This window comes from Eulemur rufifrons, chromosome 7, assembly GCF_041146395.1.
Source record: "Eulemur rufifrons isolate Redbay chromosome 7, OSU_ERuf_1, whole genome shotgun sequence".
Classification (NCBI taxonomy): domain Eukaryota; kingdom Metazoa; phylum Chordata; class Mammalia; order Primates; family Lemuridae; genus Eulemur; species Eulemur rufifrons.
Genome location: NC_090989.1, coordinates 199492135 through 199564223, shown reverse-complemented (window position 1 = coordinate 199564223; position 72089 = coordinate 199492135).

Genomic DNA, 72089 nt, shown 5'->3' with positions numbered 1-72089 from the left:
ACTTCTATAAATGTGAGCCTTTTTCTAAAATAAGAAACAAGTGTTTGCTGAATCTAATCATGGCTAGTATACTTTACCAATGATCCCAAACAGGTTTATTTAAAGAAAAATCAGTCCCCTTATTCATTAAAAACATTTCATGAACTCTGTTATCTAGTCTCTCATAAAGTCACAACTGCATTCAATGTCTCAAATTCAGCTTTGTCTCAAATGTCTCTTTCTCCTGCGTGTTTGTTCTTGGTCATAAGCTGGGGAGCAGTCGCTCTGAGCAACGGCTGCCCTGGTCGTCCCCCGTCCTCTGGGTGTTGGCAGGAGCAGAGTGGGTGCCTGCAGCTCCTGGATCACACTGCTCCTGTGCTTGCGGCGAGGCCCTGTAAGTTCACCCAGAAAAGGCAGAGTCTCGAGAGATGTGTGGCCCTAGACACCTGCTTCTGGGCAGTGACCCATGCTGGAGAATCTTCTGGAAACATGTTGCTTCCATTGCACTTTTCTGCAGCTGTTTACCCATTCCCAATAGAATGGCAACTAGAACACAAATCGTACTTGTATTAGTTTTCTATGACTCGTGTGGCACTATGACAGGTGTTTGTCCATGGCTCCTGGCTCATAACTCCCATAGTCCTTGTTACAGTCTTTTGTTATAATGTTGGGAGTGTTAGGCCTCAGGAAATGAAATTTCTCTGACTTACCCCCTTTCTGATCATGAGCCATAAGACTTTCATTCCAGAGAGGGCCCCACGCCATCCCCTAAAGGCTAATCACATTTCGACATGGTTGTCCATAAAAACCCAAGAGGACTGGGTTCAGTGAGCTTCCGGGTAGCTGGACACAGCTGACCACATGGAGGCTTCCGGAGGGGGAGGCCCTGGGAAGGTGTGGAGGCTCCATGCCCCTTCCCCTTACCTCCCCTCACGTATCTTTTTCTGTATTCTTTGTAATATGCTTTATAAGAAACTGGTAAATGTGTTTCCCTAAACTGTGTTAGCCACTCCAGCAAATTAATCAGACCTAAAGAGGGAGGGGTTCTTAGAAACTCCAACTTCATGCTGGTCAGTCGAAGGTCCAGAGGCCCAGACTGTGACTGGTGTCTGGGGCAGTTTTGGGACTGAGCCCTCACCCTGTGGGATCTGACCCCATCTCCAAGTGGATAGTGTGAGACTTAAATTAGAGGACACAGGTGGTGTCCACTGCTTGGTGTGTGGGGAAAACCCCACATTTGGTGAGAGAAGTCTTTTGTATTGATAATTGTTGTGTTGGTGTAAAATTTAAAAAAGAAGAAAAAACACAGTTTGAGAGTTTTCCGAAAACACCATGTAACACATTACCATACATCTAACAGCTTTTAAAAACACCTAGAGGACTAGGCTTCTGGAATGATGGAGTAAGGAGCGCCACAGACCCTCTCTCCAACAAAACAATTTAGCTGGGGATATTTTAAAAAATCATTTAAAGTCTCTGGAAATTATCCTAAGGCTATGCAGCAAATGGAGAAATGTTCATTTAAGAAAATCTACCAATTCTTGGTAAGACCACTGAGAGTCTGTGGCATTCGAGCTATGACCTACTCTGTTAACCTCTACCCAAGGTGTACATAGCCAAGAAGTCAGGGGCTTCCTGTCCCCCAGATCCTAGTCTGGGGTGACAGTTCCATTGTAGGACGGACAGGCAGTGTCATTTCTCATATCTCCAGCCCCATATTGCAGAAGTTCTATTCCAGGCCAGCACAGCAGAGGGGGCCAGGTGTCTTTTCCTCCACCCAGCTCCCACCTGCAGGGTGACAGGCGGAGTATGCAGGGGTCCCAATCACTCCCTGCCTCAGCTGCCCTGTCGAGCGGAAGTGCCATGCTGGGAGGGTCAAGCAGCGAATACCAGGGGCTGCCCCCACCCCCACCAGGGCCCACATGTAAAGTGGGGTGTGACTCAGAGAAGCCAGGCGTGGGCACCCAGCTGTGATGCATCATGCCACCTAGGGAGGCAGGTAGGCCATAGGGTAGCTCTGCAGCTTTGCTGGAAAAGACTGACTTTATCTGGAACAGAAATGAAAGAACCCATTCCTGAGGGTGCTGGGGAAAACAGTTTACATCTTGGTAGATGGAGAGAAATTACGAGGAGGCTGGTAGCTCTTAGCCATGGCAAAATGAACAGAAGCACAGAAAAATATGGGGTACCACGAAACACACCAACACACAAGTACAGGCGGTACCAGAAGGAGAGGAGAGTGAGAAAGCAGCAGGGAAAAATTTGAAGTAAAAAATAGCTGAAAACTTTCCAAATTTGATTAACAAAACATTTTTTTCCATATATACAGGAAGCTCAACAAACTCCAAGTTTGATAAACACAAAGAGATCCACAGTCACATAGGCACACACCCCGCAGTCAAAATGCAGAAAGACAAAGAGAAAATCTTTCAAGCCACAACAGAAAAATGAGTCATTATGAACAAGGGAACCCAAACAAAATTAATAGCTGACTTCTCAGAAGAAATGACAGTGGTCAGAAGGCGGTGGGATAACACACTTGAAATGCTGAATGAAAAAAAACAAAAAACAAAAAAATCCCCAAACAACAATTAAACCAGACACTCATATCCTGCAAAACTATGCTTCAAAAGTAAAGGAGAAATTAAGACATTCCCAGATAAGTAAAAACTGATAAAATTTATTGTTTGAAGACATCCCTTATAAAAAATAGTGAAGAAAATTCTTTAGGCTGAAAGCAAAAGACATCAAGTCCACATGAAAAACTGTGCCAGTAGAGGTGACTATACAGGTAATTGTAAAAGACAATGAAATGTCATATTTCTTCTTCTTCCTTCTTTCAACTCATTTGAAAAGCAATTGTATAAAAGTATATATATGACTATATATATCTCCTCTACCTATCTGTATTTGGGCCTATAACACAGGAAATAAAATATATTTGACAACAGCAAAAAGGAGGTGATTGAACAAACTAAAAATACTTGCTAATCTTTCTTACCCAAACTTCTTTAAAAGATACAAAATTACATAAAGTAATAATTATGGCAATATATTATTGGGTTTATAATACTTATAGAGATAACATGTACTATATTATAGTATATGTTATATATATTACTATACACATACAAATTTATGTATATAAATATATATGACATAAATAAATAAATATGACATTAATAGCACAGAAAAGGGAACAAGGAATATATAAATCTCACTGTAATTAGGTAATACTTTAGAATCAATCTGAAGTATATTATGATACATTAAAATGTATATTATAGGTCAGGTGAGGTGGCTCATGCCTGTAATCCTAGCACTCTGGGAAGCCGAGGCGGGTGGATTGTTTGAGCTCAGGAGTTCAAGACCAGCCTGAGCAAGAGTGAGACCCCGTCTCTACTAAAAATAGAAAGAAATTATATGGACAACTAAAAATATATATAGAAAAAATTAGCCAGGCATGGTGGTGCACGCCTGTAGTCCCAGGTACTCGGAAGGCTGAGGCAGAAGGATTGCTTGAGCCCAGGAGTTTGAGGTTGCTGTGAGCTAGGCTGATGCCATAGCACTCTAGCCTGGGCAACAGAGTAAGACTCTGTCTCAAAAAAAAAAAAAAAAAAAAAAAAGTATATCATAAGCTCTAGAACAACCACTAAGAAAATAACTTAAAATATAGTAAAAAAAAAAAATCAAGGGGATTAGAATGTTCCACTATAAAGTATTTGCTAAATGCAAAGAAAGCAAAGGGGGAACAAAGGAACAGAAAAATGACACATAGAAAAAAAAGTAGAATGTAGATGTATGAAACAGTCAATTAAAGGCAGAAATTATCCAAGTGGATAAAAAAGACGAAATTATGTACTGTTTACAGCAGACACACTTTAGATTCAAAAGTACAAATAGACTAAAAGTAAAAGAATGCAAAAATATATACCTTAAAAACAATCATAAGAGAGGTAGAATGGCAATGCTAATATAACAAAAAACAGACTTTAAAACACAACTTATTTGGGAATAACACCAATTGGGTATCGGACAGAGGTGGGGGGTGGAGGGAGGGGATGGGTGTATACCTACATGATGAGTGCGATGTGCACTGTCTGGGGAATGGACGTGCTTGAAGCTCTGACTCGGGGAGATGGGCGGTACATGGGCAATATATATAACCTGAACTTTTGTACCCCCATAATAAGCTGAAATAAAAAAAAAAATAAATGAAGTTGAGGCATGACAAAAAAACCCCCCACAACTTAATAGTGATAAAGTGGGACATTATATAAGGATAAAGGAGTCCATCTATCAGGAAGGATAATTATTATAATCATACATGCATCTAACAGCAGAGCTCAAAAATACATGAAGCAAACCTGACAGAATAGAAGGGAAGCATAGACGATTGAACAATAAAAGTTAGAGACTTTAATACCCCACTATCAAAAATAGAGCAACTAGGAGCAACAAAAACATAGAAGACTTGAACAACACTATGCACCAATTAGACCCAAAAGATATATACAGAACATCCCAGCCAACAGTGAGAGGACACACATTCTTCTCAAGCACACAAAGAGTGCTCTCTATGATAGAATATGTGCTAGTCCATGTAGCAAGCCTCAATAAATTCAAAAGGATGGAAATTATACAAAGTATGTTTTTTGTCCATGGTGACCACAATGGAATAAAATTAAAAATCACTAATAGAAGGAAATTTGGCTAATTCATAAATATGTAGAAATTAAACAATATACTCCTAATTAATCAATGATTCAAAGAAGAAAATAACAAGGGAAACTAGCAAATTCTTTGAGATGAACGAAAATGAAGACATAATGTACTAAAACTTATGAGATATAGCTAAAGTAAGGTTTAGAGGAAAATTTATGGCTATAAATACCTATATTAAAAAAATAAAAATTACTAATGAATAACCTAGTCTTCTCTCTTAAGACACTAGAAAAAAGAAGAGCAAACTAAATCTAAGGCAAACAAAAGGAAATAAATAAAATAGACTAGGAGAAATTTATGAAATAAAGACAAGTAAAATAATAAAATCAATGAAACTAAAGCTAGTTTTTAACAAGAACAACAAAATGGACGTCTTTACCTATACTGATCAAGAATAAAAGAGAGAAGACGTAATCTTACAGAAATACAGAGGATTATAACGGAATATTATGAACTTTGTGCTAATAAATTAGCTAACATGAAATGGATAAATACCTAGAAAGACACAAATTACTGAAACTGACTCAAGAAGAAATAGGATATCCTAATAGACTTGTAATGAGTAAAGAAATCAAGTTAGTAATTTAAAAACTTTCCAAAAGAAAAGCCCATGCCCAGATGACTTTACCAGTGAATTCTACCAAACATTTAATGGAGAATTAATACTAATCCTTCACAAATTTCTCCAAAAAGTAGAAGAGGGGGCAACATTTCCAAACTGGTTTTTGAGTCCAGTGTTATCCTAATAGTAAAACAAGAAAAAGACATACGAAGAAAAAATACTGCAGATCAATATCCCTTATGAATATAGATATAGAAATCCCTAACAAAACATAAGATATTTTGTATTTTGCAACATATAAATAGTATTATATCATGACCGAGTGGGATTTATTCTGGGAATGAGAGGTTGGCTTAATCATCCAAAAATCAATTAGTGTAAAGCAGTATGTTAATTAAATACAAAACATAAAACATATATCATATCAATAGATGCAGAAAAATCACTTGACACAATCTAAAACCTTTCCTTAATCAAACCACTCAACAAACAAGAAATGGAAGGGAACTTCCCCAACCTGACAGAGCACATCAGTGAAAAACAGGTCCTTCCCATGCTCAAGGGGAGGGGCCACATGGGGCACAACCGCAGGAGGACCCCGGAAGCCACCTCAGAATTCTGGCCACCACGACACCCACCTCCCTCTCTGCCCTGGCAGATGTTCACTCTGCAGAGATTTTTTTTTTTTTTTCCTTGAACTGAGCAACTTATTTTTAAACATGATTTTCTGCCAGAAACTTCTCAAAGAAGCCAATTTCTCTTTCTCTCTTGTTCTCTCTCTTTTTCCTCATTAAGTTCTCCCTCTTGACATTTTAAGCCCTTCAGGACAAGGTAGACTAGCTTTAGAAAGCGGTGGCATAGTCCCTCCATAACAACTCGCTGAGAATGTACAGAATGTGGAGAATTTGACGTGGAGGCAGCCTGCTGAGAGACCTGTGCCTTTAAAATTCTAATAGTCCTGGGGAAATAAGACGCCCCGAAGCATTTCCCATTGTGGGCGACAATAAAAACCTCCCCCACTGCCTCTTAAAGCCTCCTCCCAGTTAATTTAGGAAAGTTTTCATGTGGGTTGTTTCATGTGTATGAAGACCTGAAAGGATCGTGGGAGTTTCAGGGGAATCACAGAGAACTTTCATTCGGTGCCCTTTCTAACTTCAAATGCTGACAGTAGCTTGAGTCCCTAACCCCACAGCTCCTGTCTGGGCTCAATGACCAGGCCCTACACACACCTGTCCCAGGAGACACACCTGAGTCAGACACACCCTGAATCAGTGGTTTTCGTGGTCTCGATCCACTCCATGTTTCTTTCTGAGGATGAGCTTAAGCAAACCTCAACTTTAGGGGTGGATGGATGCTATAGATTCAGCATCGCATGCTAGATCAGCATTTGGTGGGGGTAAAAACAAAAGAAAATGTCCCTCTGAGACTCTGCCCCCCAGTGCCATCCGCTTGACAGGAAACAGACCCAGGGCCAATGAGGCTGCCCTCTGCGGCATTCGGGTGCCACCAGTGTTTTCTCTTGTCCTGGAGACCTGGCCCATTACTGCACTGTCCACAGCAGGAAGGCTCTGGGAAAGGCCTGGAATTGGTTTCAGATGTTTCCAGAAGTGAAGCCCTCGCTGTGAAGCCATGACCTTGGGCAGCATGGCCCAGCAGGCTGCGAGGGACATCTGGGAAGCAGGTCATCCTTGTTGCTGGGGACTTTCTGAGGAAGGAGCAACTGCACCTGTGCCCAGCTAGGGTCGCCTGCCTTCATCGAGGAGTGAGCCAGTCTGTCGGGTGCAGGAGAAACATGGCTGGGGCATGCGAGGAAGTGGTCCACGTGCCAGGACGTGGGCGTTGGTCACCGGGGGCCCCCCGGGAGACTGGGGTTTGTTCCGTCTGGGGCACAGATGGAGGAAGGCCTGGGGATGTTCCCAGTCCCGAGAGTGAATTGCTTACCCGAGTGGCTGCACCGCCTCCTGAAAGGACACTCTGGTGGGAGTAACGCCCTCCCCACAGAGCGCGGCTCCCCTGTCCCAGTCAAATGTCCCAAACACCAGAAATGTCTCTAGAGTGTGTTTTGTCAGTGGCTGCTTGAGGTTGTGTATCTCAAATGTTTGTTCAAAAATTCTACTGACCAAGATGCCATTGACTGACAAGCATTGGCTTAAACCTGAAATAAAAATAAAAGCTGGGTTGATGGAGACCAGAACGAGGTTTTCTTCCCTTTGTGAAGGTCGCAGTTGGTGCCACGAGTCAGCAGGGGCAGGGAGTGGGCTGCTGGGGTTGGCGACCCAGGGATCCAGGGACCCAGGGCCAACCCTGCTGTCTGGGGGCTGTGAGAACACGGGGCTCGGGACCCCAGGCGGGGCCTGACCCAGAGTGCCCCCTGCGCCCACTGGCTCTGTGTCCTTGGGCTTGACTCCACCCATGAGCAAGACAGTAGTATGAACACTCTTCACAAACTGAGATCCTTCTGGGGCTCACAGCGCCTGCGGCGCAGCCCCCCCGCGCAGACGGCCAGCGCACAGCAGAACGGAAATAGATGTGGGAACGTAGCCTGGCCTTTGTCCGTGAGGAACGGGGATGTCCTGAGATCGAGGGTTCTGCCCAGATGCCTGAGGGGGGAGAAGTCTGTCCTCTGCAAACAACTGAGGAGAGAAAAACAGAAGGAGGAGACGTGTCTGAGGGAGAAGAGAAAAGGAGCACGCACGCCTGCTTCAAGCCGCTGTGTGAGCAGATGAGAAACAGGAAGCACTTAAACACCTGGAAACGTCTAGAAGAAAAGAGCTTCATCAACCAGGAACTTGCAGATGAAGAGTTTTTCCCGTCCTATGCGCCGTGAACCTGAGGTGGCACCAAGGAGCCTGAAAGCCACGCACAGACAGGCAGAGCGATGGAATCCATGCAGCACGGTCCCTGAGATTAGTGGCTCTGGGCGGTAGTGAGTGACGCCCTGTGGACAGCCATGTCATAAAACCTCCTCCAGACCAGGGACGCTGCACTTTTTAATGTACTGAAATTCCGTCACTGCGAGGACAAGGTATAGATAAGTGTATATACATTTACAATCCAGTGAGGGAGAGCACACAAAAGGACAAAAAAGAAAATGGAGAAAAAACATCCTTCTCTGAATTTTAATAATGACTGTTTTATTGCAACAAGTGAAAATTGAACGTAAGAATCAAGGAAAAAGGAACAGATGAGACACTACAAGGAGAGAAAAGGATCTGAAAATTAATTAGAGAAACTTAGCAACATAAAGCAAAAGCACACATAAGAAAGAAGAGGAAAAGAGGGCAATGACCAAAAAAGAGCATTGTACCAAGAGACAAGGAAATCCTTTTAGCGCAGCTAAACATTGAAAAAGTTGCTCTTTTTATACATCTTCATTTGCGAGTTATCTGGCCATTGAGATTTGAAGCATCTATAACTTTGAGGTATGGTGTGTATAAAAATAATCAGATGAGCCAGATTTAACTGTGTTTACTTGAAATAGAATGTCAGCTTTCAGTTCTTCTATTGAGCTAAAGAAAGGTTTCACATTCTCATAGAGCCACACTTTATGGTCTTAGTACAAGATTGGTAAAAACATATTATTATGTTTAGCAAATTGGATTCGGTTTAAATTGAGTTTTTAATTTGGTTTTTAAATTTTGCTATTTAAAAGATGGTCAAATGAGTGTGCGACAAATACAAGGAGATGCGAAGGGGCGGAGGCCATGAGCCCAGTGTCTGCGGATGGAAACAAGCCCTTTGCTACTGCGGTCTCGTGTGCTGGGCGTCTGCAGGACTCTCACCTGTGAGCCTTCTGGCCTGTAAAAGTGTAGCTAGACCTCAAAGGTCAAGGCTCCAGGCCCGTTTGGCAGGAGAAGATCATTTACGCCTCCACCCAGCAAGCTCTTGGGGTTCACTTGCTGTGCTGCGGCAACAGCAGAGAAGGAAGGGGTGTGACTGCGCAAATGGTCCCCACAGAGCTTCTGGGTGCACATGGGGCAGATCCTTTCCAGAAGCTTTTAGAACTTTCATCATTCACTACCTCCAGGCTGTCCCCTGACCCCAGCCTCTGGTTTTATGGATTGAATTGTGTCCCCCCAGAATTCACAGGCTGAAGTCCTAACCTCCAGTGCCTCAGAACTTGACCTCGTTTGGAGAAGAGGGAGAGTCATTGTGTGGCCCAGTCGTCTGTTTCCTGCATCTCACACCCTCTTCCTTTCACACGTTGTGGATCGCTGTTAGCAGACTGTGAATGTGCAGACTCCTGGGCCCTCTTCATGCTGACTCAATCAGAATCCCTAGGTGGCCCCTCGGGTCACCAGGGGATGCTGTCACAATGCCCACTGTGATTAGCACATCTAGGTGGTCCTGGGTGCTCTGAGGCCAACCGTCCATGGTCACCTTAGGGGTTCAGTCCTAACTTTGCTACGCGAAACGTGGTCTGCAGACCAGCTGCGCAGGCATCGCCTGGGAGCCTTTTAGATGTGCAGAATCTCAGCCCCCGCCGACCGGCTGAATGAGACTCTGCATTTTAACAAGATGCCCGGATATTCACATGAACTGTTCTCAGACCACATGAGGGACAAGTTCCTAAGCAACCAGTCTCCTATTAAGCCAGTAAAAGTAGAAGTCCTTGCTCTAATGAAACACCTAAATTCTAGGGAATCTCTAGGGTCTTGAGGCTAGTGTTTGTTCTATAGAAAACCATTACCAAATTTTGCTTATTACATCTCCTCCTCCTCCTCCTCATCAACATCATCATCATTTTCTGATTTGTACAAAGAAACTTCACGATAGAATAGATCTTACAGTTGCAAAGTTGACTCCAGGGCACATCTGGTAAGAATTTGCCAGAAATTTAAACCTTCCCATTGGTATTGTCCTTTAGCTAATGGTGGAAGTTCCAAACCTTTCAGATGTGTGTGCGTGTGCGTGTGTGTGTGTGTGTGTGTGTGTGTAAAAGATTAATTGACACTGTTTAAAAATGTGGCCAATTTGAAACTTTGAATAAACATGTTTCTCTTCCCACCGAAGTGATCAGACACCCTGTCTCTGCCATCTCAGATAATCTACCCTGTTCTCCTTCCACCAGATGCCACCGGCCAGTTTTCAACTTCCAGTGGCTGAAGGGCCCAAACTATGAGTGGACCTGGTGGCAGTCTGCCTACAAGGCATGAGCTCAGGCACCCCAAGAATGAGTAGCTGCTCCCTAAGACCCCCCACCCCAAGACAATGGAAGTTTCTTCCATACGGAGAAGACATTTGACTTCATCATCAGAATGTAGATCCAAAATCAAGGTGGGCCTGTGGCTCACTGACAGACCCACCCAGGTGGCGATGACAGATTCTGGGTCCCTGGGAACAGGAATAGTAGGACGGGGGCCTTCGGCCAGGGTTGGGGAGGTGAGGCCGAGGGGTCGGTTCAGCCTTGCCAGTTCCGTACCTGCTAGAGCATCTGGGCCACTTTGAGACGTGCTTTCTCTCTGCCGGTTGGGGGAGGAGCAGCCGTCTCTCGGCAGTGCTTCCCCACTTCCTGCCAGAGTGGTCTGTGGTCAGTCACATGCTCTCGGGCCCTTCTTCCTTTACGTGGAACTTCAGCGGCCCCTCTCCCCCCACCAGCCCTGTTTCCTGGTCGATGACCCATGTGAGCAGACCTGCCGTGGGCTTTACAGCTGGCAGAACAACTCCAAAGAACCTGTCTGGACTTTTCAAAACATACGGTCCTTCTTCTAGAATAGAATAGCCCCAGAATTTCCCAGACATCCAGACAGGCTCCCGGGAATCTGTTAGCTTTGGACGCCCGGGACTCTGCAGGCTTCTTAGTAGCACGAGAGCAAGGAGAGCAAGGGTGCGGAGGAAGAATCACGTGAGAAATAAGTCTTGGAAATAAAAATAAAAATAATATAAGCAACCATTTCTAAAAGACGAGATGAGCTCCAGAGATGGCCTGCTCTGTACAGACATATTTTTAAAAAAATTGCTGAACTTGGCTGTGGGTGCGATCTGTGAAGCCCCTGAGCTTCAATCGTCTCATCTGTGTGACGGTGATATTAATACCATGGGTTTGATCATTCGGTGCCACCACCACCACCATCATCATCATCAGTGACGAGGGAGAGACTTTCCTCTTCTTCCTCCTTCCTCTCTTCTTTCTTCCCCTTCCAGCTCTCTCCCAGTCTTTCTGGGGGTCTTCTCAAAGAGCCGCCTGTGGGCTTTGCTGACTTCCATGCTGCCTGCGTTCCTGCCTGACTGAGCCCTGTGCTCGCCGCTGTCTCCCGCCACCTAGTCTCTGTCATTGAAACTTGCCATTCTTTTTCCAACTTTCTGAGAAGCTTACATGAGTAATTAGCTTCAGTCTTTACTCTTTCTTAATAAATACCTTTCAGGCTATAATTTTCCCTCTAAACACTGCTGTACTCACACCCCACAAGTCTTGACATGACTTTTCTTTTCCTTAACAGTCTAAAATATTTTCTAATATTCATTATGTTTTTTTTGCCTATATAGAAGTGGAGTGCTGAATTTCCAAGTGTTTAGGAATTTTTTTTTTTTTTTTTTAGTTTTCTTTCTATTATTAATTTCTCACTGGATTCACTGTGGCTGGGGAGCACACAATGTACGACTTCAGCCCTTTCCATGTGCTTAAGGGCTGCGACGGTGACGAGGCCGCGCCACCCCAGAGATGCAGCTTCTCTCATCACAATTCCATGTCCTTGCGAGAGTGGGAAACACTCAGGAGCTGAACCAGCAGCTCAGGGTTAAAGTGCGCTGCAGAGACGTCCACATAATAAATGGGATACTCCCCTCCAGGAGGTCAGGCTTAGTTCCATTCTCTGTCCCCCCGAGAATGAGAATGGGCTGGACCCAGTGACTTGATTCCAAAGAACAGAGAAGGAAAAGGGAAGAGTAGTAACTTGACTGCAGGGCAATTCAGAAGATCCCACCTTAACCGAGTGATCACAGTATCACCAGCGATGTTGGTACCGCAAGCGAGCATCTCACTTGTGCGGGATTTGTAAAATGCCACAGTCCCAGCCTGACCTTGACAACACGACAGGATCTGTTCCCGATCAGGGAACATTCTGCAGAAGACCTGGCCAGGCTTCCTCAAGGCAGTCATGGCCGTGGAAACTGAAAAAAGACTCAGAAATTGTTACAGACCGAAGGACACTGGAGAGGCCTGACACCTAAATGCCGTGTGACGCCCTGGACTGGATCCTGGAACAGAAAGAAGACACGAAGGGAAAAACTGTGGAGCTGAGTAAACTGTGGGCTGCAGTTAATGCTGATGGATCATTGTTGGTTTCTTGGCTGTGATAAATGTACCAAGGGAATTAACAAGGGGAAAAACAGGTGAGGGGTATATGAACCTCTCTGTACTACATTTGCAATTTTTCTGTCACTCTAGCTATTATAAGATAAATAGAAGAAGAAGGAAGCAGACGAGAACTAGAAGCAGAAGAAGATGTTGCAAAGCACACGCTGTCATCTCCTTTTGGGGTACTCCTTAGTCCTCAGTTCGGAGTCCTGTTTTTACACCTAAAATCAAAAACTGGGAGCTTGTCACGGGCAAATTCTCCCAAAGAATATCAAACACACTTACTAACTGAACCTGCATGAAAACTCTTTTGTGGCTCTCGTGGATCATATACTATCAACATTGAGAGTATCACATGCTGCCTACAGTTTTAAGTGGTGAAATTTAATTAGATCCTTTTTTTGATTTTTCTTTTTCTTTTTCTTTTTTTTTTTTTGCTGATGAAGGAGTACCACTGGCTTTGCTCTCTCTAATCCAAACCTAACCAAAATCTTAAAGTTTAATTCTGTTGATTTTGGAAATTTTTCTCTTTTATTTGTGCCTGTTCTATTTTTTGTTCTCAGGTCTTGGGCAGTGTGAGGCAGAAGCAGAATTGAAAATGGCCAGTCCTGTATACTGGCTGCTGTGTAGACCGTGCTCATAATTCACTTCCGTGATTCACATTCTTCATTGGGTGGGCCTGGGTTCTTTGTGCTCCACTTTAAGCCACGTCCTCATGTATGTCCTGCCGGAGCATACAATATCTGATCCCTGCTTTGTCCTGGGAAGGCAGACTTTCTCCTGCCTAGGGCCAGACCAGCAGTTGCACCTCGGACTCACTGGGCAGGTCAGAACCAAGGGAGCAAACACAGACATGCAGGATGGGTGGGGAAGGCAGGAGGCTGGGCTGCCACCTCGAGTGGCCAGAGGTAGGCACCGAGGCAGAGGCCTCCACGCAGCTGTGAGCTGGCCCAGGCTGATTCAGCGGGGATGCTGGAAGCGTGGGTCTGTCCCTCTCTCCATGAGCCTGGGCTTCTCCCCTTCAATGCGGCTTCTCCCCATGGGCTCCCCCTGGGGTCTCTCCAGTAGGGGAACCACACTTCTGACAGGGTGGCTCAGGGCACCCCAGAGCTCGTGGCCCGGACTGCCAGGCCTTCCCAGGGTTCATCTCAGAAGCAACATTACGTCATTTCTGCCACATTCCACTGGTTAAAGCAGGTCCCAGGCCCACTCCAGATTCAAGGGGTGTGGACCACCCAAGGACACGGATCCTGAGAGGGGTGGCCGCTGGGGCCACCCAGCCGCCCAGTACTCATATGTCTGTTTCTATCTTTGGACCCCATTAGAGCGGACACAGAGCAGGGCGGTCATTGTTCAGTGAGGGAGGGGGGCAAATGAATAACCCATTTAACTGTGTGTGAGTGTCAGGCCAAGCCTTTGCCTCCAAATGCGTTGGGTTTCAATGGCTTGTTTCCAGGTTCGTCCTTTGGACCTCGGGCCTCACTTTATTGAGGACACAGTTGCCCCTGCGGCTGCTTTTCCAGGCAGCCCCACACAAACGGCACTCTGCTGGTCCACTGAGAGGACTGTACCGGCATTTCCACTGTGTGGTATGAGAACAAGCTCTGTGGGCCGGTCTGGAAGCCGACTGCCACTTTACAGCAGTGTTTGTGTGGGAAGAGGGTTCTGTGGCTCTGTGTGGGCTGCAGCAGCAGCCACCTTCCGCAGCAGTGGCCTCCCAGCCTGGGCCACCCTGGGCCACCCGGTCTCCACGGCCCCGGGCCTGTGTGGGCCTGGGCGGGCAGGCTTGGGCTGGAAGTTCGTCTCTGCCTCGCACTGCCCGGGCAGGCTTTGATCCTCGCTGTCTGTGTCTACACAGCAGGGAAAGAACAAGGAAACACACGGGAAGTGCCGGCTCCCGCAGGCCTCCGCCCTCAGCCTCCCTTCCCACCGTGTGGGGCTCTGAGGCCAGAGGCTTGAACGCCCTCAGGTTTTCACCATGCTCAGTTGTGTTCTGTCAAAACACCGCACTGCAAGACTGAGTTTCAAACTTTGCATCGCTTTGAACTTTAATCAACCAGTGAAGTCAAAGTTTGAATGTCCAAGGCTTAGTCTCTTGAACTTCAATCATTTTAAGGCTTCCTATAAGGTGTGAAAATTGTTGAACACTGAGGGTTAGCTGTAGGCTTCTGTATTAAAATCAGTCATACAGATGACAAAAAGCAGAGTACACCTAGTAACGTGCACTATGATACACACAGCAGTGCTTATGTGGAAACACGATACTGTTTTCATATCTACATTTTGTAGCTTTTCCACAAGGAGCATGTATTAATCATATCATTGTATTTTAAATAAACAGAGATCACTAAGAGCTTGAGACCAAATTCTACCTGTGGAAGGATGTGAAGAACCTCTCCCAATGGCCTTAGGAAAAAGGACAGCCCCTCCTCCTCTCCACCATCCACTACCCCATGCACCTGGGAAGAGCTTTGCCACCTGCAGGGTGAGCCCTTCTCCCTCCCCCCCATACTGGAGATCACAATACCTACCTTGTCAACGTCAAAGGGTGGTTGTGCATCTCAAAAGACATTTTACATACTAACGTGTAAGCTATTTGGGGCAGGCAAAAGATCAGTAAGTACATTATCCTGCAATTGTCAACTTATCTGAGCCAAAGCAAGATGTGAACTCATGGTTGCTTTTCCTGCAGGCCAAGCAGCCCCTCTCTGCCCCTACATCAGTGAGTTTGTAATTGAACAGGACAAGGCAATGGATTTCTCATTTCTTTTTGCTTGGGGGACTGCATTTCAAGTCCCACCATTAATGGGTGATAAGGTACTACTCACCTCTTTCTTTCTGAATAGTTAGTTTGGTGGGCTCTTACAAGAGAGTTGATTAAATAGCAGGACCAACTTGAAAGGTGGGTGTAGGGGCTCTGGGGGGTCCACACAGTAAAGACAGGAAATGCAGTTGTCTTGTTTCACATCTTTGCCTGGCCATACACCCAAAGCAGAGAGCTGGGGCACTCCTCCCACATCTGCCCCCTCTCCGACCGCAGCGTGCAGGGTTGGTGGGCACGGAGACCAGCTCTCTGCTGCCTTGGCAGGTGGCTATGGACCCCTGATGGAAATGTCTCCTGTGGTAGCCTCAGGCACTTTCTGGATGATGCAGCAGGAGACTGTCCTCTGCTCACTTCTTTGTCCCCGCCACCTCCTTTTTGCCATCTTGGGCCAAATTGTTGTTTTTCTGGGGTATCATTGAGCCCAATGGTGAGTGTAGGGTGAATGTTATTCTAAATAACCACAAAACATTCTGGTTATTTGGAGTGAAATTCTAAGACAGAAACTTTTATTTCGGCATAAAAACTTTGTTTTAGGCCGGGCGCGGTGGCTCACGCCTGTAATCCTAGCACTCTGGGAGGCCGAGGTGGGCGGATCATTTGAGCTCAGGAGTTCGAGACCCGCCTGAGCAAGAGCGAGACCCCATCTCTACTAAAAATAGAAAGAAATTATATGGACAGCTAAAAATATATATAGAAAAAAAAATTAGCCGGGCATGGTGGTGCATGCCTGTAGTCCCAGCTACTCGATCGGCTGAGGCAGGAGGATCGCTTGAGCCCAGGAGTTTGAGGTTGCTGTGAGCTAGGCTGAAGCCACGGCACTCACTCTAGCCTGGGCAACAGAGTGAGACTCTGTCTCAAAAAAAAAAAAAAAAAAAAAAAACCAAAAAAAAACAAAAAAAAAAACTTTGTTTTACCATACCAGGTGAAAGGGGGGTGGGATTGTGAGCATTGTAAGGTGTCACTAGGCCACCAAACCAACCCAGGGCCTTGTATCTTTGATAGATACTTGCAAGTAATATTAGGTTGACATAATGAAGAAGAAACAGAGATGATGATAGTAAAAAACAAAAAACTGTAAAAAAGTCTACAGTTTCAAAAGAACTTTTCCCTCCAGAAGGTCGTATGTTAGATGCCATAAACATGCAGGGAGAATGGGAAGCTGTACTTCCAGGAGGTGGCTCTGCTGGGGTGGCTGATCCCACGGAGGCTGAGTTGTGAGCAGCAAGCGTGACCCGAGAGCCTAAAGCTCACTCTCCCTGCAGTGGTCAAAGAGCCTCGCTATCAGAGTCGTGACCCTAGTTGTGAACAATAGTTCTCCGAAAAGGACTTTGGGGGAAAGACTTTATTACGTGAACGGTCTGCAAACTGGGAAGATGTAACCTTCAGAGTAAAACAAAGGTGCTTTCCAGAGAACACAGACAGGGAGGGCTACAGTTTTATAGCAAAAAAGAAAAGGTTCCTGCCCAAGATGCCAACCAGGTATGTTTATGCAAATGAAGGATTCAAACTTGTTTAGTTTTGATTTGTCACAGAGCTGAGTTCTGATTGGCTGATGCAGGTGAGCTCTGATTGCTTGGTTCAAGTGAGCTCCGAAAGTCCCAAAGTTGAACAGAGCCGTAGGTTTTCCGGGAACTCAGAATATGTGTGTGATCTCATCAGCAAATATCTGCTTGGCTCTACTTTAAATTTAAGCCCAGTTAGCCACTCGGGCTCCATCTCAGAGGACCGGCTCCTCAGGTTATCCCGTGCTCAGACGGTCTAACCTGGAGGAACAGTCTGGACAGAGGGAGGCTACTCGTTCGCTGTCAGCTGACCTGCTCCTTGCTGAGAAATCACATTGCACAGATGGCCTCAGACTCCACCCACCTCCAACACTTGCCAGGTTCACCAGTGAAGTTCAAAAGGAAGATGTGATTCTACTCATCGTACCAAGGAAACCGGTCTGCCCAGAAAACACGTCTCATGCCTCCCAGCTCTGTCTGCCTGTTAGCTTGGAAGTAAATACTACAGCAAACTGTCTAACACTATCAAAAGTTTCTCCCTCTGATAAAAGCCAGTTCAGCTACTCCTCTGCAAAAAAAAGAGCCCCAGGGCTTTGCCAGAGCCCCTGGGTACTGAGTCCGGAGGTGTTTGCCTGAGACCTGAACCATGGAACACAGAGCCCGTGTGGACCAGGGCCAGCCTAGAACGTGTCACCTGAACAGGTTTCCAGGAGGAGTCTCTAAGCTCCTACACCTAGGTAGTAGCTGAAAACAGTGCCAATCCCAGACCGTCAACCTCATGGCCACAGTGGACAAGGCCACAGTGATTTATCTCCCATAATATATCCTGAAACATTAGAAATTAGTCCATAGCCAGACTGGTTAAAAGTTGTCATGAGATAGCCACAGATAGATTAAAAAATCTGATTCTGTTTCCCTGGAAAACGTTCCAGTTGTATTGAGAGGCCGGTGGAATAATAATAGAATTCACAGCACTGTGGCGCCTTGAATCTTGAGGAAAAGGGAAAGTGAGGTAACAGGTCCCAGGCCGCTTGGTTTCTACCTGCAAAGCTATAAAGTTGTTCAAAATGAGGGAAATTGCTGAGACCCCATGGGAACAAATATAAACTCTATGTCCCATAAATAATTGAAACCAGATATTTATTTTCTCTAGAGGAGGTGGGAGGAGAGAGATGTGGGGAAGTCTGCGAAGGAAAGAAAGGGATTTTTATTATTATTATTATTATTATTTGAGGAACTTCCTGAGTAGGAGATGAATGTCCTGAATCATTTTATGAGTAGCAATAATGCCTTGGATTTATAGGGTGGCTTTCTTCTGAAGATCTAAAGACATTTTTTATACCTACTATTTTGTTTCTGTTCACTGCAGCCTAAAAACCAAGACACTGTTATGAAATAAACATCAAATGCAGAAATCCTGCTAAGGAAAAAAAAAACAATGAAAAGCCCTGAGAACGCTTGCAGACCCGCGTGCCCACAGCAAAAGGAGCGGCCCCTCCCCGCTGGCTGGCAGTGCAGGGAGGGCAGCTGCAGGGAGGATTGTCTCAGAGGCGGCTCCTAGTTCCCCGGGCCCTGCACACCCCGCCCCAGACAAGCCGCTTCCCGCTTTCCATCAGAGAAAGCCCGAGAACAGGTGTAGGGGTACTTTCCGATTCTAGGGATCTTTTTCACTCCTAAAAAAAGACTCTTTTTTAGAGCAATTTTAGGTACACAGCAAAATTGAGACGAAGATGCACAGAGTTCCCCTATAAACCCTGCCCCCCACCCCCACAACCCCCACAGCCTCCCTCACTGTCAGCTCCCCCGCCAGGGTGGTCCTTTTGTTACAGCTGATGAACCTGCACTGACACATCGTTATCACCCAAAGCCCATTGTCTACATGAGGGTTCCCTCTTGGTGCTGTATGTTCTATGGGTTTGGACAAACGTACAGTGACATGTAGTCACCGTTACAGTATCAGACAGAGTAATTTCACTGACCTAAAAATCCTCTATGCTCTCCCCACCCACAGTCCCTGGCGACCACTGCCTTTGTGCTGTTCCCCTGGGTTCGCCTTTTCCAGAGTGTCCTATAGCTAAACAGGGGAGCTTTGTTTTACACGTGCATATACCATTGCTGCAGCACCATTTATTCAGAAGGCTATTGCTTCTCCATAAAGTTGCCTTTGAACCTTGGTCAAAAATCAGCTGTCCACACAGTGTGACTTTATTTCTGAACTCTCTATTCCATTCGACTGATTTTTTCGACCTGTATTTTCAGCTAAACAACACTATCTTGATCAGTGTAGGCCCATTATAAATCTAGAAATAATGTAGTATTACCCCTTCAAATTTGTTTTTATTTTTAAAAGTTGTTCTGATTATTATAGGTACTTTGAATTTCTGTATGAGTTTTAGATTCAGTTATCAAGTTTTTAAAAAGCCCACTGGAATTTTGATTGGAATTGCACTGATTCTATAGATAGTGTTGTGGAGAATTTACATCTTAACAATATTGAGTCTTCCAATCTACGGACACAGTATATTTCTTCCTTTATTTAGATATTCTTTGTTATCAGCAATATTTTATATTTTCAGTATGCAGATTACTTTTTCTTTTGATAGATTAATTTCTAAGTATGTCATTTTTCTGCTAATGTAAATGGTATTTAATTTTCAATTTCCAGTAGTTTGTTGCAAGTATATAGAAATACAATTGCTTCTGTACATTGATTTTGTATCCTGGAATCTTTTTTTTGTTGTTGAGACAGAGTCTCACTAGAATACTGGCTAGAATACAGTGGCATCATCATAACTCACTGCAACCTCAAACTCCTGCCTCAGCCTCCCAAGTAGCTGGAACTATAGATGCACACCATGACTCCTGGCTAATTTTTTCTGTTTTTAGTAGAGATGGGTCTCACTCTTGCTCAGGCTGTTCTGGAACTCCTAAGCTCAAGAGATCCTCCCACCTCAGCCTCCCAGAGTGCTAGGATTACAGTTTTTTTGCAGCTTCCATTGAATTCCTACATAGATGGTCATGTCATATGCAAATAAAATGTTCTACATTTTCCTTTCTGATGTGAATCCCTTTAATTTCTTTTTCTCCCCTGATTGTACTGGCTGGAACCTCCAATAAAATGTTGAATAGAAATGTGTTATTTCTAGCCTTCAGTAGGAAACCGTTTCATCTACTACCATTAAGTATGATGCCATCTGTGGGTTTCGGTAGATGCCCTTCTAGTCTTTGTTTGATGAGGGCTTTTGTCTTGAGTGGATGTTGAATTTTATCAAATGCATTTTCTGTATCTATTGAGGTGATTATACAATTTTTCTTTTTTAGTTTGTTAATATGATCAATTATGTTGATTAAGTTCTGAATGTTAAACCAAACTTATATTCCTGTGATAAGTCCCACTTGATCATAATGTCTTTTGCTTTTAATATATTGTCAGCTAGATTGCTAAAATTTGTTTAGAATTTCTGCATCTTTGTCCATGAGGGATATTAGTCCGTACTTTATTTTCTCTAATATCTTTGTCAGGATTTTGGGGCGGGGCAATGATGGCCTTAGAAGTCTTAGGAAGCATTGCCATCTTTTTAATTTTCTGGAAGAATTTTTATAGGATCAAAATTCTTTCTTCCTTATATATTTGGTAGAATTTACCAGTGAAGCTACCTAGTAGTGGACTTTGTATGTGTGAGATTTTAAATTATAAATTTAATTTCTTTAATTTCCTTGCTTTTTCATGTTTCTTGTGTCCTTAAGTTGATATCTGTTGCGTCTGTTGTAACAGTCACTCGTTCAATTTTTTTTAATTTGCTTTCAGGAGGATTTTTTCCTGAATATGTATCCATGATTTTGGTTGGGTAGGGCACTTTGGCTTTGATTCTGGGTGTGCACAGTAGTGTAGTCTCCACATTATTTCTTTGGCTATAAACAGCATCGGTGGTATCTGTGATTTCCTCAATCGCTTAGGGTGCAGTTGTTAGTAGAGGCCATGGAGAAATTTTGCTGAGGATAAAGATATCAGTTGGGTCTGTCCTTGAGTCCCAGTGGTGGCAGTGGTGGGCCAAGCATGGCTGTCCTTGGGCCCTAGGGTGGCATACACTGGCACTGGTGTTAATGAGTCCAAGTATGCCAATTCCTGGGCCTCCAGGCAGCTTGCTCAGTTGTAAGTAGTGGCAGCAGTGGGCCAGGTGGTTGGACAGGTCCTCCAGGCCCCTGAGCAGCAGGTGTGACATGGGAAATGGCAGTAACAGTGACAGGACAACCCTCTGGCTACCAAGCAGTCCATGCTGATGTTGGCAGTGGCTGCAACAGGTTGGGCAGGCCGGTCCCCAGGTCCCCAGGTGACACATGCAGGTGGGTGCCAACTGTGGTGTTGGTGGCAGGTTGGGCGGGGGTGGGCCCACCCACCCTCAGTCCTCTAGGAGGAGTGCTTTAATGCAAACAATTGTGGACTGGGCTGGGCAATCCCCAAGCCCCTGGGCAGCATGCTTGGACACAGAGGTAGAAGGATTGTATGGAACTACATTCAGGTCCCCTAGTGGTGTGTGCAGGCGCTGGCTGTGGTAGGCAGGGGTGGGGTGATCCCCAGGCCCCTGGCAGAATGCTCAGGTGAGGGTGTCAGTGGATGTGCTGCAGACCTGCAGCTTGAGCCTCATATGGGTGGGGTTGCTTTCAGTGGCAGCAGCTATGTGTAGGCAGCTGAGGAAAGTGTGCTTTGCCAGTATTTCAGCCTCAGAGGCAGCAGCCAGCAGTGGCAGTGACTGCAGTGAAAAATGCATGGTGGCTTCACTGCTGGGGGTAGTGGGGCCATTGCCAATGGCTTGCACTTCAGCCATGGTGGCAGCAGCCAGCTGAGGTGAGGGCTGCCAGCAGAGGATGTCAGCAGGGCTCCAGTGATGTGAGATGCAGGGGCTATTGTGCCCCTGGGCAGTATGCAGTCTGGTGGGTGCTGGGCTCTTGATATGGCTCCTTGCTGTAGCAGCTTAGGACTCGGGGTGTGTGGGACCCAGTGTGGTGATCTCCCCCTCTGGATCAATGCCATCATGCAGTCTCCAGGCAGCTCCCTATGTTAGTCCCATCAAGGGGCTCTCCCATGGCTAGGGTTACAGGAGTCCATGGTGGGAATGTGGACCACTAGGGGTCTCTCACTTACCCTTTCCCTGCATTGGGGAGTCTTTCCAGGCTCCCAGCTTATCCTGGCCAACCAAGAGGCCTCTCCTCTCTCTCTTTCTTTGATTTAAGTGTTTCCTGTTACTTTTCTGTTGAATGTCAGTGTTGTCTCTTAGATGATCTATTTAAAATGTGATTACTCCGTATTTTAGTTCTTCTTTGTGAAAAAGGTGAGTACTAGATGTCTCCAGTCAGCCATCTCCAAGCCCTTCTTTCTAAACAACACAGCTTCAAATAATGCACAGGTCAAAGAAGAACTCTCATGAGAAATTTTGAAATGTTTTGAAGTAAAAATGAAAATACAGCTTACCAAAATTTGTGGGAAGCAGCCAAAGAACTGCTTAGAGGGAAACTTATGGCTTAGAATGCATATATTAGAAAATAAGAAGAATTTTTTAAAAACCTAAGCTTCCACCTTAGGAAGAAAAAGAGCAAGTAAAGTACAAAATAAGCAGAAGAAAAGAAATAATAAAATTTAAAGCAGAAATCAATGAAATTCAAAACAGGAAATCAAGTGAGAATCAATAAAACCAAAAACTGATCTTTTGGTTTTATTGAGCTTTGAAAAGAACAATAAAATTGATAAACCCCTCACCAGGCTAACCAAGAAGAAAAGAGAGCACAAGTGACTAGTATCACACGTGAAAGAGGGGTCATATCTACTGACACCGTGGACATTAAAGGATTATAAAAGAATACTATTAACTATACCCACACATTTGATAACTTAGATGAAATGGACTGATACCCTGAAAGACATCATCTTCTTGCTATGGTTTGAATGTGTCCCTGCCACAATTCAAGTGCTGCCAATGTGATATATTAGGAGGTGGGGCCTTTAAGGGGTGATTAGGCCATGAGGGTTCTTCCCTCATGAGTGAGATTAAGTGCTCTTATAAAAGGGATTGAAGGAGGGAGTTTGTCCCTTTTTGATTTTCTGCCTTCTGCCGTGTAAGAACACAGCATTCCTCCCCTCTGGAGTATACAGTGTTCAAGGCACCATCTTGGAAGAAGAGAACAGACACCAAACCCTCGACAGACACCAAACCTGCCAGTGCTTTGATCTGGGACTTCCCAGCCTACAGAACTGGAGAAAATTAAATTTCTATTCTTTACAAATTACCTAGTGTATGGTATTCTATTATAGCAGCACAAAAAGGACTAAGACACTTTCCAAAACCCACAGAAGAAGAAATAGATTATCTGAATAGGCCTATATCTATTCAAGAAATTGAATCAATAATTAATAACCTCCAAGATATAAAGTACCAAGCCCAGATGAGCTCACTGGTGAACTCTACAAAATATTTAAGGAAAAAAATCATACTTATTCTCTGCGATCTCTTCCAGAACATAGAAGCAGGGAAAATATATCCCAATTCATTCTATGAGATGAGCATTATCCAAATATTAAAACCATATAAAGACATACAAGAAAGGAAAACTACAGATTAACATCATCAATGAACATAGATGCAAAAATCCTTGACAAAATATTAGAACGCTGGACCCAACAATATATAAAAATTATATATTATGATCAAGTTAAATTTATTCCAGGCATGTAAGCCTAGTTCAATATTTAAAATCAATTAGTGCAATCCATCACTTCCACAAGCTGAAGAAGAAAAATCACACAATGGTATCAATAGATGTGGAAAAGTATTTAACAAAATCAAACACCCATTTATGATTAAAAAAAAAAAAACTCTCAGCAAACTAGGGTTAGAAAAGAACTTCTTCAACTTGATAAAGACCATCTGAAACAAAACTATAGCTCACATCATGCTTAATGGTGACAAACAAGAAGCTTTCCTGCTAAAATCAGGAACAGGCAAGGATGTCCTCCCTCACCACTCCTATTCAGCATTAAACTGGAAGTCCTAGCTAATACAATAAGACAAGGAAATAAATGGTATACAGGAAATAAAAGATATACAGATAGAGAGAAGCAAGAAATAAAATCATCTTTGTTTACATATTACATGATTGTCTATGCAGAAAATCCCATATAATTGACAAAAATCTCCTGGAACTTATAAGTGATTGTAGCTAGCTTATAAGATACCAGGTTAACATACAAAAGTCAGTTGCTTTCCATCAGCAATGACAATTGAAATTTAAAACTAAAAACATCATTTACATTAGCTCAAAAAATAAAATACTTAGGTATACATCTAACAACATATGTACAGATATGCATGAGGGAAACTACAAAACTCTGATGAAAGAAATCAAAGAACTAAATAAATGGAGAGATAGTCCATGTTCATGGATAGTAAGATGCAATATTGTCAAGATGTCAGTTCTTCCCAACTTGATCTGTATTAAGAGATGAAGTGCAATCCCAATAAAAATCCCAGGATTTACTTTTTTGGTTATCAACAAACTCATCGTAAAGTTTTTACGGAGAGGCAGCAGACTTAAAATAGCAAACATACTATTGAAAAAGAAACACAAGTACAGAGGACTGACACTATTCAAGTCTTTCTATAAAGCTACAGTAGTCAAGAAAGTGTATGGCATTGGTGAAGTAGACAAATAGAGCAATGGAACAAAATAGAGAGTCAGAAATGAACCCACACAAATACAGACAAATGATGTTTGACAAAAGAACAAGACAATTCAATGAAGAGAGGATAGAAAAACAAATGGTCATGGAACAATTGGACATCTATATGCAAAAATGTAATTTTAGACATAGACATGATGCCCTTTACCAAAAAAAAACTAAAAATGTTTCTAAATGTAAGATCAAAATGTAAAATGCAAAACAATAAAACTCCCAGGGGAAACCACATAGGAGATATTTTAGATGACTTTGAGTTTAGTGATAGCTATTCAGACACAACACCAAGGCACAATCCATGAAAAAAGAATTGATAAGATGAACCACATTAGAATTAAAAATTTCTGAGTAGCATGATGGTTACCAGAGGCTGGGAAAGGTAGTAGGGGGAGGAATAAAGGGCAGATGGTTAATGGGTACAAAAATGTAGTTAGTTAGATAGAATGAACGCTATTTGATAGCACAGGAGTGACTATAATTGATAATAAGTTATAGTATGCTTTAAAATAACTTGAAGAGTAGAATTGGAATGTTCTTAACACAAAGAAATGATAAATGTCTGAGGTGACAGATGCCTCAGTTACCCCGACTGGATTAATACACATTGTATGCCTGTATCAAAACATCACATGTGCCCTATAAATATATACAACTATTATGTACCCATAATAATTAAGAATTTAAAAAGAATTCTACAATTAAAAAAAATATTTCCACTTTGTGAAAGACACTATCGAGAGAATGAGAGGACAAGCCACAGACTGGAAGAAGATATTTGCAATGGACATATCTGATAAGGGACTGTTAACCAAAATACACAAAGAACTCTTAAAATTCAACAATAAGAAATGATCGACTGAATTAAAAAATAGGCAAAAGATGTGATACACACCTCTCCAAAGAAGATCAAGATAACAGATGAATGTATGTAAAAATGTTACACATCATAAGTCATTAGGGGATTGCAAAGTAAAACAATGAGATACCACTACACACCTGTTAGAAAGGTCAAAACGAGAAACATTGATAATACCAAATGCTGGTGAGGATGTGGAGCAACCAGAAGTCTCATTCATTGCTGGTAGGAATGCAAAATGGTATAGCCTTTTGGAAGACGGTTTGGCAATTTCTTACAGAGCTAAACATACTCTTACCATGTGATCCAGCAGTTGTACTTCTTGATATTTACCTAAATAAGTTAAAAATTTATGTTCATGTAAAAACTTGCACACGAATGTTTATAGCAGTTTTACTCTTAATTGCCAAAAATTGGAAGTAAGCAATACGTTTTTTGGTAGGTGAATGGATAAACTGTAATGCATCCAGACAATGGAATATTATTCAGTGTTAAAAAGAATGAGCTATCAATCTGTGAAACGCCATGAAGGAATGTTAAATGCGTATTACTAAGTGAAAGAAGTCAATCTGAAAAGGCCACATACTACGTGACTCCAACTATGTGACATTCTGGAAAAGGCAAAACTATGTATGGATACACTATGTATGGATAAACTATGTATGGATCAGTGGTTCCAGGGGCTGAGGGGCAGGTGGCGATGAGGAGGGGAGCATAAAAGATTTCTAAGGCAGTGAAACTACTCTGTGTGAGACTACAATGGTGGACACATGTCATTATACATTTGTCCAAACCCACCGAATGTACAATATCAGGAGTGAACCCTAATGTAAACTACATACTTTGGATGACAGTGATGAGCTTAATGCAGGTTCATAAGTTGTGACAAATGTGCCCCTCTGGTGTGTGGTGAAACAGGCATATGAGAGCTCTCTGAACTTTCAACCCAATTTTGCTGTGAACCTAAAACTGCTCTAAAAATAAAGTCTAGTAATTAAACAAAACTGCTAGAATGCCTTATTGGAGAATTTTCAAAAAATTATTTTGGAACACAGTGTGACCAAAGAATTGGAAGCCATAATCAGTAACACTGGCTATATATAAATTTTAAAAATTACAACTGTGAAATGAGTTTAGATTATACATTGCATTGTGGTGCTTAATAGCAAAGGATCAGTTGAAACATTAATTAACAGATGTGATATACACAATTGGTGGAATACTATTTGACTTTAAAAAACAATGAGGAACTGGACTTTGCTTTTTTCACTTACTATACCGTCAAGATTGTATAAACAATAAGTAAAGCAGGCTACTATTCATGTGGAAAATAACTAGAAAGTGGGAGAGCATGTATGGAGGGTCCTTGACATGTGATGATTCAAATTATGATTTTTCAACTTTATTGTGACGTGAAAGTGACACACATGTACTTCCAGTTCCCATAGAACTCTTCTGTTTTTCATTTTTCCATATGGCATTAAATAAATTGCATGAGATAATCAACACTTTATTATAAAATAGGCTTTGCATTGGATGACTTTGTCCAGCTGTAGGCTAATGTAAGTGTTCTGAGCATGTTTATGGCAGGCTAGGCCCTGTGGTGTTCAGTAGGTAGGTGTATTAAGTGCATTTTTGACTTAAAATATTTTCAACTTATAATGGATTTATCGGGACGCAACCCCTTCGTGAGTCTAGGAGCACCTGTTTATATTTGCATATTTGTGCATAGACACGCATGCACACACAGGCGCGCCTGGGCCGGCGTGGAATAGATGCACAATCTGTAACACTGGCTGCCTCTGGGAAGAACATTCCAGCTGAGCACAGGCCAATCAGGGGGCTCCTCTCCAAACACTATTTTTTTTTAATCTTAAAATTTCAATTATGAGAATATATTATCCATTCCAAAATATAAATTAAACTTTATAAAATTGCATTATACCTACCAGAGCAAAATGTAAAGTTTGCATAGATCATCTGAGGTTTTGGATTATTTCGCCACTTCTGTCTCTTTATTTCTCAAAATCGTGAAGTCTCCTGTGTCAGGTTAACCGGCACCTGCCGTTTTTGGACCTGCTTTCTTCAGCCCCCCTGGAGCACAGGGAGCCCATGTTCCCAGTGACTGTTACCTGTTTGTGAAGAACGTGTCAGGCAGTGTTTAATTTGCTTGGCTGGTCATTATTTTAAATTATGTTGAAACTTGCTTCGCATTAACACCTAGTGTGGATCCACCAGTACTTTTTCTCTTCGCACAACCACACATGCATATTTTTTAAACATTGAATTGTTTCTAAAGTTATTATCTGGACACCCTCCTTTTAACCAATATCTAACACTATTCTTTCTAAGTTAAAACAATTATGTTTTAATGTTCTGTCACCAGTGGTCATTTAATGCAACTACTGTTCATAAGTTTTCTCAAAAGAGAGCTATCAAGATACCAAACAAGGGATATCAAAGTTTAAGACCATTTGCAAAGTGAAGTAATTTTAACTAGTACCTATTAGTGATTCAGAAATCATGTTCAGGGATGGGTGTTCTTTTTAGCTTCCAAATTTGGTAGAATATTTCTTACTTCTAGTTTCTATGGGAAAATGCCTTTTTCTATTTAATGATAAGCATGAATGTGTTACCTTAATTTTTTTTGTGGAGTCCATCATTTTTTGGACTTTGGGGTCAGTATGCAGCATTTCTTCAAAGAGGTCTCACTTGTTTTCTTCCCTCTAAAGGTTACTATTTCTAGGCTCGTACACGTCTGATGCTTGCAGGAAGTACACATTTATGCTTCCATGGTGTGTCTCTTCAGTTGTCTGAAGGTAAAAGAATTGCAGAGAAGGAGTGTAATGGAGATGCATTAATTTCTTAATGGAGATCTACCCAGTGGCCTGTGAAATACTCATGCTGTGAAAATAGAAATCATATTTATATCGGCTTTTATTGTTAACCCAATATCATTACTCTGAGAATGCTAAAAATGTCTTGGAGTTACTTTTAGTAACTCCATAACTGGAAGGTATTTAGACACATCGTCTGCTGTTTACAGACCCATTGAAAGCAGGGAATTGGTTTGAGGTTTTCCAGAGTAAACTTATTCATCTGTGGCAATTAGTGCTACCCAAACTCTTCAGAAATAATAGGATTTGCTACTAGAGAATAACTCAAGGAACAAAATAAAATATCAGGATGTCAGCTGTTGAGGCAGATTTTCACTGAGAAAGAAAACTGTCCCCTGATGAATATGACATAACTACGGATTTGAGCTTTTGAGGGATGGTCTTCTTTCATCTGTTTGGTCCTCTTCTCTTGTCTTGCAAATGGGATTTGCCTACTACGAGTGTGTGTTTTACAATGACATGCCAAATGCACGTATGTGTGCAGCCAATACCCGGCCAGCACATGGAACGGTGGCATTATGCCCTCCAGAGTTCTTTCATGTCCTTTTCCAGGGACCATTCTGATTGCAATCCCTAGTGATTGGTTTTTCCAGCTCTCAATTTCATAAAAATCGATTGTGAATTCTGTACGGAAACTTTTCTGTCTTCTTTTACTTTGCGTAATGTTTTTGAGATTCATCTATATTATTGTATTTATCAGTAGTTTGTTCCTTTTAATTACTTGGTGTGAATATAATGTAGTAGTTCAACCATTCTACCCAGGATAGACGTCAGTTGTTTCCAGTTTTGGCTATTGTGGATAAAACTTCCTTCTTATACAAGTTTTCTTTGTGGACATATGTTTCCTTTATTTTTCCCTTGGTGGGGGAAGTAATATATCTATGAGTGGAATTCTTGGATCAAAAGAAGGGTTTGTTTAATTTTATAGGATCCTGCCGAACAGTTTTCTACTATGGTTGTATCATTTCACACTCTTTCCAGCAAAATATGGGAATTGTAGTTGCTTCATGTTCTTACCCACATTTGCTATTGTCAGTCTTTTTAATTTTGGCTACTCTAGTGGGTTTGCAGTGTTGTGCTGGTCATATGACTTTTCATGTGTTTATTGGCCACTCACATACATAGTTTCTTAGTTGAAAAGTTATCATTTCAATTAAAGTCACATACCCTTGCTTCTGGGAAACAAAAGATAAAATTATTTCTTGATTCTTTTCCCTCCAGTCTTAAAAAATGTAAGTAATAAGAGAGAATGAGTTTCAGATTATTAGGCAGAGCAAATGCCAACAAATTGGCAAAATGGGTTGAAAATATTGTGAGATATTTGCTCTTCCATTTCGATTCTCTGTCCCTCAGTTTGGGTGTTGTAATCCTCGTGGTGATGTTTCTCTAAGAAATCAGAGACTTAAACTGCTTCTTCATGACTTTTAAGATTTAATTTCGTGTTGTGCATATCTCTTTCACCCTTGCCAAAATAATTGGATATCAAATATAATCAACAAATTCTAGCCAAGGTATTGCTGAATTAAAAGGGGCCAAATTCTTAACCCTACAGAGACTTTATTATAGTGTAACATGCATATCCACATACGCAAATCACGAGTGTTCAGTCAAATGAATTGAACACACTCAGGTCAAGATGTAGCCACTTCTGAAATGAGAAAACTCCTTAGGGTGTCTTCTCAATCATTACCACCAAAAAGATGACCACTATTCTGATTTTTCATTAAGATGGATTGGTTTCACTTGTTTTTTAATGTTTAATAAATGAGATTATACAAGGTAGACTCTGGTGACTGGTTTGTTCCCACAGCACTGTTTGTGAGATTGATCCTGCTGTAGGATCACCTCTGCTCTTTGCCTTTTTTTTTTTTTTTTTTTTTTGAGACAGAGTCTCACTCTGTTGCCCGGGCTAGAGTGAGTGCCGTGGCGTCAGCCTAGCTCACAGCAACCTCAAACTCCTGGGCTCAAGCAATCCTCCTGCCTCAGCCTCCTGAGTAGCTGGGACTACAGGCATGTGCCACCATGCCCGGCTAATTTTTTCTATATATATATTTTAGTTGGCCAGATAATTTCTTTCTATTTTTAGTAGAGACGGGGTCTCGCTCTTGCTCAGGCTGGTCTTGAGCTCCTGACCTCGAGCGACCCACCCGCCTCGGCCTCCCAGAGTGCTAGGATTACAGGCGTGAGCCACCGTGCCCGGCAGCTCTTTGCCTTTTATATTAATTTTAGAATCAACTTGTCAAATTCCCCCAAAATGCTCTCTGGAATATTGATTGAGGTTGCACTGAATTTGCAGGTTGGGCTTAACAATTTTATGACTTCCATCATCAAATATAATCTTTTCTTCCAGTTACTTTTGTCTTCTTCAATTGCTCTTGAGCATAGTCTATAGTTAATCGTGTAATGGTCTTGCACATTGTTTAGTAAATTTATTCCTAGGTATTTGATGTTTTTCTGACACTTTTATACATGGTATTATTATTATTCTTAAAATTTTATTATCTAATAGTTTGTGGCTAATACATAGAAATACCATTAATTGTGGGATATTGGCTTTTTATCTAGTGACTTTGCTAACGTCACTTATTATCCTAGTAGATTATCTGTAGATTTTGTGGCCTTTGTAGATGTATGATCTTATGAATAAACACAATTCAATTTCATGCTTAGGTCTTAACAGATATTTTACATCTTAACTTCAATGATTAGATGACTGCTAATTTAGAACTATCTGTTGAGGTAATGGAGTTGGGAAGGAGATTTATGACTTTATGGCTTTTCTGGTCACCAAAAATGATGATTTTTGAAGACAACACAGTAGCATGAAAAGGCATGGAATATACTGTTAAGTGACAGCAGGATACAGAAGTGTATGTGCAGCTTAATTACAATAACTATTAAAGTCTGTCATGTGTATGTATGCACATTTGTGCTTGAAAACATGCATAGCCTTTGACTCAACATTACACTTCTAAAAATTTGATTTAAGATCACTTCAAATGTATTCAAAGATTCATCTAAAGAATAATCATCATAGCATTATTCATCACAGCAAAAACTTAGAACAGCTTAAATGTCCAACATATGGCTTTGGTTAATTTAACTACAGTAGTCCACAGAATGGAATTATATACATCCATTAAAAATGCTGTCATAAAAGAATAGTTAACTAAAGGAGAAAATGTTCATGATAAAATAAGTCATAATTAGATTACAAAATCAAAAATTCCATTTTTTGACAATAGTGTCTATATATACACAAACCACATTGTGGAAAACATCTAGAAGATTTGTCAACAGTAGCCATGTCTGGGTTGAGATTGGGGCAGATTTATTTTCACATTTCTGTTTTTATTATTTTTAAAGAAGCATTTTCAATGAAAATGCATTACTTTGGAATCACAAAGCATATTTAAAATAAGTCATATATATGAATACAGATAATAAAAATAAACAATACTTTTGTTAGGGAGTCAGGATTACTGGAGATTTTCATATTGTCATGTATATTTATTTCAGTTCTCAGTAATATTACTTGCATAATGGAAACATGACAGTTTGGAAGAACTTCGGCCGGGAACTGCTTACAAAGGGCTCACAGAGACCCCAGTCGCGACATTCTGGGGGAAGCTGGTGAGCGGCAGAGGCTGGGAACCAGCCACGGCTGTCTGGTGTCGAGGCTGTTTGGGCTTTGAATTGTTCCTTGAGGCTCACATGGAGCTCACATTTCTTGGACAGGGTTTATGTCACGAACATCTTACCAGAAAGGGTTTCAAAAATAGAAAAAGGGCTGCATAAGAATGGTAGAGAATCTTGTGTTACCATCTCATTTTCTAAATTAGGTTTTAGAAATATAGACAAAGCTACTCTTTTTTCAGTTCTCCCTTGAGCACAGAGTGGTGGGTACCTGTATTAATTTGCCAGCGCTGCTGTAACAAGATACGTGGGCTGGGCAGGGTAAACAACAGAAATTTACTGTCCCACAGTCCAGAGAGCGGGAAACCCAAGGTCAAGGTGCCGGCTGGCAGGTGGGCTCCTTCTGAAGCTGCCAGAGAGGCTGTTCCAGGCCTCTCTCCTTGGCTTGTGGACGGCCGTCTTCTCCTGGTGTCTTCACGTCTTCCCTGAGTGTGTGTTTCTATGTCCAGATTTCCCTTTTTCATAAGGACACCAGTTACATTGGATTGGGGCCCATGCTATGACCTCACTGTAATTAAATTACCTTTGTAAAGACCCTATTTCTAAATATAGTCACGTTGTAAGGGACTGGGGGTCAGGACTCCAGCACACAAGTTTGGGGTGACACAGTTCAGCTCATCACAGTGCCATTTGTACTTGTGGTCGATGTCTGTAGGTTTGCTTATGAGAGACACAGCGAGCATCTGTGATCCCATTATTCCCCTCAGCCCCCTCCCAACCTGCCAATCATCTGGCTCCTGGTGATGGCAGGTCCTGCAGTAACCAACAGTTTGACTGGGGCTTCTGACCAGGCTGTGCCCTGGTGTCTTGGTGTTCGTCCTCTGGGCACAGACGATCTCCTCACAAAGATTGGCTCCCAGTGGCTGTACCTCCCCCCACCAGGTGAGGAAATCACTCAGGCTTGCAGGGCTTTTGTGATGGCAGATCCTAGAACCGTCGGGAGGAATTCTTATCTCCGAAAATATCTTAACTGGTCAAAAGCATTGAGCATGATGCGGAGTAGCTGTAACCACTGTGGCCTTTACATGAAGTAAAGCACCTGCTTTCTTCCCGTGGGGGCTCGGTGAGGCAGAAGACAGACACACCAACACGAGTTGGGAGGCTACGGGGTAGACAGCGGGCATGGGGGCAGTCAGCTTCCAGGCTTTAGAACTGCTGAACTGGTGCAGCTCCCACATTTCTGAACAAAATCATGTCCAATGAGAGAATGCCCAATAAATGCCCATTCACTGGAATAAATGTCCAGTAATGAGAGAATGGTTAAACTCAGTAGAAGAATGATTATATAAATATGGGAAAATACTTAAATACAAGAAAGCATGAAAATACACTCCTAGGTACATGCCCAAGGGAACTGAAACTGTACAGCATTATTCATGACAGCCCCAAGGTGACAGCAACGCAAGAGTCCTTCAGTGAGTGAACGGACTGGAAGATGTGGTGTGTCCATACGATGGAATGGTATTCTGCTCTGAAAAGGAATTTCTGACACATGCTACAACATGCATAGATCTTGAAAACACTCCAAGTAAAACAAGCCAGACACAAAAGGCCATATGTTATGTGAAATAACCAAAATGTACATGAAATACTCAGAGTAGGCAAATACATAGAGACAGGAAGCAGCTAGGGCCAAGAGGAAGTGGAAATGGGCAGTGACTACTATGGGTACTGGGGTTTTTTATCTTCATGACGGAGGTGCCTTCGTGGGCTGCAGGAGGGGGCGGATGTCGGAACCAGGAGACTAGTTGCTTAGCAGTGTGGGTGCTGCTCTAGTATCCCAGGAAGATGGCAGAAGTCCTGGAAAGGAATCCTGCGAACCCAGAGCCAGAGTGCTCCATGAGCAAGCAGGAGAGAGGAAGAGGTCACGTCAGGTGTCGTCAGGCCCTGCAGCCCCCGGGAGCTGTGGTGACTGTACTGCAGTGTTTCATTCCAGACCACAGATTCTTGACAGACGGTTTTCAGATGGGCTCCTAAGGATGCGCGAGTCCCCTGAAATGGTAGCAAAATTCTACCTGTGCGAGACTAATGAGCATTCTTTTTTTCCTGGAAAAGAGCGTTCACGACTCAACAGATTTTCAAAGGGATGAGTAATTTTAAAAAAGCCCCAAAATCCCAGTGTAAAAGATTTGTGTAAGGAAGAACTCAATGAAGACACTAAAAACTGCAGCTGGACCTGGGAGGGGCACAGGGTTCCTAGCGGCCCAAAGTCCTCTGCGCCACCCCAGCCCCAGAACTGAGGGCTGAGCCTGTGGGAGCTGGTCAGCACGGGCGTGGCCATGCGTCATCACAGGACGGGCAGGCCGGAGAGACTGGGGGGCCTGTGGGACCCACAGGGCAATCTCTGCTAGGGAACATGCTGGTGACGTCTTCAGGCGGCAGCTGCTACCCATGAGGCTGAACAGAATTAAATGAGTTTAGCTGGCCTCTTTTTGTAAGAGCAGACTTTTTAAAAGAATATAAGGAAATTTCCAGCATACAATACAGGCTTGTTGAGTATAGTCACCATGCTGTACATTAGAAACCCAGAACTTACTCATCTTATAACTGAAAGTTTGTACCCTTTAACCGACATTTTCCCATTTCCCCCAGCATCAGCCCCTGGCAACCACCATTTCTACTCTCTGCTTCCATGAGTTGGACTTTTTTTAGATTCTACATATAAGTGAGATCATGCAATATTCATCTTTCTCTGTCTCACTTATCTTAAATGTTCTCACCACATACACACACACAAAAGGTAATTATGCGAGGCAGGGGATGTGTTAACTAACTTGATTATGATAATTAATATTTCACAATGTATATGTATATCAAATCATCACGTACATACCTTAAATTTATACTATTAATATTTTATATGTCAATTATACATTAATAAAGCTGGAAAAATATATATGGAGTGCTCAGCTCCCAGCAATAGTTATTTGCAGATTGTAGAAACCAAACCCAGCCGTGTTTTTCAGGACAGGCTCAGCTTGGTCGATAAAGACTGTTGATCCCCAAGACTTTGGCAGCAACTTGCAACCTGCTGTGCCAATTTTCTCAGCTCATAGCCTTGCATGAATTAGTAAAAGAAAAAAACAAGATAAAACCTACAGTCCTTACTTAAAAACCATAAAACCGCCCGCAGGGCATGTGCTGCCGCAGTTCTGAAGAGCAGATGCGTTACTACCCTCTGCCGCTGCCTGCCGCCTGCTGGCTGCATAGTCGCCTCTCAGCGACCCATCTACCTCCTCTTTTTATTAATCACATGAATTTTTCTGGCTACAAAGCAATGCATGCTTATTATAGAAAGTTTAGATCATAAAAAGAGAAAGTATAAAAATAAAACTAGAACCCTAAAAAAAGAAAGGATATAAAACTGCATATAAAGTGTCCCAATTTTGTAAAAGAACAATAACGATTTCGTATCTACGCGTAGAACAAAGGGCCAGATGGCATTCTCCTCGGTGTTTCCAGCCTCACGGGCCTGAGGCCACGTGCGCTTACACGGGCTCCCGTCTCACCTTAGCTAGGATGGCTCTGGGCCTCCACCTGCCGAGGAAGCAGCTTCACCCCAACTGTCCCATTTCTCCAGTTGTTTCGGGGTGTGGCCAGGAAACATTCAAATGTCCTCAGGAACGAGGCCCCGCAGGTCCCAGGCCTTGCACCACTGCTTCCTGAGACATGTCCAGGAACGGGGGCTGCTGGACTCTGGTCCTTGTGGGCTCGGGGAGGAGGCCCACCCTTCCATCCCTTCCCATCCCCCAACAGCGTCCAGCCCCGACTCCTCCTTCCCCAGCCAAAGCCAAATCCTCCCGCACATCGATCCGGCAAATAGATAATGGGGCCGCCGTCCACTGGCCACACAGAGGGAAAATGCTGTGTCCCTAAATGTCACACAGCTGTGCCACACCCATGCCACACCTGCAGGTGCTGAGATCACAGTTACTTACAGCATTCCTTTTTTGTATCTCTTTGAGTTTTCTAAACTTTCTACAATAAAAACAAAAAAGAAATCAAGAACAAAAATGTCTCAGCATGCTGCACTTACGTAGTGGGATGGTTGGTGACATTTGCATTTCAGATATCTCCTATCATCACGTAGCTCCATTAAAACCTCACCAAGGAGTCAGGAAAGGAGGTTTACAATATCATATGGTGGGATTTGGGCAATCTGGAAAATGTGGGAGACAGTCACCCAGAAGCTTCTGCACTCGGGTGCCCTCCAATGCAGCGGGAGTGGCACGTGTCCCTGACCGCTCTGCGTTGGCACTGCGCCCGCTTGCTGTCCAGCAGGAAGCCTGGCAGATGACACAGTGGGGCTCTCTTCCCCATCTCCACGTTCTTTCACAGATGAAATGACCTAAAGTGAACCAAAAAACGTCTCGTGTGTTAGTCGGCGTTCTCCGGTGAAACAGAGCCGCTAGGATGCACGCACCCGCAGACAGGTGTGTGATAAAGAGCAGGCTCACGCGATCATGGAGACTGACGAGTTCCACAGTCTGCAGGGGGAGGGGCAGGCTGGGGACCCAGGAGAATCGATAGTTTAGCTCCAGTGTGAGTTTAGAGGCCTGACACCAAGGAGGGCCATGGTGCAGTTCCAGTCCAAAGGCTGGCAGGCTGGAGACCCAGGAAGATCTGATGTTTCAGTTCCAGTCCAAAGGCAGGAACAAAGTGAATGTCCCACTTTAGAGGCAGCCAGGCAGGAAGAGCCAATGTTGCAGGTGAAGTGTGGAGGCAGCCAGCTCAAGAATTCTCTCTTCAGAGAGGCCTCCGGGAGGGCAGACTTCTTGTTCAGGCCTTCAACTGATTGGATGAGGCCCACCCGCACTGGGGAAGCCAGCCTGCTTTGCTTTACTCAGTCTACAGATTTAAACATTAATCTCATCCCAAAACACCCTCATAGAAACATCCAGAATAATGTTTGACCAACTATTGGGCACCTCCTGGCCCAGCCAAGTGGACATATAGAACTGTCATGCCTGGTGCTGGGCAATGCAAGCTGCTGTGTGCAAGAGGGGACTGGAGGCTGCTTGTCTGTGTCCTTTAGAGTGACAGGGCAGCTGTTCTCTCCAGCGGCCGCGAGGCAGAGTGGCATGGGAACCTGAACGCACGGCTGCACAGCTCACGGCCTGCAGATGCACTGGTCCTTCCGGGTCTGTCCACACCACCCTCTTTCCATGACCTCAGACTGGTCCACATATTAATAGTCAGCACTTCTGACATGGGAGGGCCTCGTGTATGCTATCTCATTTAACCTCACAACAGCCCGTGCCTTTTGGGTTTTCCTATTTCCATTTTACAGATGAAAAAACTAGCAGCTTAGGCGCACTGCATAATTCAGCCAGAATCACACGGTATGGAGCTGGGGTTCCCGTAGGACCTCTGAGTGTTCCTGGGCACTGACTTAAGCAGGTGCACCACCACCTGTGTGGCCACTGAGTGCCACGCTGTATTAAGATGCTGCAGGCATGCCCCAGTCCCAAATACATGCCTGTATGAACTGTGGCCTCTTGGCTTCATGACCCACAATGTGTGTTGTGCCAACAACGTGGCAGCTGGCAGACCTCCTCCCCGAGGGTGTCCGAGCAAAACCGCAGGACGTCCTGCAAATACAGAGCACGGGATGGCACTTCCAACTGATCTGGGCATCGGAACATCTCTTGGACTGGACGTCTCAGAGCAGCCAGACTAGCTTCATAAGAATTCCCAAAAAGCTTTTACACTTGACCCCTAGGGCACTCATTTAAGAAAGTGGACTTTCTTAATAATGGATGATATAGACATTCCTCCCAGAAAATGTATTTATGTGGGGACATATTGCTCCCTGGCAAGCCAAGAAGCCAGCAAATCACTGCATAATTGCACATTACACTTGAGGACATCATTGAAATCACTCAGCCTGGGCCTGTGGGAGGTGCCATGTGGCGCCTCCTCATCCTGCCCCCCTTTTGGTGCTCGAGTTTGCCTTTGTGAGTCTCTGGGAGAGACATCCACCCTCTCCCCAGCTGGTCCCCCACATCTCACGGGAAGCTATTCTGGGAAGAGGGGTCTAGAGCTGCCTCGGGCACACGCAAGGCTCACCGTGTGCACAGCTGGGTGTATTTAACATCTGTTTTGTGATGTGTAAAACATCTCCAGCAATTGTACCAGTGACATGTTTTTGTTGATAGATAGCTCTGGAGAAGCTTTCCGCCTCTATTCACACAGGCAAACGCTGTGTTACAACAACATGAACACTGCAGTTTGCTCCTCAAGATTGGTCTGAGTTACGCACGTAAGGTCAGAATGCACACAAAGGTTCCACACTGAGACAAGAGCTGCTTCCCAGAAGCATTTGTGAACTGCGGAATGTTCACTGATGCCAGCTTTGACTATCGCATCGCCCTGGAAGTCCGTGAGATGCCAGGTTGAGTACCACTTTCATTCATTCTGGAAATGCCAAGGTACATAAACATATCTTTTGCAATGTAAACAAACATTAAGGTATTCAAATCTTTTACGGATTTAATCATATTTCTTTGGAAACATTTAAAAGCATGTCTAAGCTGAATGCTCAAGCTACATCTCCCCAGAGCTTCTCAGATGTCTTCGGTAAGACTGGTTTGAAGTGGTTCTCTCCTTGGTGTGGGTTGGGCCTCCACGGGGATTGGAAAGTCAGCCTCGTGCAGATTGCCATCTTGGATAAGAGCTGCCTGACTCCTTGGGAAAGGAGGACAGACCCTGAGGGAAGTGGGTGCGGGTGCTCCAGGGCAGGGCCCAGCTGCAGCCAGCGGCAGGGTTCGGAAGGCCTAAGGAAAGGAGGTTCCAAAGACGGAACTCCCAGCCATAGGGACCTGGCTTGCAGACTGTCAGTGGCACACCTTTCAGCAGGTTGCTCAGCCTCTCCAGTTATCCGTGTCCTCATCTGTAAAACTGGAACAATAATAATAATAATAATTGTATGTTCAGTAGGTTGTTGGGAGCATTAAATAAGATGATACATTTAAATCAGTTAATAGGATCCTGGCCAAGGGTAAGTGCGCATGAAACGGTAGCCGTGGTGGAGTCTCTGAGTCTTGTTTTCCTCAGCGGTGACGTGGGAGTGGCAATTAGAAACAGGTGTGCAGTGTGTGGCACAGCAGGGGCCCTCAGAGCACGTGGCAGTCATCACCATCAGTCACCACCACCCTCCTAGTTCCATAGCAGACTTACTGGTGTCCACCGTGGTGTCCCCTGTGATGGGGGCTAGAGGCTCCGGTTGTGAGAGGCCCTGGAGAGAGGGCGCCCGTGTGCCATCGGAGATCTTCCGAGTCCAATGTCTGCCCCAACTCCCGGGCTCTAGTTGCCCCGGTTCCTGCCTCCACAGAGCACCGAGTCCCAGTTCTAAAAATCAGGCCTCCCTTAAAGTCAAAGGTCGCCCTCCGGGGAGCGACTCAAAGGAAGGTGGCTTGGGTTCTGTCAGGGAATTCCAAGAGGTGCTTGGGCCAGCGGCATTCCTGAAATAAGAATATGACCCTGCGCTGACGACTTCAAAGATGGAGACACTCACTAAGTTTCAGATATGACTTTTGGGAAAGGGGAAATGCATTATTTAATTCATTGTTGATGAGACGGCAGAGACAAAAGATGAGTATAAGTGATGTGGTCCCTGGAGGTAAGCTGTGAGGGGCCTTCTCGGTGTGCGACACAGGGGCTTCAAGGGCTGACAGGAGAGGAGCCGGGCTGGGGTGGGGCCTGGGGCAGAGCTTTGCGCAGGGACCGGTGGCTACAGCCCACACCTGGGAGGCCGGGCGTGGTGCGTGAGCTGTAGCTAATGGGTCACACCCATCGCGGACTCCCTACCTCCAGCCGTGAACCTGGGCTCCCCAGCAATAGCTCACGCTCCTTTACTGCACCCAGAGCGTTTCATTTCTCAGAGTGCTTGTTGGGTTGTTTGCCAGGAGCCCTGAGTGGGGAGGGGTCCACCCTTTTTGAAGGGACCTGCAGGCAGGTGGGAATTTTAACTTGAACCTGTTTTTTCAGACGCTTTTTAGAAGCTACAGTCAATAGCTTGATGGCACCAGTGTTCTATATTATTAGCTAAAAGAAATGGAAAGTATCTGTGGAGCTCCATTTCCACCTGGCAGCCCTCTCGGCCCCTGTGCTGGGAGAAAAACGGCTCCTTTGGGAAGCCACGCACAGGGCCGACATGAGTGCAGGACTCAGAGGTGTGCGAAGCATGTTTCCTGGCATGGGCAAGCCCAGCGGGGCTCTCTGGTCTGGCGTTTCCCCTCTGGTAGCCGGGGAGGAGATGGCAGGCACTTCAGCTTCCCTGCTCACAAGCCCAGTGGTCCTTCTCAGAGCCTCAGTTGCCTTGTCTGGAAAACGGGGGTAAACAGTAGCACAGACTCTAAATGGGGTTGTCGTAAGCAGCATGGTCAACGTCAGCTATTGTTATTGATTAAAGGGGCACTTGCCTCTTCATGTGAAGCACACTGTTTCGGCTGAACCTCCACTTAGGGGACTGGGAGTCCAAAGTTGAAGCCCCAGCGTCATTTTCCGCCTCCGCTGCGCTGGCCTGGGTGCAGAGGGAGCTCGCACTCCCCAGAGGGCGGCTCTGTGTCTGGCTGCCCGAGCTGAGCGTGGCCTCCGCAGGGCGGTGTTTGGTCCTCTCCTCTAGCTCCTGGTGCTCTGGCTGCCAAAACAAGGCCCATTTTTCCTGTTGGGTTCCTGCTGGCCCCTGACGCTGAAGTCCAAGGTCTCTGAAATTTTGTTCTCCACTCACTGAGGTCTTCATATGCCGAGGCCCCCACATCCCAACCCCAAGGCTCTGACAGCCCAGTGTCCCTTCAGTACCTCCCGCCCCACACTCAGGGCATTTGGGAGCCCTGGGTTACCGGCACTGAACAGGTAGGTGTGCCTTCAGGAGACCAGGCGATTGCCTCAGGTCCGTCCCACTAGGCAGCTCCTCTGGTCCGGCTGCTGGGCCAGCCCCGGGCATCCCCCGGAGGGGGAGGGAAGCTGTCTCCCAGCCCACCCGGGCTTCTGTGCGCGGTTCCCTTACAACCCACCTTTGCCCAGATGTAGGAGGTTGGGGCAGTAGGTCACTTACTGAAGACTCAGGGAGAGTCTCTAATTTTCTCTCTCTTCCTTCCCTGTTCTAGAGGATATCCCATTCCTGTCTGGTGGGAACCTCCCCGATATCATATCTTCTTACTTTCTTACCCTGAGCACATCTCTGTCTCCTGTCCTTTCCCTTCCTCTGAGTGATAAACCTCATTCCCTTGTCTGTAATGACAGAAAGGATGCAGGTTTAGGGAAAAATGGATTGCTTGGTAGGGAAAATGCATCAGGGAATAACATAAAAATATGATCTCCATTAGTATGATAAATAATCAGAAAGAAGACATGGTTTGTTCTTATAGAGCTGTCAACCCCAAGCTATTATTAATCCATTGTAATCATTTAATGATGGAAAATATTTTTATTTGCAAGACAGAAACTTATACTATCTTGGGAGGAAAAATGTAAAGAACTGCTTTCTTACTCAGACTAAATTAGAGGCCCCAACATGTAGAATCTCCTGCTCTTTCTAGCTGGTTGCTCTGTGTCAGGACTTGGCATGTCGATAAGAGTTCAAATTTGAGACTCTAAGTTAAGAATATAGGTCCAAACTTTCCTTCTGCTTAATGTCTGGGTTGGCATGGAAGTCAAAGAAGTTGATACTAAGCGAGCAGAACCACACATTTGAAAAGGGCAAATAGAAAAATTTTACTTTCTAAAATTTGTCAGGGGCTTTCCTTTAAAAGCAGTGTGTAGAAAGAGGAGCACCCAATATTGAAATATAAATATGTGCACCCTCAGTGCTAACACATGGTACAATGCGGGCCCAATCTGAATCACAAGTGGCAAAGACGGCTGCTCAGTTCTGCAAAACTCCTGAATTTGGATTCCCTGAATTCAGAACTTGGCAATAATTTGGATTTCACTTACAATAGAGTCTGAGTTGGTACTACACGTAAAGAAAGGGTTTATTGCGCAAATTAATGCCGTATTCAGGGTTGTGGAAATAATGTTTAGCCTTTGTGAATCAAAGTGCTTAAGTACTTAAAATAATATGTAAAGAAATCAGATATTTGCCTGAGAGGTGATGCTAGTGCATATATTAAAGCAGATCCTGTGGAAATAAGGATAATTTAATCAGTTTGGATATCGCTAAAGACACATTGTTTTTGTGTCAATGATTGAATTCAAGCAAAAAGTTGTTTTTAAAATTACTCGTCATTAACCAATTAATGAATAAAATTCAAAATATAATGACAGAACATGGAGAAAGTTGTGATCCAAAATTTTACTGAAAAAAAAAAGATTATCTTGATGGCGCAATTGACCAGAAGGAAAAAATAGGCTTTGTTTGAAACTTTTCTTCTTAGAAAATTAAATCATTTCACTTGCTTTCTTATAAGGAAAGGATGTAGCTCCTGAATGTACTCACCTGTTAAATCACTCCAACTATGGAACAGGCAGTAGGGGTTCTGTGTACAAAATTTGCCAGGAATTCCGCTTCCATTATGGTGGAAATGGAAACTCTTGAAGATTATGACTATAGAGTTTATGGAAAATACGAAAAACAACCACCTGAATACTCTGGGGAAATAATCTATTTTTTTTTTTAAATAGGCACTCTTTAAAAGCAGAGATACAATGGCCAACAAGCTCATGAAAAGATGCTCGACGTCATTAGTCACCAGGAAAATGCAAATCAGAACCACAGCGAGCCACTGTGAGACAGCACCTCACGCCCACCAGGATGAAGGAAGGAAGAAGACTGACCCAACATGGCAAAGACGCAGGCCAACTGGAACCCTGAAACCATTTTGGACAACTGGCAGTTTCTTGAAAAGTTAAATATAGAGTGAATATATAACCTAGACTTTCTGTTATTAAGTATTTAACCATGAGAGATGTCCGCACAGAGATGTGTACATGAATGTTCATAGCAGCATTATTCATAGTATGAAACTGGGAACCACCCGAATGTCCACCAACAGGTGCATGGGTAGAATTTCCATATAATGAGTAATACTGGACAAAAAAAGCAACAAACTAACGATAGATGCAAAAGTATGGATGAACCTCAAAATCATCACGCTGAGCAAAAGTAGCCAGGTACAAAAGACCACTTACTACGTGATTTCACTTAGAGAACATTCTAGGAAAGGTGAACTGATTTTTCATGACAAAAAGCAGGCCAGTGGTTGGCTGGGGCCAGCAGCAGAGGGAAGGACAGACTGCAGACAGGGACAAGGAATCTTTTAGGGGTGATGGAAATGTTCTGTATCTTGCTTGTAGTGTTCATGACCATAAAAATTCACTGGACTCTATACTGTAAAGATTGCAGAATACTGCAGGTAAATTATCTCTCTCTCAATAAAGTTGATTTTTAAAAAATGTTGTAAGCTCCTGCTTAACCAAGAAAAAAAAAAGGGTTAGAAGATCTGTTACTTTTCAGGCGAAATTAGAGAACAGAGCCTTCTCTGGAATCAATGACATCAGAGAATTTGGAACTGGTGGTCCTCATTCTCCAGGGCACCTTTAGGATTGGGATTGCAGAATACTTCACATAGTATTTCTGTGAGGATTTCTGTGGGGTAAACAGGATTCCAGGTCATTAATAGATTTCAAATTTTGTTTTGGTAGAAATTTTTCTGCATAAGTTTACTCTAAAAAGTAAAGCTCTCCCTGATCATCACCTAAATACAAATCTGGGAACGACACCAATTGGACATCAGACTGAGGTGGGGGGTGGGGGAGGGGATGGGTGTATGCCTACACAATGAGTGCATTGCGCACTGTTTGGGGAGTGGTAACACTTGAAGGTGCTGACTCGGGAAAGGGGGGGTGGGGAAAAATATGAAACTATTGTTTTTAACTTGCACTGTTCACTTAATAATTTATCATGAATAAAAATAAAAAAAAAAAAAAGAAAAAAAAAAAAAAAAAAAAAAAAAGTAAAGCTCTTTCCCCCCAACAGAGAATAGTGCCATGAAACAGTATATTCTCCCAGCAGACTGGGCCTGTTGGCAGACACTCCTTGGAGATGCAGTCTCTCGGTCTCCATGACAACTTCTCCATCCTCAGTAACAGCCCTGCACCTACGTGCAGAGATGCCAACTGGCCATCAGTGACACATACATGTCTAGTGTCTTCTGCCCAGGACAGAGAATTGTATTTACATTTCTCTGTATTTGTATTTACATTACATTTACATGGAAGGGGTGGTCCTTCCACGTACTCCAAGTCTACTCTTTTGCTGTGACTTCCTGAGACTGCTGTGCGTGGCTGAGAAATGGCATGACAGTGGTTGGCCCGTCACCCTGACCCGGCCAACACAGCTCAGCACAGCACCCAGCAGAGCCAGTGCACATGTTGGTCACGGTTGGGTGAGGAGGTGGCCTGGCCGCAGCCCAACCTGACCTGGTCACTGTTCATGTGTGAGCGCTGAAAGCAAATGGCAAATTAATTTAAAACACACTTCTATCATCCAATTAATAATAAAAGAAAAGAACAGGTCTTGGGTCCACACCTTGTACCTAATACCTAAGGTCCTATGTCACCATAAAGTGACAGCGGATTACATTAGCATATTTGTTCATGTTGTTCATGTTTGAATGTATCTTAAAGAACAAAAATCATAACTGGCATCCCAAGAAAGCCTTAAAATTGAAAGAGAGAAAACTTGCCAGCCGTGGGCTAGCCATCCTGAAAGCCACCCTCTTTCTCTTCTCGAGTCTGAGAAGTTCCCTGCCGGGCTGTCTCCCCGGGAAGCCCATGGCACCTGGCCGCCCTCCTGAGAAGTGCCTTCACGTCCAGGGGAGACCAGGGCACAGGCAGGACAAGGAGGGGCAGGGACGATGGAGCTCTTGGCTCCCACGGGACTGTGACAGTGGGTCCCCGTGAGCCCACGGCCCTCCTGGGCCACAGGGTCGCCAGATGCACAGGGAGGCGGGGCCCTCCCCACAGAGTGGGCTCTTCATGAAGGCCTGCCGGGGGCGGGGCACTCAGGCCACGAGGTGCCCCGACTGGCTGCGACCACACCAGGAAAATGACTTTTCTTAGGTGCTCAATCTCAGAAGTTTTTCCAATTAAAATGTGAAAATGGATTATTGGTTGGGAAAGAAAAGAGATTCGGACACATCAGTTCTGCAACTTGACTGGATTCTGCTCTCTCTGCTCCAGGTTGAAACTGGAATGTGCTGAAGTATGTAATCTCTCTCTGTCTCTGTCTCTTTCCCTCCCTGTCTCTGCCTCCCAATCTCTGTATCTGTCACCGCCCTCTCTCGCTCACTCTTTCTCTTTCTCACTGTCTCTGTTTCTCTCTTTCTCTGTCTCTCTTGCTCTCATTTTGTCTCTGTCTCTATTCTGTCTCTCTTCCTTCCTCTCTCCTCTCTCTCTCATTCCCTGCATCTCCCTCTGTCTCTGTCTTGCTCTCTTGCCCTGTCTCTCTGTCTCCGGAATCTTGGTGACTGTCTGGCTCGGAGCAGGTGGGGTGAGGAACGCAGCAGAAGTGATGCTGTGCGATCTCCAAAGCTGGGTCACAAAAGGCAGCACTCGAATCGCCTCTCTCTCTCTCTCTGTCCCTCTCTCTCTCTCTCTCTCTCTCACACACACACACACACACACAGAAACGTAGGCTCCATTTAGACGTGGGCAGCTCAGATGAGGGGGTGTGGAGCAAAGTAATGAAAGGTCACAGACGACTTGGAGCAGAACCAGCTTTGAAAGACCAAATTCCAGGCCTGAGAATGTCACATTGTATTAGTGCAAGGTTGGGAACAAGAAGTTAGGGCCGGAGTTTGAAAGGGTGGCTGGGGAGATGGGGCAGAGGGAAATGAACAGAGATGGTTTTCAGACTTCTAATTTTCTCTGCTTGACTTCAACATATTGTTTCCCCAAAGCTGAGCTTCCCCTCTGAAAAAACATAAAAGAGCTTAACATGGTACCCGTGCCTTACTTTTATGTAGCCTGGAGTGTGTGGACAGAGGAGACGGGATCAGACGCGGCTGTAATGCGGGGCCCTGGAATGCTGACGGGAGCAGTGACTGAGCAGCAGTTTAGTTTTCCACGCCAGACTGAGTGAGATGTATGTTCCATTCACAAGCCTTCAGAGGAATTTCCCGGTCTCTTATTTGGCCTTATGAATTTTCTGGCTTGCAATATCTCCGAGCAGATGCAAATGTCTACAGTGGGGAACTCCGGGTGACAAAAGAAGCAGCTCTTTGTTTCTCACTGCAGTTTTTTCTTTTTTAAAGATCAAATTCCTAGTTTCGTGGGCATGACTGCATTTTGATCAAAACCAGGAGCTGGGAACAGGCAGGGAGTTGAGTGGATGGGCTCTTCATTCAAGTAAGGCCCATTAGGCGACTCGGCGATGGCCGGGCAGCGGGGCAAGGACAGGCCTCACCGAGGATGCTCCTGTGAGGAGCCCCAGAGCAGGGGGGACCCGCTCCTCCTCTCCTGAGAGAACAACCTCTGACTGATCAGAGGATGCTTGTTTGAGGAGCAACTTCCTGCTGAGCGGCGTCACCTTCACCATCTATACCCATAAAGCCAGGTCCTCTTCAGGAGGCCCTGCCCGGTGGCCCAGGGCCCCATGCAGCAGTGGACGCAGCTTTGGCTGCGGGGAAGGGTCTCAGTAATCGAGAGCACTTGCTGCTGGGGCCGTGCCGCACTGCGCGGCTTCCGCTTCCCCGCGTGGGGCTGACCACGGAGATCTGCGACTCCAGCTGAGAGTGGAGAATACATTCGATCCATCGCCACGATGATCAAACATTCATCTGCAGCTCATGCTGCGTGTCATGCTCTGGGAAGGCAAAAGGTATAATACATGTTACTACACCAGGTCAGCACCAGAAATGCATGAAAGCCCATATTAACAAATACAGGCCTTAGGCCGGGAGCGGTGGCTCATGCCTGTAATCCTAGCACTCTGGGAGGCCGAAGAGGGAGGATGGCTAGAGGTCAGGAGTTCGAGACCAGCCTGAGCAAGAGCGAGACCCCATCTCTACTAAAAAAATAGAAAGAAATTAGCTGGACAACTAAAAAGATATATATAGAAAAAATTAGCCGGGCATGGTGGCTGCCTATAGTCCCTGCTACTCGGGAGGCTGAGGCAGGAGGATTGCTTGAGCCCAGGAGTTTGAGGTTGCTGTGAGCTAGGCTGACGCCATAGCACTGGGCAACAGAGTGAGACTCTGTCTCGGAAAAAAAAAAAGGATTAAAAAAAAAATATGGGCCTTAAATGACAAACAGCATCTCTCGAGGCATGACGCAGCCATTCACCTCCATTGCCGTGAGAAAGCGCCTGCTACAATGGCACCTGCACCCCTTCCGTGCAGAGATGCCTTTATTTGGCAGAGGACCCTCAAGAAGCCGGGGAAGAGTCTTCTTCCTCTGTGCCCAATCGAATGCGTAATCAATAAAATACCAGATCCATTTGTTACACAGAACATGGCTGAGATGATTTGTGTCAACACATGGGAGCTGCTGCACGGCCTGAGCATGACACGTGTTTGAGGTGTGGTCTCTGCCTCAAACCGCCTAGCATGTGTTTGGAGAGGGGCCGTGCACTTTTCAAAAGGATAAAACAAACTATGCAACATCTTAGAGATCCTCAACTCAATTTGCTCTTATTACATGTGTATATATATACTTTCCAGTTTGACACTATGTAAATATTTAAATACATAAATATAAACATAAGTATATTACATATAAAATAGGTATCATATCTACATATACATATAACATCTCATACAGAAAGAGAAGTTGGAGATTGGAAAGTCGCTCATTTATTGACTCAGCTCTTTAAATGAGGTATTTCACAATATGCACTTTACTAAATTCTAAAATTCTAAATTTAGAAATAGTAGACCTTCACCCTTCTGCAAACACTTTCCACATAAGAGCACCTTTGCTGATGTAAGAGGAGCGGCGATTGCGTGGCTTCCAGCCATCATGCTGACCCAAGAGGACAGGACAAGAGGAGCAGCGGAGCCCACCACAATCCAGGGGCTGCCGCCTGCCAACAAGGCTGGAACCCAGGGCAAGTCCTGGGGGTGCCCCGGTGTGACGACACAAATCATCTCAGCCGTGTTCTTTGTAGCAAATGGATCTGGTATTTTATTGATTACATATTCGATAGGGCACAGAGGAAGAAGACTCTTCCCCAAATTCTTGAGGATCTTCTACCACATAAAGGCGTCTCTGCATGGAAGGGGTGCAGGTGCCGCTGTAGCAGGTGCTTTCTCTTGGCAACGGAGGTGAATGGCTGCGTCATGCCTCGAGAGATGCTGTTTGTCATTTAAGGCCTGTATTTGTTAATATGGGCTTTTTAAAAACCTAGAAAGAAGACTTTCATGCATTTCTGGAACTGACCCGGTGGTTAAAAAGTATTGGTAGCATAAATATCTGCCTCAGCCACATTAGGCGAGTGGGTAAGGAATTATTTCTTTTCCAGTTCCCACCCTGCAGCTTTCTCTGATGAGCTCCTCTCCTAGGCTGCTCCACTCAGCATCTTGTCTATGCTCCACCTGGTCATCAGTAAAACTCAGACTTTCCAAGAAGCTTTGCCAATAATTACTGATTACAAAGCTCTTATTCTCTAGCTGCTGACACAATTCTGTTAGCAAAAGATTAGTCAGGAAATGGAGGCTGTGTAGGATTCTAGAACTTAAATCAAATAACTGCTTCTACAACATAAGAGTATGCAGCTTGAGTTTTTCTGTGTCTAACTAACTTACATATTAAAAACAATACCTTCAGTTTCTACTACTCAGAGGCTATTCCTCACCTCAGTTTAATTTTGTTCAGATCAAAAACAATTTCTCTTTTTTAAAAAAGGTCATATATTGTGTTCTTTAAAAAAAAAAAGAAATCCTCACGCCCCTAGATTTGGGCTATGAGGTCCTAATTCCTGAGAGGTAGTTCTGTTCTGAAAAATCTATTTTCAATCAAGTAGAGAAATGGACCCTCTGCTGGCCTCAATATATCTTCTGCACATAGCACAGCCAAGGTGCCATTTTCGTTGGACATGGACTCCAGTGAATTCCTGGAATGGAAGCTCTAATACATGCTCCTAGTGCTCTGGGATAATTAACAAATTAAGATCATTTAAGCCTATGAATTAGAGTTGTTCACAGAGTCTTATGTGGTAACATTTAAGAGAAGCAAAGGAAAGAAAAACTCCAATACAAGATATTCCCATTGAAATAACCAAAATTATAGTTACAACTTCTAGCACATGCTGCATGTATAGCAAGTACACAATAACAACAAAGGAAGGAGTTCCCAAGCATCTGGGCTAGTGCAAAATGACCATAGACTGGCCTGAAGCCCGTCCTCACCCTGTGGGTCCTACGTGAAGGCCAGTGTAAACAACATAGACCACATCCTATCTTTTCATTTACATCAAAGTTTAATTTTCAAACAGCTGAACACCTGACTCATTTATCGAGGATCACATTTATTTAACTTATTAATGAGAAGAGGATGGCAAAGATGGTTCAAAAGAGAATAGGAGGAAGTATACACAGCAGACGCACACATTCAGTGGGGAAAAACGCTGCTTTGGGTGCAATTATTTCTACCACACAGAAACCATTTCATCCCTAGTAGACAGAAATAACTGGCAATTCATCAATCTTGTATTAAATTAACATCCAACCTTACAAACTCTGGCAGTAAATAATGGCAAGCCCACCAATTACTGCTCCCTAGAACATCAAATAATTCTTAGGTGCAGCTGTTCAATAAGGTTGAATGTATGTTCAATGTAAGGTTGACATGTATTCCTTTTGCCATTTTCTCTTATTTTTGAAAATTTTTATTAACAATCACAGCATACAGGATATATCCTGACTCTTGGAATGCTAAAGAAGGTTAACTTTAGAGCAAAACAAAATGGCCCATTACCCTAGTTTGATTTAGAATTACCCATGAATAAAATGTTTCTTGTTATTTGATCTTTCCCAAACCCTTTGGTTCACTGTGCATTGAAAATAATCATTGCCCTGGATCTGAGAACTTTTAATAAAAACATATTTTGCAGAGACATATCTCCCACTATACCTGTTTTCACAACATGAAAAATTAAAACATGAACAATTGTAGAGAATTTGCATTTGGTAGATGGTTATAACAGTCACTGTTAGGGTCTATGACCTGAATATGGAGGGCAATCAAGATGACAGCAGAACTCCCTTATTTGAATGGCTTTGTGCTTTATTAGAAAAATGGGTCAAAATCATGGCAGGAATGTGTCAGAAGTCCTGTGCAAACAGCAGTATTGGAGGTCCTAAAAAAAGAACATTTTGATGTTAGGTGAGAAGCATTCATGGACTTACCATTGTGTATGTCAGCTGTGTTTTTCACAGATGTCCTTTATGAAGTTGAGGAAGTCCTCTTGTTTTCCTAGCTTGTTGAGAGATTCTATCCTGAATGGATGTATTTTGTCAGATGCATTTTCTGTGTCTATCAAGATAATCATATTTAATTGGACTTTTTACTTGGAGATACTTGTAGATTAACATGGAGATGTAAGAAACAATAGAGAGAGATCCTGGGCACCCTTTACTGGTTTCCCCCAGTGGTAGCAACATCTTGCAAAACTATAGCATCGTGTCACAACCAGGACATTGATACTGATAGAATCAAGATCACACATTTCCATCATCTAAAGCAGTGGTCCTCAACCTTTTTGGCACCACAGTCCATTTTCATGGAAGACAATTTTTCCATGGACTTGGGGGAAGAGGGGAATGGTTTCAGGATGATTCAAGCACATGACATTTATTGCGCACTTTATTTCTGCTATTATTACATTGTAATATATAATAAAATAATTATACAACTCACCATAGGTTGGGGACCCCGATCTAAAGGATTCCTGCTGTTGCCTTTTTTTTAGCCACCCACACTTCCCACCTATCTATTTTTAGGTTTTCTATTCTGTTCCCTTGATCTTTGTGTCTATTCCTCTGCCAATACCACACACTCCTGATTATTGTAGTTATGTAATAGGTCTTAAAATTAGGTAGACTGATTCTTCCCACTTTATTTTTTTCAAAATTATCTTAGCCATTCTAGTTATTTCCATATCAAATTTAGATTATCTTATCTATATCTATAAAAAAGCTGGCTGGCATTTTGACAGGAATTGTATTAAACTTAAGTATCAACTGGGGGAGAACTGACATGTTCACTATGTTGAGTCTTCCAGCCATGAACATGGTATGTCTCTCCATTCATTTAGACCTTCTTTGATTTCCTTCATTAGCATTCTGTAGTTTCCAGCATACGAGTCCTGTGCATATTAGTTAGATTTATACCTAAGTACTTCATTTTCTTTTTGAGCAATCATAAGTGGTATTGCATTTCTAATTTTGGTGTCCATATGTTCATTGCTAGTATGTAGAAATATAACTAATTTTTGAGTGTTGATCTTTATTATAAGACATTATTGAACTCAGTGGTGGGTTTTGGGTTTTTTGTTGTTGTTATTGGTTTAGATTCTTTGAGACTTTCTACTTAGACAACCATGTCATTTAATAAGAGGGACAGTTTTATTTCTTTTCTGATGTATATGCCTTTTATTTTCTTTCTCTCCTCATTGCACTGTCTAGAAATTTCAGTACTATGTTGTATAGTGCTGAAGAGGGTAAACATCTTTGCCTTGTTCCTAATCTTAGGAGAAAGCATTCAGTCCTTCATCATTAAGTATACTGTTAGCTGTAGGGTTTTATATATACCTTTATCAAGCCAAGAAAGGTCTCCTTTATTCCTAATTTTCTGACAATATTTATCATTAATTGGTGTTGAATTTGGTGAAATGTGTTTTCTGCATTGATTTATATGATCACGTGATTTTTATTTTTTAGTCTATTAGTATTGTGGTTTACATTGATTTGTGAATATTGAGTTAGCATTACATCCCTGGAATAAACCCCACTTGGCAATAGTATATAACTCTTTTTATATTTGTTGAATTCTATTTGCCAATATTTTGTTAAGAATTTTTGCATCTAAGCTGGTGGTACTCGGGAGGTTGAGGTGGGAGGATTGCTTGAGCCCAGGAGTTCAAGACCAGCCTAAGCAATATAGTGGAGCCCTGTCTCAAAAAGGAATTTTTTGCATCTCTATTCGTAAGGATATGGTATAGTTTCCCTTTTTGTACTACCCTTCTGGTTGTAGTATCAGGGTAAGACTAGCTTCAAGAAAGGATGTGCATGTATGAAAGTAACATTCATCAGGTGTGGGGCAGGTAGGACTAGGGAGGAGGGGAAGGGTAAATTCACACCAAACAGGTGTGGTGTACCCTGTTTGGGGGCTGGGTAGGCTTGTAGCTCTGACTCAGGAGGTGCAAAGGCAACCTATGTAACCAAAGCGTTTGTACCCCCTTAATATTCTGAAACAAAAAACAAAACAAATAAATAAACAAACAAAAAAAACCCTCACCTGCACTCAAATGTTTATTGCAACACAATTCACAATTGCAAAGATGTGAAATCAACTCAAGTGCCCATCAATTCATGAGTGGATTTATAAAATATGGTATATGTATACCATAGAGTACTAATCAGCCACAAAAAAGATGAATTAATATTTTTGAAACAATCTGGATGTAACTGGAGACCAATCTCCTAAATGAAGTATCTCAAAAATGGAAAAACAAACACCACAGATACTCACTATTAAATTGGAACTAACCAATGAACACACATGTGCACAAAGGGAAGTAAAACTCAGTGGAAATCAACCAGAGCAGAGCGGGGAAGAGGGGAGGGGCAAAATTCTACCTAATATGTACTATGAACACTATGTGGGTGATGGGCACACCTGCAGCTGGGACTCAAGCATTACAACAGTGATCCATGTAACCTAGAACATTTGTATCCCCTTAACATTTTGCAATTAAAAATAAAAAGAATTTTAAAAAAGAAAGGAATTGGGAAGGGTTCCCTCCTTTTCTATTTTCTGGAAGAGATTGTGTAGAATTGATTTTACATCTTAAACATGTGGTGAATTCTCCAGTGAAACCATCTGGAGTGGGGGATTTCATTTTTGTGAGTTATTAAATTATAAATTCCATTTCTGTAATAGTTCAAAGCTATTCGAATGGTCATTTTCATATTATGACTCATGGTAGCTCTCACTTTACTAGGAATTGGCTCATCTCATGAAAGTTGTCCAGCGTGCGTGTAGAGACTTGTGCACATCACCCCTCATCAAACTTTTGACGTCTGTAGTGTACTCCCTGCTTCATTCCTGATATTGGTCCTCTTTTTCTTTGCTCACTTTCTCTCTCTCTCTTTTATGGTCAGGCTTATTAGATAGAAGTCTCTCAAATTTATTGTTCTTTTCAAAGAAACAGCTCTTAGTTCCGTTGGTAGTCTCCATTGTTTTACTGTTTCAATTTCTGCTCTTATCTTTATTATTTCCTTCCTTGTGTTTGCTTTAAGTTTATCTGGCTCTTCTTGTATGTTCCTGAGGCAGGAGAAATTTTCTTTTCTAATTTAGGCATTTAGTTCTGTAGTTTTTTTTTCTTTCACTATGCACTACTTTAACTATGTCACACCAATTTTTTGGTATCTTGCATTTTTCTTTTCATTTAATTCAATGTATTTTTAAATTTCCCTTCAGACTGGCTCTTTGACAATGGGTTAAAGTATGCATGTTTGATTTTTCTGTTATTGTTTTCTAGCTTGATTTCATTGTGAACCAAAAACACACTCTGTGTGATTTCAATAATTTCAAATTAATCAAGGTTTGTTTTATGGTCCGGGATATGATCTATCTTAGTATAAGTTTCATGGGTGCTTAAATAAAATGTGTATTATGTGTTGATGGATGGAGAGTTCTACAATGCCAGTTAGATCTTGTTGGTTGATGGTGTTTTTGAGTTTCTCTATCTTTGCTGATTTTTTTGTCTATTTGTTGCACTAACTGTTAAGAGAGGGATGTTAAAGTCTCCCAGTGTAATTGTGAATTTTTCTGCTTCTCTTTTCAGTTCTTTTCTAGTTTTCTTATTCTTTTAATAGTTTTTTTTTTCTTGTCATATTTTGCTTCTGTCTTGTTTAGTGTTTTATTTAGGATTTCTATGCCTTCTTAGTGACTGATCTTTTTGTCATCCTGTAATATCCTCTGTCTCTGGTAAATTTCTTTACTCTGAAGTCTGCTTTATCCATTATTAATACAGCCACTTTGTTTCCTTTTGATTAATGTTTACCACTCCTGTTTTCTTTTGATTAGTGTTTACATGATATATATTGCTTCATCCTTTTACTTTCCTCCTGCCTATATCATTCTATTTTTAGTGAGCTTCCTGTAGACAGCATGAGTCATGTTTTTTAATCTATTCTGCCAATTTCTGTCTTCTAATTGGCACATATAGACCATTTACACTTAATGTAATTGCTGATATGCTAGAGCTTAAGTCAACCATTTTGTTTTTGTTTCTCTGTTCTGTTTTTCTGTTTTACACATTGCTGTGGGTTACTTGTAACTTTTCCAATAATTCAAATTTTATTTATTTATAGTATTTTAGAATGTATTTCTTTGTATAGCTTTTTTAGTGGTTACTTTAGGTATTACATTAGACATATATAAGATACTGGTGTCATAATTTTACCAATTTGAACAAAATGTAGAAACCATATATCTGCCTTTATGTGCCTTACTCTCCCCCATGTATAATATAATGGTCTTAAAAATTTTCTATAAACATTTAGAACCACAGAAGACAGCATTATAATTTTGATTCAGCCACAAAACAATTTAGAAAATTGAAGAAGAAGGAAGTTTATTTTATTTACTTATATTTTTACTATGTTCTTTCTTCTATCTCGATGTTTCAAGATTCCTTATTTTATCATTTCCTTTATAGCTTTATAAACTTCATTTAGCTATTCTTTTAGGATTGGTCTGTTGGTGACAAATGCTCTTAGTTTTCCTTCCTTCAAGACTGCCTCAATTTCCCCTTCATCCTGAAGGATATAAAATTCTGCATTGACAGGTTTTTTCTTTCAATACTTACAAAATGTGCCACTTTCTTCTGATATTCTTGGTTTCTAATTGAAAATCCATTGTCTTTCAAAGTGTTTTCCACCTACAGGTAAGATATCCTTTCTCTCTTGCTGTTTTCAATATTTTTTCTTTGTTTTCAGTTTTTAGAAGTTATATTATACTGTGTCTTGGTGTGAATTTCTTTGGTGATCCTGTTTGGGGGTTTAGTCAGCTTCTAGGTCTTTTGCCAAATTTGGAATATTCTCAGCCGTTATTTATTTGAATACATTTTTGTCCCTGCCACCTTTCTGCTCTCCGTGCAGGATGTGTATTCTTACCCTCTTAGTGCTGTCAGCAGGGTTAGAAATCTACGCTCCTTGCATGGTGTCAGGAGGCTTCTTATGGTTGGGTGAGACTGAGAGTCCCAGCTCTCTACTGGGGCTACCCTGGTACCAGCTTGGGTGGGGGGAGAAGTTTATTACCTCATGAGGTTGGAAGTTTAGGATTCGCACTTGGCCTTTGCTGGTATGGGTGGGGATGGGGCCATAGCACCTTCTGTGGTGTTTGGCTGGAGTGGGGCAATTATTGTCTAAAAGGTGATGTTTTATGAGGCTGCTCCTTTCCTGGTCTTTCAGCTAGAAAGAGTAGGCTTTTCTTTGGACTATTTTTGTTTGAACCTATTGACATGTCTGGGTTGCCAACATCTCCAACACCCATTCCAAGATATAAGGGGCAAAACAACAACAAAAACAAACAAACAAACAAACAAACAAACAACCTCAGGGAGCTCATCACCATGTTGTTCCTTAGGTTAAGGTCCCTAGCTGGTCTGTCTTTTTCTCTACCTTCTAGCGTCTTCTTATTTTTTTAAATTAGTGTTTATGTGTGTATATGTTGAGAAGTAGAAAAAAGTACCTCTACTTTATCTTCCTGGAAATGGAAGTGGGAGTATACTTTTGGGGTTTTGAACATTAAATCAACGTTGCATTTCTGAGATAAACCCCAGTTGGCCATGATATATTGTCTTTTTATATTAATAATACAATATTTAGCCTAGGGATAATTATCCCCTGTCATTGAGGCAAGACCTTTTTGTGCAATCTGCTCGAAGTTCTATAAATCCACGTCTTCAGTCTGGGTGGTCAACAAGGCGCCATCCTCAGCCCTGTGTGAATACCAAACACTGGTACCTTTACTTCTTCCAGATGGTTTCTTCACTGGCCTTGGGTAATTTCCTCACATGCATGTGCCAATTACTGCTTAGCTAAATGGACACCATAAACAGGTGGGTAGATTAAACAAACTGTGGCACATGCATAAAATGAAATACAACTCAACAGTAAAAAAGGAATGAGTTATCGATAGGTGCTACGATATAGATATATTGCAAAACAATTTTGCTGATAGAAAGAATTCAGGCCAAAACCAATGTATATTCTTCTTCTATTTATATAAAACTCTAGAAAATGCTGTTTAATTTACAGTGGCAGAGAGTGGCTGTCTGTGGATGTCAGTTCATGAACCATTGCAAGAGGGGTGATTCCAAAGGGAAGTGAGGAAGGCTTTAGGGACGATGTTTATGATGGTTACTTTGGTTATCATGACGGTTTCAGGAATGCATACAAATGCCAATAGAGTCCTAAATGTATATTTTACATATGCACATTTATTTTATGTCCATTATATCTCTTTAAAGCTGTTTAAAAAAAAAGAACTCAAAGGTTATGGCTGTGTTTTCAGGTAAATCATTAACCTCTTCTTTTCATCTAAGTTGGAATTCTTATCCTAGCAGCCTTCCTTTCACTGATTTTTATCTACAGAAGACCCACAAGTTCTCCTTTGAATCACATTTGTCTTCCTGCTGGTTCCCTCATTAATAACTTGGGCATGATTTTTCAATCAAAAATAATATTAATAAAAACTAAAAATAAACTTTAAAAATGTTAAGCATGTGCTGACTGTACACTTGAAGGAGAATTATGTTTTCATCATTTTTCAAGTTATTCTGTAACAACATTTATATGTATAAAAATATAAAAATATACTTATTTAAAATATCAATACAAATTATCAGAAAATATCTATAAACATTGTCTTAAATATTCTGTCTCCTAACTCCCTTTCTTTACCCCTGATTCTGTGGCAGCAATCGTTTCATACTCAACTTTTGACAACTTGAGGATCTTAGGAACACAATAAACTCAGGCAGAGCAAATAAAATTTCATGATTAAGGCATACTGTGAAAATGAAGATGAGACACAAAACGCCAGTATATTTTAAGTCAAATATCAAGATCCATCTGGGAATTTGAGGGATGGTGTAAAAACCAGGCAAACTGTAGAATAGAAACCACCTGGTCTACGAGGGAAGTGAATGTGAAAGGTGACTGTAGTGGCGACTTCGACTTTGCTATTTGAAGCCATGTGTAATTGTCACGGAATGAGTATCGCTACATTATGCACTCAAGGAATAAGCAAAGATGGGAAAATGATGGATAGAGACAAATAGGGACAAAAGGGACTAAGAAAAAAAAATGGACAGGAGAGAAATTGAAAGAACGTTTGGATAAATAAGATTACGTTGACTTGCCGCTAAAGATGGGGAACAAACATTCGGGGGCAAGGAGCAGTCAGCCAGACGGCTGTGGGGCTGTGGACCGCAGTCATCTGAGAAAACACAGGCGAATACTAACCCCCAAGCCAGAGTTGGGCAGGTGTGCAGGCTCTGCCCCAGGGCTGCTGCTCAGCGGGACGCAGGGGAGGAGGTCATCTCCAGGGGCAGCTGACTCAGCAGACGTGCTGACAAAGTATTCTAAAGAAACAAGCTTGTGCCGAAGTTTCCATCTGACCCTGTGTACTCTCCAGCATCTGGCAGCTCTATTCACGAAAAAAAATTATAGGCCTTAATGGAATTTCCCTCCTTCAAAGATGACTTAGGAGCCAAAAATGTTCAACATCAGATTTCTGTATAAATATTGCCCTCAACTTTGTCATTACTACTGTGTGGGAGGGACAAAGTAAATAAATATAATAATAAAGAATACATTTCAGAATAAGAATTGTTTCAAGCATCAGAAAAAATTTCTAATGATTTAATCTAAAATGTTAAAGAAATTAAAGGGAAAAATGGACACTGGGGACAAAAAGAGCTCAAGGAGGAGATTAGAGAAATTTTTTAAAAGACAAGTTAAAAAAGGGTAAAAGTGAGTTGGAAGATTAGCAAAAAGAAATTTAAGATAACAATAGAACTGTTGCAGATATAAAAACCACGGTAGGAGCAGGAGACATAAAAATAGAGACTCCTGGAAACGAATTTAATGCAAGGAGAGCAGCTTTAAAAAGATCACACACGCAAAATGAAAAAGAAGAAAAAAAATTTAGACAGAATAAAATATGTAGAAAAGCAGGTTAAGAAAATTCAACATATGCATAATTGAAGTTCCTGAAGAACAGAAAATTATGGAAGAGAAAAATATTTGAAGTCCTGACGGTGTTCAGAACTTTAAGGATAAAAATGTGAGAAAAAAGCCAAGTTGCTTGGAAAAAGAAAAACAGACTGACCTCAGATTTCCCCACATAATTATTTTCAATGGCAGAACATAGTAGAGAAATATATAGACAATTCTGAAAAGGAAAAATCTGACCCAAAATGTTACATATAGTCAAACTATTCTTCACATAAAAGGCAAGAGAAAGACATTGTTAAGTATGTATTCTTAGTGCATACAACATTTATTCATCCTCAAGAAAAAAAAAACCATAAAACATGATGACAAATCCAATCAACTGTACATTTAATGCTGAATTCCAAAAGCAAAACCTACATTGTTGAATACTTAATCTATTAAGACTAAATATCTAATCTTTCATGATATAAGAACGGTTGACACTAAAATTCATGAATAAATAAAGGTGACATATACTCTTAATTTACAAAGATAGCCACTACAAGAAATAAAAAGAGTGTAAATTTGGTTTGCCATAACAAAATACCATACAACAAACTCCAACAACAAGAATTTATTCCTCACAGGTTTGGAGGCTGGAAGTCCAAGATTAAGGTGCTACTGATTTGGTTTCTTGGTGAGAGCTCTCCTCCCAGCTTGCAGACGGCCACCTTCTTGCTGTGTTCTCATGTGGTGAGGAAAGAGAGACCAACAGAGAGAGAGAGAGAACTCATGCCCACTCTGGTCTCTTTTCCTCTTCTTATAAGGATACTAATTCCATCATGGGGGCCTCACTAATAACCTCACCTAAATGTAATTACATTCCAGATTTCTACCTCCAAATACCTTCATCTTGGGGGTTAGGCTGTCAACATATGAATTTTAGGGGGACACAGATATTCACTCTAAAACAAAAAGACAAGAAAACCTTCAAGTTACCAAGAGAAAATTAAGTACACTCCCCCCCAACACACACCACTCACCTAAAAAAGCACAAAGCAAAGGAAACATTAAATTGCAAAATATTGCAAATATGTCAAGCATATCTGTTTTAACTGTAGATATAAAAAAATCTGTTAAAAGAAATAATTCCTTTGTTGACACCAAAAGCTACTTACATGACAAAAGTAAAAGATATATTAAAAAAATTACAAAGTTTGAAATTAAAGGTTAGACAAAGTTAAATCAAGCAAATGCCAGCAAAAATAAGTGGGGGTCATTGTATTAACAACAAGCAAATTTGAATTTTAGGCCAAAGACATTAAAAATCATAAATGAACTCATTGTTTAATGATGCAGGATATATGCCACAATGAAGATAAAAATTTTAAGATTCTTTATAGATTAGATAATTTATCAACAAAATACACAAGAAAAATCTACTAGAAATACAAAAATAAATAGACAAAAGTAAAAGTACAATAGTAAATGTTGATCCATCTCTTCCAATCCATCACAGAGTAAGAATACCTGACAAAATAAGGAATACAGAGAATTTAAACAATACTGTTAGTAATTTTTATTACATGTGATGTAAGATTATGTACTATACAGAATAAATTTCTGTATCTTACAGACACATGTAGTATCTACTTTTAAGCACTTATTCAACATTTATAAAACTTGACCACAAAAAGGCCACAAAGAATTTTTAAATAATTACAAAAATAAAACTGGTACAGACCACGTTCTGTATCTAAAACAAAAAGAAAGAGGAAATTAATAATGTTTAAAAACAGAAAGCCAAGATAATTCCTTGTGGGAAGAATAGTCTCTTCAACAAATGGTGCTGAGATGATTGGATTTTCCATGCAAAGGAGTAAAGTTGGACCACTAACTCACACCGTAAACAAAAATGAACTTGGAATGGGCCATCAGCACACATGTAAGAGCTAAATCCATAAAACTCTTAGAAGAAAATATACAGCCAAATCTTCTTGACCTTGGATTTGGAAACGGACTCTTAGATATGACTCTGAAAGCACACAAAAGAAAAAATAGACAAATTGGGCTTTGTAAAAGCTACAGATTTTCAAACATCAGAAACATTATCAAGAAAGTGATAAGACAACCTAAAGAAAGGAGAAATATTTCAAATCACATATCTGATAAGGGATTAATATCCAGAATTTATAGAGAACTAAACTTAACCACAAAAAGGCAAACTCAATTTAAGATCAGGCAAAGGCTTAAATGGATATTTCTCCAAAGGATATATACAGATGGACATTAAGCACATGAAAAGATGCTCAACACCATTAGTCATTAGGAAAATGAAAATCAAAACCACAATTAAATACCACTTACCCACAAGGATGTCTATAATCAATAAAATGGAAAATAACTAGTGTTGGCAAGGATATCTAGAAATTGCAACTCTAAAGATTACTGGTAGGAATGTAAAATGATTCAGTCACTGTGGAAAAAAATTTCATGGTAAGTCAAACATAGGATTACCATATAACCCAGCAATTTCTTGTAGGTATAAACCTAAGAGAATTGAAAACAAGTATTCAAACAAACACTTGTAAATGAATGTTCATAGCAGCGCTATTCATGATAGTCTAAGGATGGAAAAATGCAAATTTCGATCAATAGATGAATGGATAAACAATGGATATGAACAGAATTCAACATATAAATCATGAAATGAATGAATATAAACACCCAGTGGAATACTATTCAGTCATAAAAAGGAGGGAATAACTGACACATGCTACAATGTGGATGAACTTTTAAAACATTGTGCCAAGTGAAAGAAGCCAGACACAAAGGGTCACATATTCTATGATTTCCATTGTATGAAATATCCAGAATAGGTAAATCCGCAGATACAGAAAGCAGGTTGGTGCTGGAGACAAGGAGTAAAGGGGAGTAAGTGTCTGATGGGTATAGGGTTTTATTTTGGGGTGACCAAAGTATCTTGGAGCCAGAGTTGGTGGTTGCACAACATTATGAATGTCCTATCTGCCACAAAATTGTCTACTTTAAAATGCTACTTTTTTTATGTGAATTTCACCTCAATTTAAAAAACCCAAACAAACCAATAATACCAAATATTTATGGAAAACCTAATAAGCCACATATTTAAAAATAATTCTTGTTTGGCTAAAAAAGAATGGCATAATATAATAAAAAACAGATTATCAATAAAACAATAATAATAAAAACCTGAATATTGCAATTTATGAAATACAGGCACACCTAATTTTATTGTGCTTTTCTTTATTACACATCACAGATATTGCTTTTTTTTTTTGCAAATTAAAGATTTGTGGCCCACTCGCCTTGAGCAAGTCTACTGTCACTATTTTTTCAACAGCAGGTGCTCACTGTCCCTGTCTCACATTTTAGTAATGCATGCAGTATTTTAAACTGTCTCATCATTATTGTACCTGTTATGGTGATCTGTAACCCGTGATCCTTGATGTTACTATTGTAATTGCTTTGGGGTGCCATGAACCACACCCATGGAATGTCTTAATCAATAAATGTGTGTGTTCTGACTGCTCCACTGACCAGGTGTTCCCTCCTCCCTCTCTCTCCCCTCAGGCCTAGCTATTCCCTGACACACAACAATATAGAAATTAGGCCAATTAATAACTCCACAATGGCCTCTAAGTGTTCAAGTGACAGGAAGAGTTGCAGGTTTCTCACTTTAAATGATTAAATCACTAGAAATGATTAAACTTTGTGAGAAAGGGATGTCAAAAGCTGAGACAGGCTGAAAGCTGGCCCTCTGGCACTAAACAGCCACAGTTTGAATTCAATGGAAAAATCTTTAAAGGAAATTAAAAGTGCTACATCAGTGAGCACACACAAATGATAAGAAAATGAAACAGACTTATTGCTGATATGGAGAAATTTTGAGTAGTCCAGACAGAAGATCAAAACAGTCATAACATTCCCCTAAGCCAGGGCAAGGCCCTGATTCTCTTTAATTCAGTGAAGGCTGAGAGAGGTGAGGAAGCTGGAGGAAAAAAGTCTGAAGCTAGCAGAGATTCGTTCATGAGGTTTAAGGAAAGAAGCCGTCTCCATAACACAAAAGTGCAAGGTGAAGCAGCAAGAGCTGATGGAGAAGCTGCAGCAAGTTATCCAGAAGGTCTAACTAAGATCATGGATGACGGTGGCTACACTAAACAACAGATTTTCAAGGTAGATGAAACAGATTCATATTGAAAGAAGATGCCATCTAAGATTTTATAGCTCAACAGAAGTCAATGCCTGTCTTCAAAACTTCAAAGGACAGGCTGACTCTCTAGTCAGAGGTTAATGCAGCTGGTGACTTTAAGTTGAAGCCAATGCTCACTTATCATTCTGCCCATCCTTGAGCACTTAAGAATTATGCTAAATCTACTCTGCCTGTGCTCTAGAAATGCAAAAACAAAGCCTGGATGGCAGCACATTTGTCTACAACAGGTTTACTGAATATTTTAAACCTACTGTTGAGACCTACTGCTCAGAAAAAAAGATTCAAAATATTACTGCTCACTGACAGTGCACCTGGTTGCCCAAGAGCTCTGGTAGAGACGTACAAGGAGATGAATGCTGTTTTCTTGCCTGCTAAGACAACATCCATTCTGAAGCCCCTGGATCAAGGAATAATTTTGACTTTCAAGTCTTTTTATTTAAGAAATACATTTTGTAAAGCTATTTCTGCCATAGATGGTGATTCCTCTGATGGATCTGGGCAAAGTCAATTGAAAACCTTCTGGGAAGGATTCCACATTCTAGATGCCATTAAAAACAACCATAATTCACAGGAAGAGGACAAAATATCAACATTAACAGTAATTTGGAAGAAGTTTATTAAAACCCTCATGAATGACTTTGAGAGGTTTAAGACTTCACTGGAGGAAGTCACTGCAGCTGTGGTGGAAATAGAGAAGTATAGCTAGAAGTATAACCTGAAGATGCGGCTGAATTGCTGATACCACTTGAGTGGATGAGGAGTTGCTTCCTATGGATGGCAAAGGAAATGGTGTCTGAAAATGGAATCTACTCCTGGTGAAGATGCTGTGAACATTGTTGAAATGAGAACAAAAGATTTAGAATATTCCATAAACATAGTTGATAAAGCAGCAGCTTTATCATGGTATAAGGGGATTGACTCCAAGTTTGAAAGATGTCCTACTGTAGGTAAAATGCTATCCAACAGCATCTCATGCTACACAGAAATCTTTTGTGAAAGGAAGAGACAATCAATGTGGCAAACTTTATTGTTGTCTTATTTTAAGAAATGGCCACAGCCACACCAACCTTCAGCAACCACCACCCTGATCAGTCAGCCCCATCTACACTGAGGCCAGACCCTCCACCAGCAAAAATATTATGACTTGCCAAAGGCTCAGATAATCATTAGCATTTTTAAGCAATAGAGAATTTTTAAATTATATATGTCTTTTAGACATAATGTTATTTCACACTTAATATACTACAGTATAGTGTAAACATAACTTTTATATGCACTGAGAAACCAAAAAAATTGTGTGACTTGCTTTATTGAGATATTCCCTATATTGTGATGGTCTGAAACCAAACCCTCAATATCTCTGCAGTGTGTCTGGATTTACAATTTCAATTAAGATGCAGCAAAAAGAAACAAAATATATAAAACTATAGTTTTCAACAAACCACAAATCAGGCAAGGAAGGACAGATGCTTGAGAGATGGCCCCAGTGTTAGCGCTGAAGTGCTGGCTAGTGTTCTTAAGCTCAAAAAGGCTGTGAAGTGCCTTGCAGAGTATGTGTGTGCTAGATGGGCTTTCTTCAGGCATGACCACAGTACTGCTGGCTGCGATTCAGTGGTAATGTATGGATAATATAATATTAAATAAGATGTCTTTAAGCAGAGATACACATATATTGATCAGTTGACAAAACTATTGTGACCAGAGGCTCTCAGAACATAGCCCTGTATTTCCCCTAAGAACAACAGTTTGATATTCACTAGTTCAGTGTTTGTGGCAACTTCATAAAATATAACTCCTCAAATTTATCTGGATTTAATGCAAACCCAAGCAAAATCCCAAGAAGATTTTGTAAAAATTGACAAAGTGATTCTAAAATTCATATGAAAATGTAAAGGACTTAGAATAGTCAAACATCATTTTTAAAAAATAGAAAAAGGAACAAAGTTGGAGAACTTACATTGCTTAACTTCAAAGATTATCATACTATGAAAATCAACATACACAAACAGATCATTGGGCTAGAAAAAGGGACCCAGAAATGGAACCACACCCACATGCATGAGCAAATGATTTTCAACAAAGGTGAAAAGACAATTTAGTAAAGACAGAATAGTTTTTCAACAAATTTGATATCTATATGCAAAAAGCAAAGAAGGAATTTCAATTTATACGTTGTGCTATATAAAATAATCAATTAAAAATAGATCACAAGCCTAAATGTAAAAGCTAAAACTATAAAACTATTGCAAGAAAACAGAAGTTTTTTATGACCTTGTGAAAGGCGAAGGTTTTTTAGATATGATCCAGAAAGCACAGTTCATAAAAGAAAAAATATATATTTATTAATAGCTTCATTAAAATTAGAATGTTTTGTTTTCTGAAAGATATTACTAAGAGAATAAAAAAATCAAGCCACAAACTGGAAGAAAATATTTATAAAACATATATCTGATAAGAAATTTTATCTAGAATATATAAAGAACTCTTAAAATTCAACAATAAGAAAATAAGCCAGTAAACAACTGGCAAAAAATTTTGAAACTTCATCAAAGAAGATATATGTATAAGCATATGAGAAGTTGTTATTTACAGGAAAATATAAATTAAAACTGCAATGAGCTATCATTACACACCTTTAGAATGACTGAAATTAAACAGATTGGTTCTACCAAGTGTTGGTGAGGATGCAGAGCAACTGTCACTCTCAGACACTGCTGGTGGGAATGTAAAATGCCAAGGCTACTTTGGAAATGAGTTTGGCAGCATACATCTGTGATCCAAAGGTTTCACTCCTAGGTTCTTACCCCAAATAAGGGAAAGCATATATCGATACACAGACGTGTTCACTGCATTCATAGATATTTTATTTGTAATAGCCCAAAGGAGAAATAAGGCAAATGCTAACAAACATATGAATAGTTAAGAAAAATATGGCACATCAATATGATGGAAAATTACTCAACAATAAAAAAGAATTAACTATTGATACACCATACAACATTGATGAATCTCAAAATAATTATGATGAGTGGAAAAAGGCAAATCAAAAAAAGTGCATAGTGTGGAATTATATATATATATACAATATTCTAGAACATACAAACCAATCTAGAGTGACAGAAAACAAATTTGTGGCTCTCTTAGGAAATGGGGGGGCAGGAGGATGGAATTAAAAAGGGCACAAGGAAACTTTGGGGGTAATGAATTGTGGTGATGGTTTTATGGCTATATATGTTAAAACTTAAGCTGTATACTTTAAATATACACAATTTATTTATTTATTTTATGTCAGTACTTTATTATTACCTCAATAAAGCCATTTTTAAAAGTCTGAGATATCAGCCGGATGCAGTGGCTCACGCCTGTAATCCTAGCACTCAGGGAGGCCGAGGTGGGAGGATCACTTGAGGTCATGAGTTTGAGACCAGGACCAGCAAGAGTGAGACCCCATCTCTACTAAAAATAGAAAGAAATTAGCCAGGCAGCTAAAATAGAAAACATTAGCTGGGCATAGTGGTGCATGCCTGTAGTCTCAGCCACTTAGGGAGATGAGGCAGGAGGATCGCCTGAGCCCAGGAGTTTGAGGTTGCTGTGAGCTATGATGAGGCCATTGCACTCCAGCCCTGGCAACAGAGCAATACCTGCCTCAGGGAAAAAAAAACAAGTCTGAGATATCAGTAAAGTTGTTCACAAAGTTAAATTTTTACACTGCTAAATGAAAAATAATGACAAATTAATAAAAATCTTCAGAAATAAGAACATAAGCAATAACAAAAAATGAATCAATGAAAATCCAAAAGAAGAAGTAAATACAGAACCAGCAAGATTTACAACCCAGGAAACAACAAATTATAGAACTGACAAATGTCAATGCTTGTTCACTGTAGATCCCAAGGAAGAGCTGCACCAGCTACACAGTTCATTAATAAATAAGGTAGGGAAAGACGTAAGCACAGAAGCTTATCACTGTATGGAGAAACATATCCACAGGTTAAAAAAAAAAAAAAAGTTGGGACACATTTACTGATTTGTGCTAATAACTTTGAAAACTTGATTAAATAGATAATTTTCTAGAGAAATATAAATTACAAAATTTGACTTGATAAGACATTTAAAACAATCTAAAGAGACCAATAAAAGCAAAAGAAACTGAGAAAATTCTTAAAGTGTCATTGCTCAAATTGCCAAGCTCCAGTTTTTCCCTGCTTTCAAAGAAAATGTGATTCTGGTGATACTGACAGTTTGAAGCTTATAAGAAGATATGAAGCTTCCAAATTTATATTATGAAACTGACATAATAGTGATTTCAATACTTGACAAAGAGAACAAAAAATAAATAAAAACACAGACTTTGGCAGTATTAATATTCCCATTTAAAGGATGTTAAAAATTTGTCCCAAGTCACTTATCAGTTTGAAGGTAGAGTTGGTATTTGAATCCAAATAAAGTAACTTCCAAACCCAAACTCTCAACTGCTATTCAGTAGTGAAAATTAAAAGTCAGGTGAAAGACAGAGACACTTACCTGGACCTGTAGTGTTATTCTAAATACTGAGTCAAAGCAATAAAATGAGAGAAAAAATAAGAATACAATGAAAGGGAAGAGATAAATGAGTATAATGAGCTATGTGACTCTGTGCCTGGAAAATTATTAATAGCAACTATGTTGTCCCTAGTGGTCTAGCAAAATAATAATGATGATGGCCATAAAATGTATTAAATAATATGAAAGACTTAAAACAATAATTCTGAAATTAATAGTCAATGTATTTCTAAAACTTACCTGGAAAAAATAATTCTAAAATTACCCTGGGGAAAATAACTGTTTGGGACTAGCCAGAAAATTTTTAGAGAAAAAAAATGATATGAGTCTAGCCACATGTTAATAACAATGTATTAAGATACTAATATCACAGGACAACATAGTGTTGTATAGGAATAGACCGAAAGAAAGTGGAGCTAGTTTTATTCCTGCATAACACCACAACGTGCAGGCTCAGATGCATGTGAAAACTCTGAAGGTAAGAAATTGGCATTTCAAATAAAAGCATGCTTGTGTAGAGAAAGATAGCTTGTTATTTGGAATATCACAAAAATGCTTGTTACCTATCTTTTCCAAAATAAATTTCAGTAAATAAAAATATTAAATATAAAAAAGTATGCCACAAAACACTGTAAACCAAACAGGTGAATTTTATAGCTCTTCCCAAATTATGCAAATACTTTCTAAATATGCTATAAATTCCAGACATCACAAAGAAAAAGACTGATAAATTTGACTTTATAAAAAATTTCCACAAAGTAATAAAGGAATAGTGAAGTAAAAATTACTTGCATTACATATAACTGAAAGAATCCCTTGCTATGTAAAAGTGTCACACGAATCAATAAGAAAAAGATTAACAATCCTATTGAACACAGACTTCGAAGGACTTGAACAAGTAGTTCACACAAAAAGGAACAGCAAGTACAGCAAACATGTGTGCAGAGGCTCAGCTTCATCGCTAACTTAAAAAATGCAAATCTGAACAACCATGAGATCCTATTTCTCATTGACCAGATTAAAAGTCTGACATTATCCAGTGCCAGCCACAGTGTGGGTAACTTTTTGATGAGAATGTAAATTGGGATCACCTTCTTTGGAAAGCTTAGTTCATTTTCTGTTGCTTATAACAGACTCTCTGAAACTGGACAATTTATAAAGAAAAGGACTTTACTTTTTACAGTTACGGAGGCTGAGAAGGCCAAGGTGAGGGGGCTGCCTCTGGTGAGAGCCTTTTTGCTGATGGGGACTCTCTGCAGAGTCCCACCGAGGTTGCAGGGCATCACATGGTGAGGGGGCTGTGCCAGCTCAAGGCTCTCTTCTTATAAAGCCACCGGTCCCACTCCCTGGATAACTCATTAATCCATTAACCATTCATGAGAGCAGAACCCTCACAACCCAGCCACCCGCTAAAGGCCCTGCTTCTCAATACTGCCACAGTGGGGAGTAAGTTTCAACATGAGTTCTAAAGGGACAAACATTCAAACCGTAGCAAAAGCCTTTCACAATTTTAAATATGCCTGCCCTTTGACCCAGCAACTCTATTTCTTAGGAATTTATCCTACAGAAAGACAGTATTGGCATGATTGTGCAAACACACACGTACATATATACAAATATGATTGTGGTAAATATGTTAATTTCAGGAACTATTAAGTAATTTACTGTTTTCCCTACATATGAAAATACTTGGTAGCATTTTGAAATGAAATTGAATGGAAGTTGTCTGAGTTCCTCTAAAGAAAGGTGTTGTATACTTTAAAATAATTCCTAATTTGCTTACAACCTGTTGGCAGCTTCAGTGGAGGCTGGTGATTGCCAACATCTTATGTGCAAACTGGGAAAACCACCAGTGCTTCCTGGAGAGGCCCAGGATGCTCATTTATTTCTGGGAAAAGAAAGACACAGCATTTTATAACCGCTTGCTCAGGGCTCCACAGACAAGGAATGTTTTGTGAAACTCGCCACGGGTGTCCGGCAGCGGCTGTGTGGCCCCACTGCTTGGGAACGAAAACCGGCTCCAGGGTGGGAAAAATCCCTTTCTTCTCTCTCTCTCTCTCTTTTATTTCAGGATATCATGAAGGTACAAACATTTGGTTACATGGAATGAGTTTGCCTCGCCCAAGCCAGGACTACAAGCGTATCCTTCCCCCATACAGTGTGCTCCGCCTCCAGTAGTTGTGAGTCCCCCACCCCCACGTGACCGGCACTCAGTGAATGTCACCACCATGGGAGCACCTTGGCGTTGGTCAGTTAGTGCCGACGCCTTCTGAGCGCGGCGGCAGCGCGTCGGCCTCATAATCTGAGCATCCCTTTGTGACGAGGAGCACCGGGAAGGGGCGGCTCTGAGCAGCGAGCACCGCCTCAGCTTCTCCCGGGCAGAGAACTCCTCAAGGGGGACCTCGCCGTCAACACAGTCTGAGAGCTGGATCAGGCTGCGAGGCCCCGACACCCGCAATATGTAGGGAAGCAAGAGAAACCTTTGCATATTTTGGGAAAGTAAAATATGGTTATCATGGTAAAGAACAGTGAAAGGCGGGATGCAGTAGCTATGGTCTTCGGAACAGGTCAAACAAGGGCCTATGGAATGTTCTGGAGCTGGCTTGGCTTAGGCATTAAATGAATGATCACTCATCTCAGGATTGTTGAATTTGTCAAAGCAGGGGTCTGCCGCTTGACACGGATCTTGATCCCATTTTCCACAAAACAAATTCCTGGCCATGAAGAGCCTCTGCTGCTATTCCAGGTGTCCCCATCCAGCAAGGCAGGGCCACACATGGGCTACTTTTTTGATTATCTATTGAGGGTAATTCAATTCTGAATGAACATCACCCTTTTTTCCATGTGTGAGGGATCATGTCCTCATGTACTTAAACGGCCATCATCTGGACTCATGGAAATAAATACAATATTACTGAACCTTAGATTTTTTTCATGAACACTAAATTATTGGCTGACAGTGTGTGTGCAAGCTTTGGCCACGGCAGGTATCTCGGGGTGGCAAATGGGAAGCACTGTGGGATGCAGAGATCTATAATCTGCGCAAACCTGGGCCATCCCGCTCCGAGTTTCAGCATAGTCCCTCTGAGCACCCAGCTCCCCGCGAGCACCCAAGCACCCAGTCCATGATCCAGAGCCCCAAGGGTAATGGAGTCTCCAGCATGGCTCTCCCCAAGCGGGAAGCGAATGCACAGAACACAGCAGAGCACCCAGACGGCCACCTGTCAGACAGACGGTCCAGTGTTCTCAGCTCGCAGGGGAGCTATGGCTCCCCCGGCCCCACAGCAGCTCTTAGCTCACCTGGGCTCCTCCACGCGGTTTCTTACCTGGAGGCTCCTGTTCTTCTCCCATCTTCAGTTCAGGGTGTCCGCTCATTTCATTTCTTTGCAAAACAGACACACTGAAATTGAGGAGAAAACAAAGACTGTCCCACAGAGGATGAGGAAGGGAGAAAGTCGTACATACAATTATTTTAAAGTAAAGAGTTTCTTGCTTCTTTTAATGTTTTGAACACTTGCTACCCAGCAGGCATCAAGGAGACCAGGTGAACTAAATCATGCTCCCGGCACTGGAGGAGCTCAGATCTCTGACTTCGACAACTCAGGCCAACTTCTCCAGGACAAAGAAGAAGAAAAACCAGTTTTTAGCCTAAATAAAGTTGGTTTCTATCCCACTCAGCAGCATGATTCTGAAGGTGCTCATCTTCCTTAGGAAGATGATTCTAATTGTTTGAAGATGCTGAGCTTCCCTCAAGAGTCCCCCTCTAAGTTGGTGATCTTAGAGGCAAGTTTGGAATTCCTTTTAAATGCTTCTGCCCTAACCTTTCCACCAGGATCTACGCGTTCCTACCCTGAGCTTCCCATGCAATGCTACAGTGTGTTTCCCAGGAGCTTAGATTATCAGTCACGTGTAAGTCAATCAAAATAGAAGGTAAATTCTAGATTTCTTCTTCCCCCTTCTATGACTTTCCAACAAAAGAAGAAACATAAATTAATCTTCTAACCTGCTAGTAAACAGCTGGCTTATAAAAAGGATCTTAAGGTTTTAGACAAACAACAGGTTGACGGGCGTGTGCTCGTAACACTTGAACTTTCATGATCTCCTTTCTTTAATGTAATTCACAAGGACCAGTGCTTAGGACACTTCCGTGGTGGCTGCCATCTACTGCCACTGGTATACTTGCACATCTTTTTCAGGTGAAGAAGCGTTTGAGTGACTGGGAGTTATCCTAGACAGCAAGCACGTGAGGCCAAGACTGCACTGCTCACCGCAGCACTCCCAGCTTCGCGCATCGGTCCTGGTACGTGTGATGTTTTCAATAAATATTTTACTCAGTGAATAAGTAAATGAGAAGAAAGGAATCTGGGACCTACCGTCTGTTTCCTTGCTTGTCAAAATCCCAACATTCTATGCCAATATAAAGAGAAAAGCCAGTAGGAAAGAAATGACATCTTAATTGTCTCAAATATAAAAGAAAAAATTGACTTTTGTCCTTCTTATATTGCTTCTTAGATGTCATCACGAGTGACACAGGCTGGCATTGAGAAAGTCCTCTGTAAACAATTCCATGCTCAATGTTGCGGTTCAAACAAAATATCATGGGTTAGGATTCTTCTCCCTGTGGGTGATAACTCAAAGGATGGCTGTCATGAAAAGTATATTGGGAAGCTCTTCCCACAAAGTAGGTGGCCTAACTGTGCCACAGTCTTCACTCTCAAACGAGGCAATCGTGCCCTTGGTCACAGACTGCTTTCCCTCAAGCAATACTGGGCACAGTCTTTTGTCAGCGTTTGCTGTGGAAACTGGAACTCATGGTTAATTGCTCAGTCTGTGCA